The sequence below is a fragment of the Saccostrea echinata genome, unplaced genomic scaffold (assembly GCF_033153115.1).
Source record: "Saccostrea echinata isolate AGI-Se365-2 ecotype Australia unplaced genomic scaffold, CSIRO_AGI_Sech_v1 ptg000033l, whole genome shotgun sequence".
Taxonomy (NCBI): domain Eukaryota; kingdom Metazoa; phylum Mollusca; class Bivalvia; order Ostreida; family Ostreidae; genus Saccostrea; species Saccostrea echinata.
Genome location: NW_026889782.1, coordinates 34,503,555 through 34,575,643, shown reverse-complemented (window position 1 = coordinate 34,575,643; position 72,089 = coordinate 34,503,555). Strand labels below are relative to the sequence as shown.

The window sequence follows — 72,089 nt, the reverse complement described above, 5'->3', positions numbered from 1 at the left end:
TCGACCATAGAACTTACGAAATGATGACTTTAAACGAGACTGCTGATATTCTTGTTTCATCAACTTGCTTGTCAATAATTCACCTCGTTTTAGAAATTGTACATACGTAGAGCATGCTCTTGCGTATCGAATCAACTGAGAGATATAACACCGTATGCAGGTGATGAAGGTATATTACTGCATAAGTAAGGGAAGTTGACGATTGAAAAGTTAAAGTCATCACGTTTATCATAAAGCTTGGTTGTTAGATTACCATTAACGTCTTTTTCAAGAAAAATATCCAAATATGAAACGGATGTGTCAGACTCTGTGGTATCTTTTATCTCAAGCTCACCGGGATATATAGTATAGACATAAGAATGGAAATAACCATTGTTAATTGACAATACATCGTCGATATATCTAAATGTCGAGTTAATGGCTACAGCAAGTAACTATCACAATCCAAGTAAGTATTTGAGAAAATATTCCTTCCTGGTATAGCTCCATTAATTTTTTCCTCACCAATATAGATAGTATTCAGTATAAATGGTAACTTCAATCATTACACCATATGGAGAAATGCAGTGAATCTTGTCTAATCCGGATGTTGTGTATTCCTAAATCTTGCCTAATACGATGTAAACTTCAGTAATTTCAGTTGTTTAAAATGTTTTCTAATCCGGAATGTTGTCTAATCCGGCCAATTTCTTTCGAACCAGTGGTGGCCGGATTAGACAAGTTTTACTGTATTAAAAAGCAAAAACACTGTAATTTTTCCAACAGAGGGTCGTTCAACTTTTCTAAATTCTAACTCGAATGCGATTTTCAAATTCAAAAAGAATCACCTTATTATCTTAAAAACTGAAAATACAAGTTCCATATCTTCACATATATGTAAGATGAGAACAAAATCTGTCTAAAATTGGTAAATCTCTTTTACGCATTTTCCTGTATCATTGTAATGAATCTTCGCTTCAGATTTTCAAACTCAGAAGGAACCATGTGACGGTACATATTGTCGTTTTGTACAAATCGTCGGCGACAATATATACCTACCCTCACTGCACATATTGTCGTCCATCGGTACATATTGTCGCCGGCTGAAAAGTTACACATGTACATATTGTCGCTGGCGACATTATGTGCCTCACCCTCACTGTACATATTGTCTCCCCACAGATATTGTTGCTTAAAGATTTTTTTGATTTTTTTTTTAGTAGTTTTGTGAATGTAATTGGTGTGTGAATCACACTGACGTGTTTCGTTTGCTATTTCATGCAGCGTGATTATGACGGTACATTTTTGTCGTCCTGTTCATATTGTCGCCGGCGACAATGAGTACCTACCCTCATCGCGCATATTGTCGTCCAGCAGAACACGTCGCAAGACAATGCACGGCAATGCTCCATATAGATATGACTAATCATTGATTTGCTGTTTTTTAGAAGATAATTTTTAAAGAATTTTCCCATACATTCCTTATATGTAAAACTTTGATCGCCCATTGTTGCTCCACCCGAGGCCCAGCTTAATTTGAACGCAGGTAGGTTAAGGCTTCCCGTAGAATATGACAGTGCACTCTGTGCCTTCACATCTCTGAACTACCAAAATATGACGTCATAATGGAAAATGACGTCAGGTCACTGCAAACTTGAGGTGTTATGACGGGGAGAGTGTCATGAACGTAACACTTTATTTCAAACTGCATGTAAAATGCTAAATAGCTATTACAAAATTCACGGGTCGTTAAAGGTTTTTTAAGTCTAACATGTCCGAATATTTTAAAAATACACCGCTTACCTACCCTTGATTGAAATTCTTCATGTTCAAAATGCTTAGGAAAAAAATACTTTTGAAATGTACTCTGTTTTATACCCGTGGTTGGAGGTAGAATTTATTTTGTGTGTATAAAAGAGTCTGGCGCAGGTGATTAATGAGGATTAATCTGAGAATTTTTGTGGAAATCTGTAAGAAGAGGTTGTTCTCTAACTGAATCTTGCTTGGGAAAAGTGTGTGTTGGCTTTGTTTTAATACAGATTACGATATTGTGTGGAAAATACCCTCAAATTTGTAGGTAAGTTGAATTTCTCAGGAAATATTTTGTACCCAAGTAATACTACGACTTTTCCCAAGCACATTTCGGATACACAAGGATACGATGAGTTTATTTATATAACAAAATGTTTATAATTATTGTGTTAATCAGCTGCGCCGAAGCGATTTATATGAAACACTTCAAAAATTATAAATGACCGTCACGTGATCAACAAAGTCATGTGATATCATAACAAAAACGCTAATATATAGCCGAGGAAACCCTTTATATAAATTGGAAGTACTAAGTTCAATACTTATAAATTAAAACCAAAACCGACCTCGCAATGACATATTATGTTTTGAGCGCATTTTAAAGCTTCGGGAAGCCTTAACATAGCTGCGAAGATACTTGAATCTGCGCTACCTGAGGATGCTTTCATATAAACATAACTAATCACGGGGCCTACTGCTGTTTCTCAGTGGTGGATCAAGAAATTTCATAACGGAGGGGGTTTGGGGTTGGAGGGGGTGCGGTTTAGAATTTTTTTTGACAAGCAAAAAAAGTAATTTGTATGTAAAGATGTATTACTGTATATGTTAAGTAGATTATTTGATTATGAATTTTACCTGTCGGCTAAATTGAGAGCATTTGCAAGTTAAACACACAGAATTTACCGAAGCAAAAAAAATTCAAACTACCTGTCCTGGGTGTGTTTGGGGGGGGGGGGGGGGTTGCGCCGGTGCCACATCTGTCTGGTTTTCGAGAAGATTTATAAAGATTTTTTGTACATATTCCTATGAAAAACTTTGATCACCCATTGTGGCCCCAACCTTCCCCTGGGGTCATGATTTGAACAAAATTGATTTTGTTTTTTTTTCTGTTGTTGTTGTTATAATGTCCATCTCGAGAATTTTTTCATTCGTATGTAGACGTCACCACTTGATGGTAGAGGGCTGCAAATTTAGACTTATACTTGGCACTCAGGGTTATTGAGCAGTAAGGGATCTTTTTCGTGCCAGCTAGCACATCAAAATTGAACGTACGCTATGTAATGAAGCTTTCACGTAAGTGTCATCTCTTCTGACCCAGAAGCTCTTAAAAAAAATTGAAAGATTTTTTTTCAAAATAAGTTATGAAAAATTTGATCACCTTTTGTAGCCACACCTTTCCCTCGATGGACACGATCTGAATACAACTGAATCTATACTTCATAATGTAGCTTTCACACATGTTTCAACTTTTCAGACACATTGATTCTTCAGAAGATTTCTAAAAGATGTCTTTTAAACTTTTATCCACTACCCTTGAAAGAGGACATGACCCTTCATTTAAACAAATTTGAATCAACTTTATCCACAGATGTTTTGTGGCAAGTTCGCTTCAAATTGACCCAGTAGTTCTTTATAAGAAGCTGAAATTGTGAAAAGATGACGGACAGAGGTACGGCGGCCAGACAAAATGTGATCAGAAAAGCTCACTTGAACTTTTAGTTCAGGTGATCTTAAAATGTCAACACCAAATCTATCAGCATATGATTGTGTATAAGAATAACGCAAAAAATAATTTCCAAATAATCATTACTACTGAACAAAAAACTAATAAATGTTGTATTCAATCTTCAAGTATATATATAACAAGAAAAAGAATAGGCTAATTTATCAGATATCTCAAGAATTACGGTATCTTAACATATCATGGTGATGTAAATGAATCCTGGACACTGTAATGTATTAGAATTTACTAGAATTGTTACACAATCTGTTTATACTGATTTGACAGGTTAGCAAATTTAGCTCTCTGACTCTCCCAGAGTTCAGTAACCTACTGACATTAATCTGAAAGTGAGTAATCTAATTTCCTGTTTCCCAGGCTCTGAAGCCTTTAAATACAAAATAATTTTAGTACAAAGACACTTACTAACTGATATCTAATGTAGTCAGGCTGTACATATTTGTGCTTATTAGATAAAATATATAAAAAATTATTCCGGTTTTGTTTCTAAGATATTACAATGGCGACGAGGATGTACAAAACTTGTTAACTCTGTGATTTAATTCGTTGGAGTAGTTAAATCTGAGATTCAATATTAAATTTGAAAATATGGCAACGAAAATCGATTTATAACAGACACAATTTTCTGACCAAAACGTTTTCTCCCTACAGTATTGCGAGTAATACTGTCCGTCTCTCTCCGTGCGTGTGTGTGTGTTTGTCAGTCTCTCTTTCCTTTCTCAAGTAAATATTCGTTAAAACAATATATCGACGACAATATATGCCGACCTTGACTGTACATATTCTCGCCGACGACCATATGTGCTGGTGCTTGACTGTACATTTTGTCGTCCGTTATGCAGGAGGAAAATAAGGCTCGTCTCGGTACATATTGTCATCGGCGACAATATGTACCGATGGACGACAATATGTGCCGTGAGGGTAGGTACATAGGTACATATTGACGCTGACGACAATATGTACAAAACGACAATATGCACCGTCACAAACCATCAACTTTCCGTCATTTTGTTAAAAAAGTGCATTCCATTCCATTACACATTTAAATACAGAACCAAATGAGGAAATACATGTACCTGAAATTACTGGAAAAAAATTGCAACAGCGGAGAAATCTGACAGGTTTTCGCATATAATTCCAAAGTTAAGGACAAATTAGAATAACCCTTACCTATTTAACTCTGTAGAATCGTGACATTCTCTTAGTCATTTACTTCTCACAAACCAACTTATGAAGCACTAATGTTGTACATAATTTGAAAAGTTGTGAACAAGGTTACATAATTTGAATTTTATTGAAACCGTCTGTAAAATCAACTTCCAACAGTACTTTCAGTACTTTGATTTATTATTTTTATGTAAATCTGTGGTATCTGAACAGTACTTTCAGTACTTTGATTTATTATTTTTATGTAAATCTGTGGTATCTGTCAGGTTTTGTTGTACTCCATAAAAACAGGAAAATATCATGTATTTTGACATTTTGAAATGCCCCCTCTGGAAACCAGACGGTAGAATTTTGTGTTTCTTGCACAAAATGTACAATGTAGTATTATCAATCAAATAATATAATTTGAGTAAAAAGTTTATAGTAGAATTTGCATAATTTGCTCCGAAGTGCGAAAAAGTAGTATTTTCCTATATATTTTTATAGTAAAGGTACCTGTATTTTGAGATGGTCCCTAAAACATAATCAGACGGTAGATTTTCACTAAACTTGGCATGTATACTGAAGTCAATGTAAGGTACATATGGTATAGAATTAAAGCGTTTCTCTGTAGTAGTTTTCACACAATAAAACCCCAGTTGGCTCCCTTAAAAGTGAATTATTTATAATACTCTTAGAATACTCACGTAGATACCATATCGTATACAAATGTATGGTAATATTCCATGAAAAGAAATATCGTCTTTGTAATTGTAGTACCTAAAAATTAAACCCAAAAAAATAATAAAATTAAACAAAGAATTGACCTTTGAATTGAAACAGACAATGCCGAATTAGCTATTTGATCTTAATACAGAGTACAGATATAGCTTGGAATTTGCATAATTATATCTTTAATGGATGGGGGACACGTTTTTTGTCAATGCCTTCTAGAAAGTCAATTTCATTGTATGCACAAACCTACCCTTGTTTTGATTTTTTTTATGCCTAACATCAAAAGATTGCAAGGCCAGATAATCGTATTTTGTTTTCCCTTTATATTCCGTTTAGCCATAAGGTTCAATACTACATTAGTTGTAAAGAAAAGATTCATTGCACATAATGTTTTATTTTTTATGATTCAGTATTACATCAACAGAAATTGCAGAGTCATATTCATAGAGTAACAGCCAGGTACAATAAATAGAGCGTTAAAGCGGACCTGGAAATTATAAAGCCTTACTTCATTTTGATTATTAAATGTCTATTCAATGCCAAAGTTCACATATTGCGTATAAAACTAAAATTTATTTTGATTTCAGATTCTGAAAAACATCTTCATCGAAAAGGCAACGCTTAATTTCCCCCCCCCCCCTTTAGAAATATGTATAAAGTTTATTTATTGGCGTCTCTAACACGTACTTAGCATTAGCTTTTTACTACCTATTTAAACATTATCTGATTGCACAACCAGGAAAATTTGTCTGATCCTCACATTAAGATATTTATCTTTTTTATCGCCATTTTTGACAATCAATCCTTACCGAGTAGAATAATTTTATTTAAATAATTTTCCATGCTCCAATCTAGAAAAAACAAAGGGAGTAAGGGGTTAGAAATTGTCAAAACCAAAAGAAACACCTTGGTAGCTTATCGAAAGCGCTTATGATCATGTCATAAGAGATTTGGATGCAATTCCCAATCTGGGTTAAAATTATGGTGTATTGATGTATAAATTCCATTACCCCTATCAACTTATAATTATTTTTTTTTTACCTTGAAATAATTTTACACCCCATTTGGGGTTTTTTTAGTAGAGAGTGACTGCCTTTTTTCTTGAAGATCAATGAGTTCTTCTTCTGTAACAGTTTTGAATCTTTTAGTTTGGCCTGATAAGTTATGAATTTTTGGTGGTGCAAAGTTTTCTTTTCTCTAAGCAGAAATGCATCCTCCAGTTCTTGAATGGTATCCTCAGATGATGTAGATGCTTAATCTTGGCCTACCTCAACTTCTTCAAGCGTGAACTCATCAACAAGAAGGAACTCCAAAGCCTCCCAGTCATTTTCATCCTCATGATTACTGCTTGTTGTTTGTTCAAGATGTTGATTAAAATCGTAATTAAGATTGAAGTTTGATTCAATATTCTGTTTGTAAACAAAGCAGACGTTCTGTGGCCGGATGTCACAGAAAACATTACTCACTCAAAATCGATCCTTAATTTTTATGCTAAATAAGCATAAATGGAACAAGAATTTTTACTTTTATTTGCTTTGCTATCCAAGTTGCAAATAATCTACATATGTATACAAAGATGTAAATACATATGTAATATTTACATGCACATACATAAAAAAGTAGTTCCGGCTGGGGTTGTCAAGGGGGGTGTCAACATAACTAACCAGGTTATACAAAATGAACTGATTTTTACTGTGTATTCAGCCAATCAAAATGCATGTTACAAATAAAATCAAATTATCTGCATAATATGTTTAAGCAAATGAGTAAGTTGTCTTACAATTAATAACCTAAACAATATCATTTTTTAAAGTAAAAAAATGTGTGCCATTAAAGAAAAAAAGATAGAAATACTTCATGTGTAGGATACATTATTTGATTGAATATTAATATAAAACGACAATTGTAAGGAAAAAAAATCCTAGCAAATTCTCAAATATTGTTTAATATTAATATCATAATATTTGCCAGTCTACGTGTTCAGTTGAAAACAAAACCGAGCATGCTCGTTAAATTTCAGTCTTTTTTTCAGGGATAGGGTTAGGACTTCCAGCTCGTATTAAAACTGCAATTACTAAGTTAAATATAAATATCAAATGTTAATAGATATAATTTTCGAATATATTTTTCGTATTTGTAAATATTTTCTTTTCATATTCCTATCTATTTTACAAAACAACAAACAAACAAACATGTAAAATCTAAGAATTATAAAAAAGGAAGATATGTATAGAAGAGTTAAGTTATCAACAGAAACTCACGATACCTGAGTATTTAAGTGTGAAATAAACACGTAGCAGGTTTGAATTGCTTAGTTTACATTTTGCACAGAAAACAGCAAAGAGTTTCAATTGCCATAACACTTCTGTCTCTGTTATCTTTCTCATTTCGTCTAAAATCAACTTAATGATATAACCAAAGCATTTGGTGAGATAAATATGTCATCCTTTGGCCCAGTGTGATTCCAGTTCAACTTCAAATATCAAGTGCTTTTATGTATTGTGGTTTTAACTTTCCGCTTATTTTGACAAATCGCCAAAAATCTCTTCATACACCGTATGACATCTGATTGAAGAAATCCCAAAAACGTCCCTATATATATATCGTTTGAAATCTCTGATTGAGATACATTGTTCTGTTCTGGTAAGTTCAACTCGAAATTGAAAGGATGATGTTTTCCATTCTTTTACTGCTTTTTATGTCAATATCACAAGTCAGAACGGGGTCAATGTTAACAGGTACTTTCAATCCGAACTCTACGGCTTTGATCAATGAAAGACGCGACATCAAGGAAATCGACGTTCTTCGACAGATCATCAACCAGGAAACTCTCATCTGTTTAGCCGTGGTCAAGGATGTAAAGGCAGCAGTGGACGACGTTAGTTTTGTGAAGCGAAGCATGGCGTCTACAGAAACGATGGCCTCCTCTCTACAGCAGGCGCTAAAAACATTGAAAAGTCAGGTTGATTCCTTCATTCAGAACAATAAATTAGCGCAGACGGTAGAATTATTAAAACGACAGGTAGATATTCACGTAAGTCAGGGCAAGATTTTACACAGAAGATAGAAAATTTGGAAAGACGCATTGATTCTCTAAGTTAGGATAATGCTTTACAGCAGACGGTAGATACATTGAAAACACAGGTTAATTTTTTGAGTGGGGAACAGAGAAAAGAAAAGGAGAAGATTGCAATGAGTTGTGAGAACAAGATTCAAGAAACTGAACAGAAGTTTAATAGAAACATCGCCGAGATATACGAACTTCTAAATAACAGAACATTCCAAACCGTTAAGAAAGGTATTCCTCCCTCTCTGTGTGTGCGTGTGTGTGTGTGACGGTGTGTGTGTGTGTGTGTGTGTGTGTGTGTGTATTATTATTATGTGTCATTCTTTTTTAAGGTTCAAAAGCAACAGATTGTAAGGACCATTATCTACAAGGACAAACACAGTCTGGTGTTTATGAAATATATCCTTTTCATAACGAGATCCAGGTCAGCGTGCACTGTGATATGGAGACTGAAGGCGGAGGGTGGACAGTAAGATCTCTCTCTCTCTCGATCGATCGAAATTACAAAAAGCAGAAAGATAACAAAAGTTCGTCGGATTTCAAGATATCTATTTTCTGTTGATAACTTGTAGGCAATCCAGAAACGGGTGGGTGGATCCCTGAGTTTTGACAAAATGTGGGCGGAGCACAAAAAGGGTTTGGGAACCCCTAATGACTCCTAATGGATTGGTAAATGGTTTTTATTTTACTTCTGTTTATATCTCAAGCGAAATCTACTTATTTGACCCATGGTATATTTTAAGGAATGGGATTTTTTTTTGTAAATACACTTTTTGCAATTTATATCGTGTTAATTTTGTAAGACTTTATTTACTTTTTAAAGATTTCACCTATATTTAATTTATCAATTACTAACACACTCCTACATTAACGTATTGAAGGAAATGACGTCATACACCAGCTTACAAAGGGGAGCAACTCATCCTTCTACGTCTCTATTACATTACAAAATGGCACAACTTTATACGAACTTTATCGTCAGTTTTCTGTGTCTGATGAAACCGACAACTACAGACTTTTTCTTTAAGGGCCTGCTACCGGAACCTTGGGTAAGTAATAGAAAAAATTGTGTGACTATCAATACAAAGAAAGTGAGAGAGAAAGCAAGTGGGAGGTGAAATAAGGGGGATAAAAAGGAGAGGGAGAGGATGAGAAAAAAAATGAGACATGCTTTAAGTATAAAAAGGGCTATGGTGGCAAATTCATCTAATGTCATGTCTACCATCAGGAAAATTAACCTCTGTTTCTTATCCCCCCCCCCCGTTTATAACAATAATTCTCTTTAAATGAGGTCAAAGTATTCTCAGAGTACGTTACTAATAAGTAATGCCCACGTCTTTCTCATTTCCCGTGTAGAAAAACAAAAATTGATAGAAATGGTAATATTTTCTGAGAAAACCATTTATTACTTTAAAAAAAAGAACAATAATTTGACAACTATTCTTTTTTAATAAATAATTACCAATTGTTTTTATCTTTTGTCAGCCAATATATTTTGTATATGTCAAATTCTTCACCATTAAAGCATTGATTCAACATTATTTAATCTCTATTTGGTGTCACTAGTCTCAATAAGCTAATGTCAGAGAATGGGATATGATTATGTGGATATGTTATAGAAATAAGTAATAGATATAGCAAAAGATAAGCAACAATAGAAAGGATGAAATGTTATTGTGTAGGTCATTTTGAAGTATTCCTATTTGTTGGATATCTAACTTAAATAGGGGAATATTGATTTGGGTTGAGTAAATTCGTTAAATTTAAAGATATATATTTGACAAAGAATGTTAATACACCTCATTTGATAATATCAATATACTTAACATGTGATATAATGCTATTTCTAAGTTAATGTTACTTATTTAAATCCTGTTTTCGGTGTGTTTCATTTCAATCATTTCAGAGACCATGTAACTTGTTTCACATTCTTCTGAAGGTATCAAATATCATTTAAGGGAGCCGACTGGGGTTTTATTGTGTGAAAACTACTATAGAGAAACTCTTTAATTTTATACTATATGTACCTTACATTGACTTCAGTATATATGCCAAGTTTAGTGAAAATCTACCCTCTGGTTATTTTTTAGGGACCATCTCAAAAAACAGGTACATTTACAATAGGATTATATAGGAAAATACCATTTTTTCGCACTTAGGAGAAAATTATACAAATACTACTATAGACTTTTTGCTCAAATTACATTATTTGATGGATAATACTATATTGTACATATTTGGCAAGAAACACAAAATTCTACCGTCTGGTTTCTAGAGGGGGCATCTCAAAATGTCAAAATTCATGATATTTTCCTGTTTTTATGGAGTACAACAAAACATGACATATACCACAGATTTACATAAAAAGTTATAAAAATGATTGCTAGATTCTCAATTTCCTATATTTAAAATTTCAAGAGCATATGTTTTATACTTTTTATTTTATGGCATAATTAATGACCCCGCTTAAAGAACTTCGGTTATTCATAACGTCAAAAACACACTATTACGACGTCTGTTTACCCATCATTTGAAAAATCGTTTAAAAATCAGTTATTTAAAAACGTAATTAATTTTTTTTAACATGAGAATTCCTAAATTTGTTAATTTTTATAAATTATGTAAAAATAGTTGCTTTCAAAGAGTAAATACGCTTTATTTTACTATGCTGCGCGAAGTATTGCGCAATGAAAATCCCAGTCGGCCCCCTGAAATAATTTCAAAGTCCATTTAACTTATTTGAAATCTTGTGTTGGGTTTAAATAATTCACTTTAATCATTTTAAATATTGACAATAAAATGCCTTGAACTCAGTTATTTTTTTAATATAATTTTTCCCTTTATTTCTACAGGTGACAGTATGACAGACACTGGGTATTCCTCCCAAGATCTGCCAGGGATGTCATTCACCACCCCAGAAGGGATAACGACAGGTGGAGTGAACGTAACTGTGCTGCTGACAGTGAGATTAGAGGAGGCTGGTGGTTTAACTTTTGTCTTCCTCAACGGTCAGTGGTCCCCGGCAGACTGGCACGATCCTTGGTATCCTTAAGTAAGGCATGGAACAACTGTTAAGGGGGCAATGATGATGATGATCAGGTATCACTAGTAAACATCTGTTATTCTTATTATAAATTTCTACGTTTTTGACAATTTTACACTTAATTTGTTTTATAATCTGAAATCGGAAAGAAATCGCGTCAAAAGTAAAGTTTTGTTGTTGATCTTTCTTTTATATACATATATATATATATATATATATATATATATATATATATATATATATATATATATATATATATATATATATTTTTTTTTTTTTTTTTTTTTGGGGGGGGGGGGGGGGGTGTTTCTCTACAGATGCGGTTTAATAAAGAAGGACATGGATAATGCAATAGAATACTATTATTACGAGTCAATGATAAGCAATATTCATAAAATAGACATTTTCATTTTTGTTAATATTTATTTATTAATTACTAGCTTTGATGAAGGCTTCTTGATAAAATGGTAGGACCGTTCACGGTAGCTCAGTCGGTAGAGCGCTCGCTCCGTGATCGGGAGGTCGTGAGTTCGAATCTCGGCCGCGACAGACCTAAGTCGATAAAAAATAGGTAGCAACTGTTCCTTCGCCATGCGCTCGGCACTTTGAAGTGAAAGTTGCGGGTCCTTCGGATGAGACCTTAAAAACCGAGGCCCCGTGTCACGGCAGGCGTTGGCACGATAAAGATCCCTCACTGCTCAATGGCCCTGAGTGCCGAGTAAAGGTCAAAATTTGAAGCCCTTCACCGGTATATGGTGACGTCTCTATATGAGTGAAAAATTCTCGAATGGGACGTAAAACAATATACAATCAATCAATCAATCAATCTTGATAAAATGGCCATCCTTGTGAATGGTTATCTTTCTGTGGGCCTTCCTGGATAAAAATGTTGAAATTTCATATCATTATTATTGTCTATTGATGCATTTATATAAAGACTAAGAAATATTCTGTTCATATTCAATAATTTTGCCACATGGAGATAACGGATAGTTAAAATGAAAATTTATACACTCTAAAACATTAAAAGTACAATTTTTTATTACACTCATTTTTATACGTAAATATGAACAAATACAGTATAAAATGCCAGTAAGTTTGTCCTCACTGTTCATGGTTTGTTTTATTTTAATCTTTTAATTTGTGTTATAATTTAAAAATAACGCACAGTAATCATGTTCAAAAGTCCATTTAAACAATACACATTGTGAGTATGACGAACACGGACCCCTGAAACATCAACGATAGGAACAAGAGCCATTGGAAGCATTGTTGTAACTTTTGGGTTGGGCGAACGATTCGATGGGTACAGGTCCCAAATGGAAAACACTAAACATATTCTCTGACCAACGCCCAAAAAATTACAAAAACGGAAAACAATGTCAGAAGATAGATAATTCGGCTCAAATGAGATAAATTTCCGGAGAGTCCGCGTTTTATGATCTGTTTACAGATTTGTATTTCTTTGTAGATTTTTTTTTTTGACCAATCACTGTTTTTTTTTTTTTCCTCTTTTGTGATTTAAAAACATGATCGTATTCTGAACATGTATCAGTATCGAAAGATATATTCCGAAATCATCTTAGACGAATGATGTGTAACGAATCTTTCGTTTAATAAATTCCTTCTCAAAATTTAAAAAGAAAAATTAAACAAACAATTTGAAATACATCTTCACATGTAACAAAATGTATTTTTAATTATAGCAAAAAATATCAAATATATTAACATTTGACATAATCACTAAACAAAGAATATTCATTAAATTCAATATACAACTGCATACCCCTGTTTTTGTATTGCGTTAACCAACTATTTCGAAACGCATCACATGTAATCTCTTTCTATTTAAATTCTTAGTGCCTTTTTTAAATATCATAATAAAAATTATTTTAGTGATAATAAAGAGAAAACAGGGAGATTTTTTTAATAACTAAGTCAGAGGAGATTCCATTTTCTTTATTTTATATTTCGACCGACCGTCTTTCTATTCTGTTTATATCTTCCTTCTTCTTCTCGACATGACAGACGTCTGAAAATAAAGATATTACATGGATTTCTCATTGAAATTTGTTCCGCCATTTTCATATCTGTTTCTTTGTTTTCAGACACCAGACCTTAAAAAATTGCTGGTTTTACTATCAATATATATGGGTTTTTTTAATGTAATTTTCTGCCCGTGATCATCAAACCATTTTTTAGCATTAAAAAAATCTTTGCCTTTGTTAAAGCATATAAGCTAGTTGCCTCGCAATTATTTACTTAAACAATTAAATATGTGGAGATAACGAACAGTATTCGAGCTGAAAAGTCCATTAAACATTACAAAATAGGAAAAGAGCAAACACAGACCTCTAAGCCTTCAGAGGAGTGAGCATTCCCTGCCGACAGGTAACACCCGCCGTGAATCTCTTTTTTTTTTTAATTAAATAATGTGTCCATTAAAAAAATTGATAGGAATACTTCGTGCGTAGGATACATCAATTTTAGATTGAATTCAAGTTTGGCTTTCCAGAAATCCTGAAATGTCATCTCTTTGGTTTCATTAATATCACAGAATAAACAGTTGAATGTAACATTTTTCTCAACTATTATAGGCAGAAGAATCGTTTTGTAAGTGGAGGGGCGGGATATTCCGAAAAAAAAGTACAACTTACCTGAACAATCTTTTACTAAGAAATAGGGGGTGTCCAAACTTCTATTTCGTGGATGGGGAGGACAGATTTAAACTTTAGGTCTTTCTCGAAAAATTGATTTATTTGAGGGGGGGATATGAATCTACTGCAACAAAAAGTGTAAGGAAAGAGGGTGTGGCCTTTCATTGAATATTTGCAACAGTAATTTCAAATACTTTTTTGTACAATGTGTTTAAAAATATACCCACTAAGCAGTACATATATTCGTAAAATTTGTAAACAATTGTTATACAAGAAGAAGTGAAAAACCTTATCGTTCCTTTTCACTTTATTTCACAACAGCGAACTCTGACAGCAGTCAGGAAATTTTAAATCGCTAATCTAAATTAGTCCGGCCCTCGATTGATTTTCAAAGATTTTCCTTAATCTCCTTAGTGATTTGGCCATCGAGCTACTGGGGATATTAAAGTGAAATTGAGCTACTGTTACACGAGACCTGCAGAACACCATGACAAATAGATAACAGTAACACTCTCTAAAATTATTTATGCACAAATAATTTTAAAATCTAGAAATTAAAAAAAAAAATGCTCCTAAAAAAGAGGAAGATGCTAATCATGACGAGGCCAATGACCTGATACATGTATCTACACATAACTTTTCCCACGGTGAAAGATCCCCCTCCTTATTCCGTATTTCTGTTTGTTTGAATTTTATTCCCTATGCATCAATTTTTTTTTTTTTTTTTTTTTTTTTTTGAAATGATACTATTAAACACAAAATGACATTTTTGATTTACTGGTTCGAGTGAAATGCATGAAACCTGCAAAACAAAAAGAATAGTGCAGACATGCGTGAAAAAACTCACAATGCATGATTCTTTATAATCTTTATTCCAATGTCTATAGTTTCTCGGGTCTCTACTTAACTTGTACTTTTAATTTCATTCGCTGAATAAAATTTGATTTATTTTAGAAATGGCGGCAAGTTGTTGAATGACTAAAGTACACATAAAAGTAAGGTTTTCGCCATCAATTCATACCAATCGTATTTAAGCATTTAATGCAAGTATTTATATATATGTTTGTTTCCCTTTGATTTTTTTTTTTCTGTAAATTTTTGGATCCACGCCTTGGCTGATCTATTTGATGCCATGTTTAGTGCATCTTGATACACACAGGCTGACCATCATTTACACAATAGCGTAGATAACTGCACGTATTTTGAAGACCCACTACTACCAAAGCGATCATTTTTCTATGACTCTTTATGATTCCTGTAGTTTTTCTTTAAGATGGTCTGTAAGACAGATCTCTCATTCTTTGAGCAGTTTTGTCTGCATCTCTATATTAAGAAATCGCGTCATTTGTCAGACCGCGAGCTTATCAATGGCAGCTTACACTGGGACTTCATTGGTTTCCAAACGTAATGTGTCATCTCTCGAGAGAGATGACAATTAAAAAATGCCCCTTCTAAGAAAAAAAAAACCCAGCAAGTTCTCAAATACGGTTTTATATTAATATCTTCATATTTGCCAATTTACGTTGTTTACATTATGTGTTCAGTCGAAAAACAAAACCCGAACATGCTCTTTATATTTCAGTTTATTTTTATGGGTCAGTGTAAGGACTTTTAGCTCGAATTAAAATTCTGATTAGTAAGTTAAACATAAATTCAAAATATTAATAAATATAAATTTCAAATATATTCGTATACATTTTAATTTCATATTCCTATTCATTTTACCAAACACAAACAAACAAATCAGGTAAAATAATTGAAATACAAACAAGGAAGATATATAAAGGAGAGTTAACAACAGAAACTCGCGATAATTGTTGATATAAGTAAAATATCATATTTTGACGAGTTTTAGATTCTGACGTTCCTTGTTAGTATTTTCCGGGAAATATTTACGTATTTAAAAGTGAAATAAACACGTAGCATGTGATTGACCTTGTCAGCAAATATAATCTTTCACTACGTCAAATGCTGACTGACATTTTCATAATAATTATTAGGCCATTATTTACACACTGAATTGTCGACGGATGACAAGGAGCACACGGCGGGTTTGGCCAGTCGGCAGGAGATGCTCACTCCTCCATGGCAACTGATCCGTGTTTGCTCTGCTCCTATTTTGTAATGTTTAATGGTCTTTCGAATACTGTTCGTTATCTCCCCATATTTCATTTGTTTACATTATCTACAGAAAACAGCAAAGTGTTTCAATTGCCAGAGTACTTATGTTTTATTATCTTTTCTCTTTCTACAGAAAACGGCGAAGTGTTTCAATTGTCAGAGTACTTATGTTTTGTTATCTTTTCTCTTTCTACAGAAAACAGCAAAGTGTTTCAATTGTCAGAGTACTTATGTTTTATTATCTTTTCTCTTTCTACAGAAAACAGCAAAGTGTTTCAATTGTCATAGTACTTCTGGCCTTGTTATCATTTCTCATTTCGTCTAAAAACAACTTGATAATACCTCGGTATAACCAAAAATATTTTGTGAGATAAGTATGTTATCTTTTGGCCCAGTGTAATTAATTCCTTATACAGTTAAAACACCAAGTACTTTCAAGAATTCTGGGTTTTTTACATTTTGATTGAGGAAATCCCCAAACGTCTCTATATATACCGTATAAAATCTCTGATTGAGGCACACCATTGTTCTGTTTTGGTAGGTTCACGCCGAAATTGAAAAGATGATGTTTTCTATTCTTTCACTGCTTTTTATGTCAATATCACAAGTCAGAACGGGGTCAATGTTAACAGGTACTAACGATCCGAATTCTACGGCTTTGATCAATGAAAGACGTGACATTAAGGAAATCGACGTTCTTCGACAGATCATCAACCAGGAAACTCTCATCCGTTTAGCCGTTGTCAAGGATGTTAAGGCAGTAGTGGACGACATTAGTTCTGTGAAGCGAAGCATGGCGTTTAGAGAAACGAGGGTCTCCTCTCTTCAGCAGGCGCTAAATACATTGAAAAGACAAGTTGATTCCTTAATTCGGGAAAATACTTTAGCGCAGAGAGTAGAAACATTAAAAAGACAAGTTGATAATCTTATTAGAGAGAACAAGAGTTTAGTACAGAAGATAGAAAATTTGGAAAGACAGGTTGATACTCTAAGTCAGGATAATGCTTTACAGCGGACGGTAGATACATTGAAAACACAGGTTAATTCTTTGAGGCTGGAACAGAGAAAAGAAAACAGGAAGATTGCGATGAATTGTGAGACCAAGATTCAAGAAACTGAGCAAATGTTTAATAGAAAGATTGCTGAAATTTACGAACTTCTAAATAACAGAACAGTGCAAACCGTTAAGAAAGGTATCTCTCTCTCTCTCTCTCTCTCTCTCTCTCTCTCTCTCTCTCTCTCTCTCTCTCTCTCTGTGTGTGTGGGTGGGTGGGGGGGGGGTGTGGGGGTGTGTGTGGGTGTGTTATAATTATCATTATTATTATCGAGGTCTTCCTTCTTCACGGAAGACCTTATAGTGATTCTAGTGTTTATTATTATTATTATTATTATTATTATTATTATTATTATTTCTTTGACCTTTTCAAATTGCGATATCTCAAAAAGTACTCAATGATTTCCAGCCATTTTTTTTTTGTATGATGTGTTATCTCATGTCATTTTGAAATATTGAACAAATTTCTTCCAGTCAGGAATTATTAAGATTTTTCACTTTTTTCACTAAAAAACTAGTCCGTAAATTTTCTCAGAAACTGTTAAAGGTAGGAGTCTGAAATTTTCAGGTATGATAGAATGTGATTTGTAGATGTGTGATGAGAATTTAATGCGTCGTCGCCACTTCCGGTCGTCACAGGAAGTGATTTAAAAGAGTTTTTTTGTTTACTTTTTTGTTTTTCATTATTTTTTATGATATTGATAGGTTAAATAGAGAGTGTTATAAGAATGCTGAATATTTAATTTGTTTAAAAATTGGTTAACCCGACTCTAGATCTTTATTACTTGCTACTTTGATGCGATGGTCTTTGATAGCGTAATGGTAAGCGTTTGATAGCGTAATGGTGTCCGCCGCAGGCGAGTCGGATTTAATCCCCAGAATGTCCGAATTTTTTCACACTGTTGTTTGGGCTCAAATTTAAGATTTTATCTTTAAACGGGGGAGCTATGTCGTTCAACGTCGGAGCAATGTTGTTTGACTTCACAATAGGAGTGTGTCTTTTAACTTCTTCATAAAGAGTTTGAAGTTGAATTGTGCACTAATTAATGTGCATACATGCAATTGTGATTTGACAAAACAAGATAAATGTGAATGTAGATAGGTACCTATGCAATTGAATCACAGATTTGAGATTCGTCAAATTATATTTTGAAAGTAGAATTTATTATTTTCTCTTCTTGATTGAATAACAACTAGCAATTTCAGATGAGAGGGAAAAAGACTTCAAACATTTTAGTTCAGAGCAAGATCCGCTCAAAGCGACTTAGCGCATAAAGGTATGGTTAATTAATGATATACAATGTATTAACACAATAAAACACAAAAAAATCTGCATACTCGAAACAGTATGTGATAAAATATGCTTTCACGTAATACATCAGTAAATGTCAATCAATTTGTTATGCGTGTGTGGTGCTGACTCAGAGAGGAGGGGGGAGGGGGGAAACCAAATGCGTGAAATCAAGATAAAAAAAAACAAATCAGTGTAGATAGTCCTTAAATTGAAAAAAAAAATCTTATTTATCATAATTGTGTATTTTGTACAATTAAGTGTGAGAATCTCAAAGTTTATAAAATTTCACAGAAAGCTGTTTTTGGACATTGGTCTCCCCCCCCCCCCCTCCTTAAAATGATGTCTCGTATTTTTTTCCGTTCCAGTTTTGCAATATTTTCAAAATTTAAACGTTTAATTATATTTTATGTAAGGTGTTGCTGGGAATGCACAGCAGAACATGTTGTTTAGTGTGGAATCACACGGATTCACGGACGACCTTATAGTGATTCTACTGTTTCTTATTATTAGGGTCTTCCGTCTTCAGCGGAAGACCCTTCTATTATTCTTAGGTTTCTTTTTTAACCTTTATTATTAGGGTCTTCCGTCTTCAGCGGAAGACCCTTCTATTATTCTTAGGTTTCTATTTTACCTTTATTAGGGTCTACCGTCTTCTGCGGAAGACCCTTCTATTATTCTATTGTTGATTTTTCACTTTTCTTTTTAGGGTCTTCCGTCTTCAGCGGAAGACCCTTCTATTATTCTTCGGTTTCTTTTTTACATTTATTATTAGGGTCTTCCGTCTTCTGCGGAAGACCCTTCTATTATTCTATTGTTGATTTTTCACTTTTCTTTTTATTAGGGTCTTCCGTCTTCTCCGGAAGATCCTTCTATTATTCTATTGTTGATTTTTCACTTTTCTTATTATTAAGGTCTTCCGTCTCCAACGGAAGACCTTATTGTTTTTGTTCGGTTTCTTTTTCCCTATTATTAAGGTCTTCCGTCTCCAACGGAAGACCTTATTGTTTTCGTTCGGTTTCTTTTTCCCTATTATTATTATTATTCTTACCGATTTTGTGCACGTGAGTTCTCGGTAACGTCTTGACCGATTTTCATGAAACTTTCAGATCAGATAGGTATTGATCTGAACCTTATTGGAAATTTTTTTCGTTGATGACGTCACTTTCCATCTCGAGATATTTAGGATTTTCTGATTTTCAGAGGGTCGGCTTGTCCTGGAAACTCCTCCGAAACGACTTAAGATATTGAGGCAAGATTTTCAGTGAAGGTAGGGGAAGGTTTGTAGATTTGCAGGCAGGTGTCCAAATCTCTCTAGCGCAAAAGGCGCCGAAGCTCGGTAGGGCTCAAAAAATGTCTCAGAAACATCTCACAAAATTTTACACCTTTTCTTCCATATCTTCATACATGTTAATAATTTGTTAAAACATATAGAAGAAAAGTTGTGCAGAATGATACGATCTTTCATTTGATATCAAGAAAAAGGGGTTGACCCCTCAAATTAGGGGCTGAGAGGGGCCAAAAGTCTTTCATCTGTAACTCTTTAACGATCAATAATTTGTAATACATTACTGAAGCAAAGATGGTTATCTTAATAAATTACAGCAATATATGATAAGATTCTGATCATATGTTACGTAATAAGGGGTCACAAGGGGCCAGAATGCTAAATCTTTGACACTTTATATCTCGAAAAGGGAGAATATTTTGATAAGCAATACTGAACAAAAGATGGTCAGAATAATGTTCTAAGCAATATGCACTCCTTCAATTTTTGTCAAACGGCCCCAATAAGGACCTGGAGGGCTGGCCCCTAAATATTTCCATTCAGCATATCTCCACAACGAAAAGAAATGTCTGAATAGTTGTTGAACAAAAAGTCTTCAAAATCCCAAGACCTTTCATTTCATATCAAGAAAAAGGGGCTGATCCCTCAAATTAGGGGCTGAGAGGGGCCAAAAGTCTTTCATCTTTAACTCTTTAATGGTCAATAATTTGTAATACATTACTGAAGAAAAGATGATTATCTTAACGATTTACAACAATATATGATAAGATTCTGATCATATGTTACGTAATAAGGGTCACAAGGGGCCAGTATGCTAAATCTTTGACGCTTTATATCTCGAAAAGGGGGACTATTTTGATAAGCAATACTGAACAAAAGATGGTCAGAATAATGTTCTAAACAATATGCACCCTTTCAATTTTTGTCAAACGGTCCCATTAAGGAGTTGGGGGGGGGGGGTGGCCCCTAAATATTTCCATTTACCATATCTTCACAACAAAAAGAAATCACAGGACTTTTCAATTGATATCAAGAAAAAGGGGCTGACCCCTCAAACTAGGGGCTCAGAGGGGCCAAAGGCATGTCATCTATAGCTCTTTGATAATGTTATATAAATCAATAGAATGAAATCTAATTAGGGAAGTCTATATATTATTATCTTTTAACAAAGATCATAGTAAAGATCATGTCTCATCTTATCGAAAAAATCGGACGGAAGACCTACTCGTTGCTCGCAACGAGATCTCATCTAGTTATTATTATTATTATTATTACCGATTTTGTGCACGCAATTTCTCGGTAACGTCTCGGCCGATTTTCATAAAACTTTCAGATCTGATAGGTATTGATCTGAACCTTATTGGATTTTTTTTTTCGTTGATGACTTCACTTTCCATCTCGAGATATTTAGGATTTTCTGATTTTCAGAGGGTCGGCTTGTCCTGGAAACTCCTCCGAAACGACTTAAGATATTGATTCAATATTTTCAGTGAAGGTAGGGGAAGGTTTGTAGATTTGCAGGCAGGTGTCCAAATCTCTCTAGCGCAAAAGGCGCCAAAGCTCGGTAGGGCTCAGAAAATGTCTCAGAAACATCTCACAAAATTTAACACCTTTTCTTGCATATCTTCATACATGTTAGGAATTTGTTAAAACATATAAAAAAAAGTTGTGCAAAATGAGACGACCTTTCATTTGATATCAAGAAAAAGGGGCTGAACCCTCAAATTAGGGACTGAGAGGGTCCATAAATCTTTTATCTTTAACTCTTTAACGATCAATAATTTGTAATACATTACTGAAGCAAAAATGCTTATCTTAATGATTTACAACAATATATGATAAGATTCTGATCATATGTTACGTAATAAGGGGTCACAAGGGGCCAGAATGCTAAATCTTTGACGCTTTATATCTCGAAAAGGGAGAATATTTTGATAAGCAATACTGAACAAAAGATGGTCAGAATAATGTTCTAATCAATATGCACTCTTTCAATTTTTGTCAAACGGCTCCATTAAGGACCTCGAGGGGTGGCCCCTAAATATTTCCATTCAGCATATCTCCTCAATAAAAAGAAATCTCTGAATAGTTGTTGAACAAAAAGTCTTCAAAATCACAAGAGCTTTCATTTGATATCAAGAAAAAGGGGCTGACCCCTCAAATTAGGGCCTGAGAGGGGCCAAAAGTCTTTCATCTTTAACTCTGTAACAATCAATAATTTGTAATACATTACTGAAGCAAAGATGTTTATCTTAATGATTTACAACAATATATGATAAGATTCTGATCATATGTTACGTAATAAGGGGTCACAAGGGGCCAGAATGCTAAATCTTTGACGCTTTATATCTCGAAAAGGGGAAATATTTTGATAAGCAATACAGAACAAAAGATGGTCAGAATAATGTTCTAAACAATATGCACCCTTTCAGTTTTTGTCAAACGGCCCCTTTTAAGGACTTGGAGGGGTGACCCCTAAATATTTCCATTCAACATATCTCCACAACAAAAGGAAATCTCTGAATCTTTCTTGAACATAACGTTTTAAAAATCACAACACCATTCAACTGATATCAAAAAAGGGGCTGACCACTCAAATTAGGGGTTCAGAAGGGCCAAAAGCATGTCATCTATAGCTCTTTGAAAATGTTATATAAATCAAAAGAATGGAATCTAATTAGGGAAGTCTATTTATTATTTTCCTTCCACAAAGATCATAGTCAAAATCATATCCCATCTTATCGAAAAATCGGACGGAAGACCTACTCGTTGCTCGCAACGAGATCTCATCTAGTTATTATTAAGGGTCCTCCGTCTTCTGCGGAAGACCCTTCTATTATTCTATTGTTGATTTTTCACTTTTCTTATTATTAGGGTCTTCCGTCTTCAGCGGAAGACCCTTCTATTATTCTATTGTTTCTTTTTCACTTTTATTAGGATCTTCCGTCTCCAACGGAAGACCCTTCTATTATTGTATTGTTTCTTTTTCACTTTTATTATTATTAGGGTCTTCCGTCTTCAGCGGAAGACCCTTCTATTATTGTATTGTTTCTTTTTCTTCTTCTTATTTTTTTTTTCCTACACCGGTATCTCAGTAACGGTTCGGTGGATTTTTATGAAACTTTCGGAGATGATAGGGAACGATGTTCCCTCGGGACTTTTTTTCCATTTTTGATGATTTCACTTCCGGTCGCGAAATATGACGTATTTTTGACGTTTTTCTGCAATTCCGGTCTGTCCTACTCCGAAGAAACTGCGCAAAATAGAAATTTGAAATTTTCAGGAATGATAGAATTGTGACCTTGACATGTGCACCTGACTTTTGAAATTTTAAGAAGATGTTTGAATTTTTCAAATTTTAAAGTTAAATTTTTCAAAAAAAAAATTTAATCGAATTTTGAAATTTTTTATATTGTAAAATAGATCTTAGCGAGAACTTTCCAAAAATGTATTTGTTTTGCATGTGAGTACATTAATAAACAATATATAAGCTCAGGTGTGTTAGGTCACTTGAGTGCAAGTGTACTTTAAGGATTTTTCTTTAAAAAATCATTACTCTTTTATTTCTTGACCGATTTTAAAACTTTTTACACCGTCAAATAGATCTTTATGAGACCTTTCCAACAGTATATTTGGTTTTATTGTAAGTGCACTAATAAAGAAAATATGAGCTCAGGTAAGTTAGCCTTTTGTTTTGACAGGACATGTCAAAATCATTGTCAAGGACACTTGCGTATGACCGTACTCTTTGATCTTTGGCAGATATCCTTTGATTTCTTTTAAAAAGCATTACTCTTTTATTTCTTGACCGATTTTAGAACTTTATACACCATCAAATAGATCTTTACGAGACCTTTCCAACAATGTATTTCTTTTGTTTGTAAATGCACTAATAAAGAAAATATGAGCTCAGGTATGTTAGCGTTTTTTTGACAGGACATGTCAAACTCATTATCAAGGACACTTGTGGATGACCGTACTCTTTCATCTTTGGCGGATATCCTTTTATTTTAAAAAAAATCTTTACTCTTTTATTTCTTGACCGATTTTACAACTTTTTACACTTTCTGATTGGTCTTCCTGTGACCTTTCTTATAGTATATTTGTTTTGATTTTAGGTGAAATTTTAAAGAAAATATGAGCTCAGGTGTGTTAGAGAATTTTGACGGCCCATGTATAAGTTATCGATTTTCTTCAGCGACGTTTAATACACAGTGACCTAGAAGAAAGCAAGGACATTCAATTAAGTCTGAAATAGTGATTTCATAATGTACCTGTGATTATGAAAATTTGTGTATTCAATTTAAATCATTGAAAGTTTTGAATACTGTAATTTCAAATTTTAAAACCTGTAAAATCGTAAGATTTTGATATATCCTCTAATGTTGAAAGCGGTAAGCTCCTACTTGATGAATTTTTATTACAGCATTTAAAACTTCAAAAATTTTCAAATTTGGAATAATTTAAAAGCCTTAAAATATGAAATCAAGGACATCTAAAATAATGAGAACATGAATGAGAGTGATTTGGAGTCTATTGGAGGTCAAAAAGAGTGAAATTTAAACGATTTAAATTTTTTAAAAAAATTCAAAACTGCTTCCAAAGATGGAGAACATCTACAATGAGGTGTAATCTCTCAAAGGTCAAAGAAAGTAAAATTTTATCGATTTAAGTTTTTTCAAAAAATTTAAACTGAATCCAAATGTTAAAACAAGGACTGTCTCTGTATTTTGAAAGATGTAGAACATCAAACAATGTGTTTTGAATCTCTAAAAGGTCAAATAAGGTGAATTTTAAACGATTTAAATTTTTCAAAAAATTTAAATTGAATTCAAATGTTAAAACAAGGACTATTTCTATATCTTGAAAGATGGAGAACATCATACAATGTGTTTTGAAATCTCTCAAAGGTCAAATAGACTGAGATTTAAACGATTTAAATTTTTCAAAAAATTTAAATTGAATCCAAACGTTAAAACAAGGACTATCTCTGTATTTTGAAAGATGGAAAACATCACACAATGTGTTTTAAAATCTCTCAAAGGTCAAATAGGGTGAAATTTAAACGATTTAAATTTTTCAAAAAATTTAAATTCCTTCCACAAACATAAAAAACGCAACAAATGATTTCCTCTTCCTTCAAAATATGTAAGTTGACTTTTGTTTAATATTTCAGTGCAATTTAAATTTTTTGAAAAATTAAATCGTTTAAATCTCACTCTTTTTTTTGAAAATCACTTCCGGTCGGGAGTTATCTCCCTTTTGTCAAAATTTAGAGGACCTCCTTGTCTGCGATGGAACTCAAAAACGGCTTAAGTTAGAGCGCTGAAATTTTCAGTGATGATAGAGGACATGTTGCCATTTTGCACCTGGGTTTGGATATTTTCTGGAAGTGCTGAATGTGGAAGCTCGGTAGGGGTCAAAATTTAGGATTTGTTCTCACAATTGCTTGGCAACAATAAACGACTGAAGTCTGAAACTTTCAGGACTGAGAGTTGCTTCCGGTGGTGGCACGAAGTGATGCAAAAAAGTTAATGGTTAGCACGTTGGATTTTCACGCTGACGACCAGGGTTAAATCTCCAGAATTTCTTTTATCACTTTTTCAGCTTGAATTTTCGTTTTTATTTTCAGAATCGGACGGAAGACCTCTCATTGCTTGCAATGAGTTTCTAGTTATTATTATCATTATTATTTTTCATTTTTTTTTTTACCTTTTCAAATCGCGATATATAAAAAACTACTCAATCATTTTCAGCCAAATTTTCAGGAATGATGTGTTACATGTATCTCATGCCATTTTCAAATATTGAAAAAGTTTGGAAAAAAGTTACTTCCGGTCAGGAATTATTACGATTTTTCAATTTTTCCACTAAAAATCTAGTCCGTGAATGTTCTCAGAAACTGTTAAAGGTAGGAGTGTGAAACTTTCAGGTATGATAGAATGTCGTTTTTTTGATGTGTGATGTAAACATTTCGTGTGTCGTTGTCACTTCCGGTTCGTCCGGAAGTGATTTAAAAAGGGTATTTTTTTAACTTTTTTGTTTTTCACTATTTTTTTATGATATTGATAGGTTAAATAAAAAGTCTTACAAGAATGCTAAATATGTAATTTGTTTAAAAATTGATTAACCTATACTCTAAATATTTATCATTTTTCAATTTTAAGCGATGGTGATTGATAGCGTAATGGTTAGCATGTTGAATTTTCACGTTGGCGATCCGGATTCAATCCAAAGAATATCCGAATTTTTTTCTCATTTTTTGGGGCTCAAATATAAGATTTTATCTTTGGGGGGGGGGGGGGCGCTATGTCGTTCGACGTCAGAGCAGCGGCGTTTGATGGCAACAATATCCGCGTGTCTTATTACTCCCTCATAAAGAGTTTCCAGTTGAATTTTGCACTAATTAATGTACATAGCTGCAATTGTGATATGACAAAACGAGGTAAACATGTTGGTACAAATGTTATGTAGCTAAATACCTATGCAATTGTATCACAAATTGGACATTCGCTGAATTGTATTTTGAAAGTAGAATTTGTTACTTTTTCATGTTGATTGAATAACATATAGCAATTTCAAATAAGAGAAAAATAAACTTCAATGATATTTAGTTCAGAGCAAGATCCGTAAGGGCTTAAAGCGGTTTAGCACATAAAAGTATGGTTAATTAATGATATGCAGTGCATATACAGAATAAAACTACTCGAAACATTAAGCGAAAAAATATCCTTTCACGTAATACATGGGTAAATTGTCAGTCAATTTCTTATGCGTGTGTGGTGCGGACTCGGAAGGGGGGGGGGGGTGTAACCAAATGCATGAAAATAGGTAGAATGAAACAAATCAGTGTACATTTTCCCTAAAATTAAAAAAAAAGTCTTATTTTATCATGATTTCATATACATGTATCTATTTGATACAATTAACTGTGACAATATCAAAGCTTTAAAAATTTCACAAAAAGACTTTCTGGACATAGCCTCCACCCCCCCCCCCCCCCCTCAAAATGATGTCTCGTATTTTTTACGTTCCAGTTTAATGCAAAGCATAACAAAAGTTGCTTTGTGGGGAATCACCTTCCCTGATGACAGAGAAGGGACGGAAGACCTTCTTGTTGCCATGGCAACAAGGTTTCTAGTTATCATTATCATTATGTGTCATTATTATTATTAGAATGTGTCATTCTTTCTTAAAGGTTCAAAAATGAAAACGGATTGCAAGGACCACTATCTACAAGGACAAACACGGTCTGGTTTATATAAAATTAGTCCCTTTCATATCGAGGTTAGCGTGTACTGTGATATGGAGACTGAAGGTGGAGGGTGGACAGTAAGATCTCTCTCTCTCTCTCTTTTTTTTTTTTTTTTTTTTTTTTTTTTTTTTGAAAATACAAGTAAAACAAAACAGAAAGATAAACAGAAGATCTTCAGACTACAAGATATTTATTTTCTATTGATAACTTGTAGGCAATCCAGAAACGGATGAGTGGATCCGTGAGTTTTGACAGAACGTGGGCCGAATACAAGAATGGGTTTGGGAACCCAAATGACTCCTACTGGATTGGTAAATCCTTATTTACAGTTGTTGTTATCTTAAGCAATGTCTACTTATTCACATCTGGGCATAATTCAATGAATTTTTTTTTTAAATAATTACATTTTTTTGCAATTAATATATTGTTAATTTTGTATGAATTTATTTACGATATCACAAAACATGAACATCTTATATTAACTGTGTCGATCCTCTACACTTCAGTATTGTAACAAATTTAATATTCATTAATGTGTAAATTGGGTTTAGTATGTTCCCCCAACGAAGTTTGGGAATATATTGTTAAGGTCTTCCGCTACAGGCGGAAGACCTTCTACTGATTCTGATGGTTAAGATTATTCTTATTATTCTTTTTTTTTTTTTCCCTAGACGCCAACTTTGAGACCTCATATCTTGCTCATTTCTCAATGGATTTTGCTCAAATTTCCAGGGTTTAAAGACGTTACAAAATTCTATCAGAATGCTGTCAAACATTTCAAAAACCCACTTCCGCTTTTGGGTTATCTCCCTTTAAATGAAAATTTAGTAGGCTTCATTTCCAGACAAAGGCTCAGAGACTACTGAAGCTGGAGTAGAAATTCTACCGAATTTAAATAACAGAAGCACTGAAGTTGTGCACATCGGTTTTTGTTTTTCAATTTCTGTATTCAAAATGGCGCTAGAGAGGGGTCAAAAATTAGAACGCCAAAAAGAGCGAAAATTTACACATATTTTACTTTTTATCTTCTAAACTAAAAATATTTTGATAAAACATGTAGAATAAAAGTTGTGCACAATTTTAAGGCCTTTCATTTGAGACCACTAAAAAGGGTCTGGCCCCTAAGATTAGGGATCTGGGGCCCTTTAAAGTTTTTGCTTTATAACTCAAAAACGGTAAATATTTCGAAATAGCTGCCGTAATTAAAGTTGTTATTTAACATCTTATTGATCTCAAGAAAATGTTATTTTGTTTGAGTCTTGTGTTCTAAATGAGCTAGAAGCATAACTCATATACAGGTAAGTGTTTTCATTCAGCAAATAAACAAGAGCTCTTCATGCGTGTAATTAAAATAAACTTACTATAAATAATAAACCTTGCTATATTAGATGCTTATATTCTTTAGAATCAGGTTTTTGAAGTATTTTGTGCTTTATTTCCAAATTATTTACTGACAACTTTCCCTTTTATTTCGTTTGTTTTCAAATTTGGATAAACCACTCTACTAAACAGGGAAAAAAAGATAACCTTTTCTTCTTATCATATAAAAACAAACAATAAAGTTAGAAAATAAAACAAAACTTTAAACATAGACTATTCACAGCCATTAAGTACACGCCTTTTACATTCACCTCATGTGTTTACAATTATGTAACCCCTCCCTCGATAGCGCGTGGCAAAGGAGGTCACCGAGGATCAATCGGCGTGTGAACCAGCGACCTAAGGTCATACACAAAACAAACCATAGAATGGCCATTCCAAATACATTTTAACTAAGTGATGAGTGGATAAATATGTTGAATCTTTCAGATTATTTCATATCTTTGATTAAGTCGCTAGTACATTTCAATTTATATTTTATTCGCTCAATTACAAGAAAGTTGCATATTTATTCTTATAAACATTGCATTGTTGAGATAATTGCGCGTTGTGGAAAATTACTTTAAAATCATTTCGAATCTTTCAGATGATTCCGTCTTACTGTTTAATTATCACTCGCTCGTTTTAATCAGCTAGTCTTAACTGCCTTTCACTTATTCACTTCAAATTCAATGCATTTTGAATGCCGAAAAGACCACTTTCTTTGCGTATTAAAGAAACAGTTTATTTATCTCTCTTATGTTATTATTTAACGAGTTGCTATTTCTTTCATGAACATTAAACAGGATGTATATAATTAAAAACGATAATTGTATGTAGAGGTCACATTTTTAATTGTCAGGAAAATCGAAAATAAAATTAAGTACTTTTGAGTTTGTATTATTTTCTTCCTAACTTACAATATTATAGCATACAAAATACTAGGTCCGACGCATGTAACTTAACCGCCTCAATATTTCACTTGTATTTGAAAATTCTATCGAGCGTCGAATGAATTTTACCCGTTAAAAAGTGTACCAAAAAAAAAAACCCTTCCTATGCAGTTTTCTTTGGGAATCAATTGGCTTAGATAGTCTACTCCGACATGTGTTGACAAAACTCACGCAATGAGAAGCCATACATTTCAAACTTGTGACCTCTTGGTCAGTGCATGTGAAGATTACGCATGGCAATTAGTGTCTGGAAAACGAAGTATGTTTTATAAGTGATTTGACAGGTTAAGATTTGTTCTCATTCCAAATTAAATACAAACACAAACCCTTTATTTTCTTTGTTATTTTATATCAGTTATATCAGATAGATTGTTTTAAAAACGTGTTGTTTAGGAAGATTAATCTTATGCATTTGTTTTATTTCATCTAATAAATTGAATTTAGCCATGACACAAATTATTGGTACATGCATGTAAGTACGCGTAAATGCGATTTAATTTGTTTATGCGGAAGAGCGCCCAAAATAAATACACTTCGAACTCTGGAATTTCCCTATTTTACTGTTTAAATCATAGGTCCACTCAGCTGACGAATTGTTTTAATAACGGTAATAAATTATATTCAAGTCCTGGCCAGCGATCGTTACGGTTGGTGACATTGCATATTAAACAGGTCGATACTAAGGTACTAAGATACTAATGGGTGTATATATTTTCACCTAATATGTTTTCATTGAGTGTTTTCATAAGAAGTAAATTTTTGGAGGATATCATGTTCTCCCTGATCACATCGATAGCGTGTAGAAACAGAGGTATATGAACACACGCTTTTGTGTACAAAGCAAACGTGTAAACCAAAAGGATGGGGAAAAAACGACGAAATAAAAACATTTCTCTATTAACTGAAATTATTGTCTTTATACAGATAAAAATAAATGATTATCCGCCTGAGAACATGTGAAAATTATACCCAAATACAATGTAACGAAGGATTTTCGGTTTAATCCCGAGTACACAATTATAGCAATGATGTGTACATGTACATGCAGAATACCTCTTTTTTTATCCTTCGTCCATGTGTTCCTCCTTAACGGAAAAAATTATCAGTAAATTATATTATACCGAACGAGGTTGAAAAATGCCGAACTTTATTTCTTAAAATTAACAGCAATTATCCGACTTTTCTCATATCACTGTAAAAATGCCGTAAAAACTAAAACCGTCTGGTTTGACTTTGTCAACGCGTTTTAGATCGGGTTTGAGATTTTTATTAAATGTCTGGAGTATTTCGCTTATTCTGCAAGTCCGTATAATGAAAGAAAACACTGACAGATTAAGAGGAGGTTTAGGGGCCTGCCCCCCACTGGCGGATTTAAGTGGGGCTTGGGGGCGCACGCCCCCCCCCCCCCTAAAATATTCAAAATATGACATGACTAATATTAATGATGCCATACTTTGGTTTTATAATTAATGGTCAATTAAAAAATGGTAATTTTATTTTATGACCAAGTATCGGTTTTCTTAAAAATCAAGTCTGAAAACCTTGCATTCCCTAGGCTATGAATATTATCTCATAATTATTCAGAGCGGAAAACGTCTCCCGATTTCGTTTGAAGGGTAGACAGCACTTGTCAATTTCCTATGATGATGCAAAGAAAAATACTGCAATATTTAAAGGCTGGTCGAAGGTAAATGACATTCGGCAAACCTCAGCTGATTCCGTCACCTTCATCCAGATGAGGTACGAATCGGCCGAGGTGTGCCGAGTGAGGTAAATAAATGAATTTAAAATCAGAAGGTCTACGTTACAAACTTATCCACTGATTGATGCATTTATTTATCAAATGGTGTAACTATGCAGTAATTTACTTACATAGATACAAGACTTTTTTTTAACGTCAGGATATAGGTTAGGATGGTCACAGAAGAGTGTAACTTCGACCACCTGGTTAATTTCGACTGTTCATAAATACCTTAAAATAATTTGTTTATAACCCATTATAGTGTACACACATCTATTTTATGCAGAAAGAAAATGCATTTTTCATATACAAATCAATGTTGATAATAATAGGTGAAATTTATTTCTTTACTGGAAAATTACATCCAAGAAGAAACTTTATCGCCCGAAAAATTACGGACGAGTATTTTTAAACCATTGCGGGGAATTATCAGTTTATCACCTCTAAAAATATCTTGTATATACAGAAAGACACAGTGGATATTCCTGGCGTGAAATTTATCAACTATGTTTAAATTTGCAACTTAAATTCATACCTTTTAAATTTATAGTATTTAGTTTTTACAAATAAAATGCAAATCAGCTGAACAGAAATCGGCCGAAGTTACCCTTTGCATGAATACGGCGTCAGCAGGTAACTCAGTTCGACCAATGAAAATGACGCAATGCTATTTGTTACCAGAAAAAAACTCATGACCACCATCCGTATAAAAAAACTTAAAAAGTATTAGGATAAGTATTATGTACAAGAATACTCCGTAGAAACTAGTTCTATAACCGTGAAAAAAAATCATCTGTTTTGTTTACATGCGGTTTAGATGCCTGCGCATATATATATTTGTAGCATGCCTTGACAAATCGGTAAATTAGTCTCTAGGCACCTGGTGCACTTAATGTCTTCAAATTAGGTACATTTTGAAAATTGCTTTTTTTTTCTTTTTGTCAGCATTTTTTCACAATCTTTTATGTTTTACAACAGAATAATTTAAATTAATATATATGTATTTTTTTAAATTAGAGATGACGCGAATAATTTCATTTATATTTGCACATCGATCGAAAATACCCCGTGTGCAGTTGAAGTTACCCAACACACATATCTTGTAAATCGAACACATTTATTTTATATCATGACGAATAATACACATAACACAATGTAATCTGAACAATAAAAGGTATTCCGAAGGAAAAATAATCCAGTAAATGTTGAGCGTAATACATGTAATAGGGAGTGACATACTTGAACAAAAGATTTAATAAATCAATTTATAATGTGGCTTTGGGCCCCTACCCTGACACAAAACTGGTCGGGCCCCCTTTTCAAGATTCCTGTTTCCGCCACTGAAAAAGAATGTGTTGTTCTCTTGGATATCGATATCTGAATTATGATTTATTTAAACACCTAGTCTAATATATCATGGGCGCCAATAATAGGACGATTATTTGTTTTTTAAAATAAAGTGGTTCTTACAGATGTTAAAAAAACCTTATAAACGGCTAAATAATTATTTAATTCATCTACAACAAATGTTAGTTTAGTTCTTTGCTTTCATAATCTAACTTTTTATAAATTAACACGAAAGTCGTGCGATCGTATACAAATACTCAGAAGCAATCTTTCCTATTTAATGAACGTATAGGTGAATAAATTTCCTCTCATCACTATACGTAAACCCCCATCCTCGAAATAAATAGAATGTTTTCCTTCGCAGTCGGTTGGTTTTACCAGGTACATGTCAGTACAAGTGAGGATGGAGCTTTATAGAAGCAGGTGATGAATTCCGAGAGAAAGGCACTGCCTATTTTATATACATGTACATTCTTAGGGACCTGGTTTTCTGAACCGATTTCACTGTTATTCAAAGACCTAGCTAGAAATTCTCTCTCTCTCTCTCTCTCTCTCTCTCTTTGAAATGCAGGCCCGTCGATTGTAAAAAAAAAAAAAGACAAAATAATTTCAATTTTTAATAAGTATCTCATCTCCCAAGCCAAAGACCCAAGTAAGCTTTTGCTGTTCATAATTCTTCATCTTTGTTTGCTATCTTGGTGTATATAAGCATTGTCGTTGTTGTTCTAAAGCTACTCGTAAATTTTTCTCATTTTTATCTTATCAAGAACCACTGGACCATAACAACGAAAATTAACACAGAATATTTTTGGTAAAGTTTTGTTCAAATGAAGGGTCACATCCTCTTTTAACGGATACATGTAGAAAAAATTAGATGGGGTCCAGGCGCAGATCAAGGAATTTTTTTCCACGGAGGGGGGGGGGGAGGGGAGGGGATCCCAATAAAAAAAAATATTTCAACCCAGAAATTTCTTGACGAGCCAAAAAAAAAAGAAACTCTTTTCCCAAACGTGAAAACCTATTTCGTGTGTGTGTTTGTGTGTGTGTATGGGGGAGGGGGGGGGCGTTGACTTTTAAAGCTTCATACCTAAGACTTTTCATACCATTTTAACACAGATCCGCGTTTTCGAGGAAGGGTCCGTGTTTTCTAAAGGGGGGGGGGGGGCATGGTCACTTTTACTTGTTAGCTCACCTGAGCTGAAAGCTCAAGTGAGCTTTTCTGATCACCCGTTGTCCGTCCGTCTGTCTGTCCGTCCGTCCGTCCGTCTGTAAACTTTTCACATTTTCAACTTCTTCTCAAGAACCACTGGGCCAATTTTAACCAAACTTGGTACAAAGTATTCTTGGGGGAAGGGGAGTTTAAAGTTTTAAAACAAAGGACCAAGTCCCCTTTGAAGGGGAGATAATCAAGAAAAGACAAAAATAGGGTGGGGTCATTAAAAAATCTTCTTCTCAAGAACCACTGGGCCAGAAAAGCTGAAACTTACGTGGAAGCATCCTGGGATAGTGAAAATTCTAAATTGTTAAAGTCATGACCCCCGGGGGTAGGACGAGGCCACAATAGGGAATCCAAGTTTTACATTGAAATATATAGGAAAAATCTTTAAAAATCTTCTTCTCAAGAACCACTGGGCCAGAAAAGCTGAAACTTATGTGGAAGCTTCCTGGGGTAGTGTAGATTCTAAATTGTTCAAATCATGACCCCGGGGGTAGGGCGAGGCCACAATAGGGAATACAAGTTTTACATTGAAATATATAGGAAAAATCTTTTAAAATCTTCTCAAGAACCACTGGACCAGAAAAACTGAAACTTATGTGGAAGCATCCTGGGGTAGTGTAGATTCTAAATTGTTCAAATCATGACCCCCGAGGGTAGGGCGAGGCCACGATAGGGAATACAAGTTTTACATTGAAATATATAGGAAAAATCTTTAAAAATCTTCTTCTCAAGAACCACTGAGCCAGAAAAGCTGAAACTGATTTGGAAGCATCCTGGGGTAGTGTAGATTCTAAATTGTTCAAATCATGACCCCCGGGGATAGAACTGGGCCACAATAGGAAATACAAGTTTTACTTAGAAATATATAGGAAAAATCTTTAAAAATCTTCTTCTCAAGAACCAATTAGTCAGAAAAGCTGAAACTTTTTTTGGAAGCATCCTGGGGTAGTGTAGATTCTAAATTGTTCAAATCATGACCCCCGGGGGTAGGGCGAGGCCACGATAGGGAATACAAGTTTTACATTGAAATATATAGGAAAAATCTTTAAAAATCTTCTTCTCAAGAACCACTGAGCCAGAAAAGCTGAAACTGATTTGGAAGCATCCTGGGGTAGTGTAGATTCTAAATTGTTCAAATCATGACCCCCGGGGATAGGGCTGGGCCACAATAGGAAATACAAGTTTTACTTAGAAATATATAGGAAAAATCTTTAAAAATCTTTTTCTCAAGAACCACTTCGCCAGAAAAGCTGAAACTTTTTTGGAAGCATCCTGGGGTAGTGTTAATTCTAAATTGTTCAAATCATGACCCCCGAGGGTAGGGCGAGGCCACAATAGGAAATACAAGTTTTACATTGAAATATATAGGGAAAATCTTTAAAAATCTTCTTCTCAAGAACCACTGAGCCAGAAAAGCTGAAACTTATGTGGAAGCATCCTGGGGTAGTGTAGATTCTAAATTATTCAAATCATGACCCCCGGGGGTAGGGTGAGGCCACAATAGGGAATACAAGTTTTACATTGAAATATATAGGGAAAATCTTTAAAAATCTTCTTCTCAAGAACCACTGAGCCAGAAAAGCTGAAACTTATGTGGAAGCATTCTCAAGTAGTGTAGACTCTAAATTGTTCAAATTATGACCCCGGGGATAGGGCGGGGCCACAATAGGGGGAATCTCAAGTTTTACATTGAAATATATAGGAAAAATCTTTAAAAATCTTCTCAAGAACCACTGGACCAGAAAAGCTGAAACTTATGTGGAAGCATCCTGGGGTAGTGTAGATTCTAAATTGTTCAAATCATGGCCCCTGGGGGTAGGGTGGGGCCACAGTAGGTATTACAAGGGGGGAAGTCTGGTAATGAACAGCATGGCCAAAGTTACTCAGGTGAGCGATGTGGCCCATGGGCCTCTTGTTTAGTATATACATTAAACTGCCCCCAACCCCCTCTAGATCCGCGCATGGGGTCATTTGAATATAGTATTCTCAAGAATCCCTGGACTAGAATGAGAAAATTACCAACATAGCATACATTCATTTTTTTTTTTCAAATATTGATTCCAGGGAGAAGGTTTGGGCCGGAAAGAGTGTTCATAATTTAACAAAGGAATTTATATATTCCCCCAAACGAAGTGTGTGGGTTTGGGGTGGGGGTGTTTTGAGTCTTTTGGAATCACACTGTCCGTCTGCCTAGCTGTCCGTCTGTACGTGATAGTTCGCCAAGGATATTATAACTTTGTTATGAAGAAACTGGAAGGTCATACTTGGTACAAAGATTACTAATGATCCGAAGGTGTGTCATGGTTTTGATCCAACATCATTCCAGCAAGTTCAAGGTCATTGGAAAAAATTAGCAAGTATCATACTTTATACAGAAATTGCTTATGACAAAATTAAAGGGTTTTACACGACTTTCATCCAAGGTCATTCCTGTAAGTTAAATGGTCACTGACAGAAAACTGTAAGATTACTGTATGTGTTATAACTTTTGAAGCTCAAACTTGGAACAAAGATTGCTTATGATCCACCGGTTTGAGATAACATAGTACTAGACTGGCAGAAGAAGTGGCAAAATTCGTGCCTGGATTATAAATTTATAAGGGGTTGGAGGAACACAGGAAACTTTTTCTCAGATTGCTTGAGATGGGTTTTCCTGACCTTGAACAAAGGTTTTTTCGGCAAGTTCAAGGTCACTGGCAGATAAATATTATTTTTTTCCACATGCTATAACTTTGTTATATAAAATCACTGGAAGCTTTTACTTGATACAGAGATTGCTTATGATCCAAGAATGTGTTTTGACCTTGATCCAAGGTCTTTCTGGCAAGTTCAAGGTCACTGACAGAAGAGTGCTTTATTCTTTTTCAGGTATATCTTTGTCATTGGGTATCACTGGAAGCTCATAATTTGTTCAAAGGTTGTTTTTGACCTTAACATAGGTCATTTAGGCAAGTTCAAGGTCACTGATATAATAAGTGTAAAATTCAAAAAGGTCTAGTCGCCCAAGTGGCGCAGTGGTAAGAGTGTCTGCTCTTGAGTCGTGGATTATGGAGTTAATCCTTACGTCGCAGGTTCGAATCCCACTGTGGGACGCAGAGACTGATCCTTCGGATGAGACCGTACAAACTGAGGTCCCGTCTGGCAGTAGGTGCTGACACGAAAAAGATCCCTCACTGCTAAATGGCCATGTGTGCCGAGTATAGGTCAAAATTTGCAGATCTCCATCGGCAAATGGTGGCGTCTCCATATGATTGAAAAATTCTCGAAAGGGACGTTAAACAACATACAAACAAATAAACAAAAAAGGTCTATACTTTTGTAATAGAAAAAATTGCATGCATTTGCATTTCACTGAAAAGATGATAAATATATCATCCAAAGTGTGTAATGGCCTTGACTTAAATTCGAGGTCACTTAGAATATGATGTTTTGGATGAATAGTCTGAAAGAATACGTGACTGTGATTTTTTTTATTGTCGGTGACATAAAGATGGTGTTTGCTCTTAACAAGCTGCAGAATGTGTCATGACGCAAAGTTATTTGGACAAGTTCAAGTTCACTGACAGGGGAATTTAACATTCCTTTACTGTCTTTCTACTGTTGAAACATTGAAAGTTGATGCCCCTTACAGGATTGTTTATAACCTTTAAATGTTGCATGACCTTGACTTAAGGTCGCTCTGTCCTGTCCGGAGCTCCGACGGAAGACCTATTCGTTGCATTGCAACGAGCTGGCTCTAGTTTTTACTCTGTTTCTTCTTCTAATTATTATTATTACTGATTTCTTTGCAGAAGACCTTATAGTGATTCTACTTTTTCTTATAAAGGTATTCCGTTTCAGACAGAAGACTTTATAGAGTTTGTACTGTTTATTATTATTATTTGTTTCCCTTTTCTGGTCGGCAGGATTTCTCAGAGATGGCTGGACGGATTTTCTTGAAATTTTCAGGGATGATAGAGAATGATAATACCCCCAATTGTTTTTCTTTCATTCAAAGCGTCAACTTCCGGTTATAAGAGAAAAACTACATAATTTGAGTATTGTACTTTCCCATAAATATCTCTTATACATACAGAATTTAAAATTTTTTTATATACATGTATTAGTCAGACTGAAAAAGTCGAGAGTATCGTCAAATATCTTTGTAAATTCCGGTTGCGCGTTTTTATGTCCTAAAAGTGAGAACTTGTCCGATTGATATCTTCAGCGTAGGCAAAACCATTTGGGTTAAGAGCGTCAATTGTCACTTCCGGTTGTCACAGAAAGTGATCAAAGAAATAAAAAAAAATTCAACTTTTTTTCTTTTCAAATGAATCTTGTATCATTTAATTGTATCTCTTTCACAGTTTCGATATGTGTTGGTTTCACCGGAAACAAAAACGGCAACTTCCGGTTATGAGAAAAACTACATAATTTGAGCATTTTACTTTCTCATAAATATATGTTATAGATAAAGTATTTGAAATAATTTATAGATATGTTAGCCAGACTGCAAATGTCTAGAGTGACGTCAAATATATTTGTAAAACTCACTTCCGGTTGTGTGTTTTCCTGTCCTCAAAATGAATTGTCCGAGTGAGATCTCTGGAATGGTAAGAAATTAAGACACCAAAGGTATAGGAGTAATAGATCTTGAGGAGTAGTCGAAGGGTTAAACGCGTCAGTCGTCACCTCCGGTCGAAACAGGAAGGGAAGTGATGAAAGAAATAGAAAGATTTAACTTTTCTTTTTCAACTTAAAACTTGCTTCACTTTATTGCATCTCTTTTGCTGTTTTGAAATGTGTTAGATTCCACCGGAATCAAAAACGTCAACTTCCGGTTCTAAGAGATAAACTGCGTTATTTCGATGTTTAAACTTCTCATAAATATCGTTTATAGATAAAATATTTTAAATGTTTAATATATGTTGTAGATACTACAAATGTCTAGAGAATCGTCAGAGATTTTTATTCAATTCACTACCGGTTGCGTTTTCCTGTCCTTTAAATTAGAATTTGTTCTCACAATGGATCGATAAAAGTAAACGACTGAAGTCTAGAACTTTCAGGACTGATAGTCAGTCTTCAATTAATTTGCATCGTGTAAAACCATGTGTCGTCATTACTTCCGGTCGTAACTGGAAGTGATGCAAAAAAAGTGAATTTTAAAGTTATTAGTTTCTACATAATCTTTAGGCTTATACCGACGTTAAAAAGGGCATACAACTGGGGGTAGTTTAATGGAAGACCTTCTTATTTCTTGTAATGAGTATCTAGTTATTATTCTTATTTTTTAGACAAATTTTGTGCACGCAATATCTCCAGAACTATTCAGTGGTTTTTTATCAAACTTTCAGGGGTAATGCGCTATAAAATGCCATTGTTACATTTGTAAAAAAACTGGAGAAACTTGCTTACTGTTCCAAGTTATGGACATTTTCCTGATTTTAAAATAAAATTTTATCCGCAACAGATCTAAAGAGCGACTAAAGATAAGAACTGGAAACTTATTGGAGAGCATAGAACATGACTTCTACTCAGCAATGTTAAGGAAGGAAATCGAAAATGCGATCTTAGTACATTATTAATAGGTATTGTTTTTAAAAATCATTGTAACAAATTAATTGTAAACATGTAGTAAAGGTAATATAGATATCCATAATGGATAGGTTTGAAGCTTACTCAATACCAGTTACAGCTGTGTGGTACCAGCTGTGTGGTATAAAAATAGAACTGCTCACCTGAATGTAGAAAATGAGGCTAGTGCAAGGACATACGCATGTTTTTGGAGAACAAATGATACATATTATAAAAATTTACATCGGATTCCCGAGAAGTGCTGGGAGCTACTTTGAGCTGTTTCGGAAATACACGTAACTTTGTCGAAAATGCTTATTATAGCTCAAAATTTCCACTTCGCTTAAATTCTGTCATGAATAAAAATAATGTTATGCCTACCAGAATCAGCTCCCAGCACTTTTCAAAATATACATGATATAAGCAATTGATATTCCACATTTCAGCTCAAACAGTCTAGTCTATATCCTTGCACTTTTGAGGTTAATCAGGTATAATCGTATCGTGTTATCAATATTTTTTACATATACTCTCTGTGTGCAGCTCAATAGCACCTAGATGAATTAATAATTTACATTATTGTTTTAAATAAATTATTTCCTTTTAATTTTATTGATTAGATTTCAACATTGGCGATGGTTTTATATTTATTTAAGCATTTTTGAAATTATTAAACCAATGGATCCACTCCTCTGGATCACTTGTACTGCGCCAAGTCAAGGCTAGTGACGTCATTAATGACACAAGATTTGCTTCTAATAACTCGGCAGTATTGTATTCAAATGTTGTGATTTTTACCTGCGATTATAAGTAATTGTAAAAAAGTAAAGTAAATAAATGAATGCAAGTTGTTATTTAACGACGACGGACCTTATTCATTTCTGCAATAGATTTTTTTTATTCAAATTTTAATATGAGGTAAAGTGACTTTTGGGGAGTTAAAATCAATTAAAAAAAATCATATGGTCATCGATGTAGATTTTCAATGGGGAGCGTTTCAAAAGTTGGCGATGGAAAGCAATAATTACTATAGGAAATAATGGGAAATTGACAGTGAAGGGTATAAGAGTTATCATTGAAAAAAATTATGCGATAGAATTTTTATTCAAATTAAACGACAATGTTAACAAGACAATTTACCAGCAAATTATGCCAAAAAATAAATGGGTCATCGGCTTAGATTTTTCAGGGGGCATGTCAAATTCATATGTAGGGCACATTTTGGGGGAAATTTTCAATGAAAATACATTGGCCAAATAAATAATTTATAACATTGATAAATGAATATAAATCGAAATATTTACAATATTTTAGAATTGAGAGGAAACGTTTGAATGCCTTTAAAAGAATTAAAAATTTATCTTGTTTATCTTTTGCAATACATAATGAAGTCAATTTGATTCAAGGCATATGCGCGGTTTTCTGCGCAGTGGCGCGAAATTTCGAATTAGGTCCGTCGTCCTTAAGCATCGTCATGTGGTTGAATAGATTTTTGTCGCTTGTTAAATTCTAATGGCGTCACAATGAAACTTCCCAAACGTTGCATCACAGATGTGAACTCAGGCGTTCCTTAACGTAGTTGAGTAGATGTGCGGGTTTACTTTTTCGTGCGTCGTGAGTACTTCCGGTCGCTACCGGAAGCGACTTAAAAAAGTCAAATTTTTCAACTTTTATTTTTTTCAATATTTTTCTTTGATTTTAGAGGGGTAATAGAAACTCTTATTGTAATGCTTAATATATAATTTCTTTCACAGTTTCAATATGTGTTAGTTTCATCAGACACATAAGACGACAACTTCTGGTTGTAAGAGAAAAACAACATAATTGGGTTTTTTAACTTTCCTATCAATATCGCCAATAGATAAATTTTTTGAAATGATTTTTATACAATTTATTAAAACTGCAAATGTCTAGAGAAATTTCAAATACCTTTGTAAAAATCACTTCCGGTCGCGTGCTTTTCTGTCCCCAAAATGAGATATTGTTCACTCAATTGCTCCACAACAGTACAAGACTGAAGTCTAAAACCTTCAGGACTGATAGACATTTGTCAGTTCATCTGCATCATGTGAAAATCGTACATTACTGTCACTTCAGGTCGTGACAGGAAGCGATGCAAAAAAGTAAATTTTCAAGTTTTTTTGTTGTTTTTGTTGTTTTTTTTCTACGGATATTTTGGACTAGCACCGAAGTTAAATATGTCTTGTCCATTCAAATTATTTCCGTTAAACCGAAAGTTGGCTAAAACATGAGTATTTTGTATGTACACTTGTAGGGATGATCAGTTTGAATAATTTAGATGCAGAATAAAATATTTATTCGTTTGGAGAACTTTCGGTCATGAAGGAAACAGGAATAACAGACATTCTCTTCAACATGCTTAATATATAATTTGTTTGAAAATTGATTAATTTAAACTCGAGATATTCCTCTGTTTTCAACACTGGATTGAAATACTTTTTTGTATAGAAATAGAATTTTAATCTAATTTTAATTGTTTTCACAGACGTCCGCATCATGTTAATCACGGACGTCTGGGAAAACATTAAAGGAAATCAAATGTTCTCTCAGACGTCCGCATGGAATTGATCACGGACGTCTCGGAAAACATTATATTGAATCAAATGTTTTCTCAGACGTCCGTATTGAGTTTATTGCGGACGTTTGAGTAAACATTGGATTGAAATTCTTGTTTGCATGTGAATTTCAATCCACTTTGGCCTATTCTCCAAGGCAACGTTTTTATGATTCATCAAAAGGACAAAAAATATTATTTTAGTTTCAGTTTAATTTTAAATCAATACAAATAAGACTTTTCTATCTAATTTCTAAAAAGAAAAGAATGACTTCCATAGGGGTAATTTGAAAAAATAAGTTGAGGGGAGCTGGCGTTTTTGGAAATGAATGACCCGTCTTTGAAAATAAAAACATTATGTCCTCCAAAGGCAATAAAATACCTAATCTGACATTGTGCCTATGAGAATAGGCTCTAATAGGTGGACTAAAATGAACTTTGAACAATAATTTTAATCCAATGTTTTTTTTTAAACGTCTACGTTGAATTCGACCCACCTGTTTCGTAGTGATATATTCCATAATAAGCATTTCTTTGAAGTGCGTTGTGTGTCACTATTACTAGAATATATAAATATGTTTACTTGCATACAATAATACATGGATGGAGAATAGGACGGAAGACCTCTCGTTGCTTGCAACAAGTATCTAGTTATTATTATTCCTCCCAAATTTTGTGAGCGAGATTACGCAGAGATGTTGGATAGATTTTCACAATTTTTTTTACAGGATAATAGGTTGGTATGTGAAGTTTATACAAAATTCCAGTTTTTGAAAATTTCACTTCCGGTCCGATGATATGGCCGAAATTCAAATTTTAAAATAGATTTTTGTCCGGCGTTTTTCTCGGAAACGGTTTGATGTAAAGATGTGAAATTTACAGGAGTATTAGATTATGATATCTGTCATGCTCCAAGGCGGTTTTCGTTTGTTCCCGGTACTTCCTATCCGAATTGGAAGTGAAATTGTATTTCGGTTGATTTTTGACTTTTTGCTTTTTAATATTTTTTTCAAGATATTGTTATGCCTAACAGAGATTAGTCCACAAATACCAAATATATAATTTGTTTTGAAATCGAGTTTTGTAGATTTTAGGTACCGTCATTTTCCCCCATTTACCAAGTGTGTATACAATGGGTAAAGAACAGGGTAGGGGTAATGTGTAATGGCAATTGACAGTATTTAATTACAAATTTCGATGTAATTGAAAGTAATGTGTAATTTGCCCAATTTTCAATTACATGTAATTGTAATTTAATTAATTACTTTCAAGAAAAGCATGTTATTCACAATTACTTTTCAATTACATTCAATTACACTGGCTTTCAATAAATGAGAAATACCCCCCCCCCCCCTTTCAAATCCAATACACTTTATTCAAGAAAAGTTAACTGATTTTTTGGACAAAGTGTTCTATAATTAAAAAAAATCAAATTATATATTTCCTTTAATCAGTGAATTGCTGTTTCTTCTTTAAAATACATTTTCTTCAAAACTTTTTAATCATATTTATCTCCTTGTTTATAATGTACAAATAAATTAATAATTTTGATTAAGTTGTTTATGAATTGACACTTAAAATATATGGTCCAATGACTTCTAATCCTTTGTTTGCCATGGTTCATCGTTTGCCCTACCTACAGCTTGTGTAAGAAGTGATTAACAAGTGCTAATTAGTGCCCTAGGGTCATGTACATATTGACACTTAATTAACTTAAATAGACATTTTACACTCATTTTGACTTTACCTAATGGTAGTTTTGTCCACACACATTGACTATGTCTTCCCACAAATCTTTTTTAAAATATATTATTTGGTGTTATAACACCAATTTTTCTATTTTGATAAAAATTGGTGGGAAGACAGTAGATTGACACACACTATAGCTTAGGATGATGAAAAAAAAGCAGGAAACAAGGCAAAACGCATCCATTGTTTTGCATAAATATATCAGAAAGCTTAAAAACGGACACATGAATTAAGGTAAAACAGCTTCCAGGTCCTGTAAAAGGACCGTGTCCCAGTTGAAAATTGGCTTTTCCCCAAAAAAATTCAGGTAACAATTTCTCAAATGATGACCAAACTCAATTTTCTGATGTTGTTTATACATAGAGATAACATTTTTTGAAATTTTAATCATTGTTAAAAAAAAGATATATATCATGTGTATATAGGGAACAAGTCCCCTGTTTAACTCTTTAATCAAAAAATAAATATGTCAACAACATTTCCCAATTTTTCAACTTTTTCGATTAAAAATTCACAATTAAAAGGGTACAAGACCCTGTACCAAAAAGGGTCAATTAAGCCCTGGAACTTGCTATTAGTAAGTATTTGTGTATTCTTGTCACAAATGCCCAGTGTAAAATATCTTCGTTGTGACAGAAAAATCTTTAAACCTGATGGATGTAGGTTAGGGGACACAATATTTAAAATTTTCACTAATATTTAATCAATGTTTTCTTAATGTAAAAAAAATAATCGAATAATCGAATCTATATGAATATAAATGGGCGGTCATGATTATTTATCATTGTTTATTTTTATACGTTTTTTCTTAATGTAATTTGTAATTTAATTAATTACATTTGCAAAGTAATTTTAATTTAATCAATTACATTTCAAAATCCTTGTAATGGTAATAGTAATTTAATTGAAGGTTTTGGGCAAGTAATTGTAATTTGATTAATTACTTTCCTATGTAATTGACCCCATCCCTGGTAAAGAAAGATAACTCTGACTCCATATAAACAAAATTTAGACGATCCATATTCACTCTCTTCTACATGTAAGAGTACGTTTGTTACCTCATTCAGAGTTCGATAGTATGAAGTAGTTAGTACAGTGTAAGTCTGCATTTACAGTTATCGAAGAATGCTGATGTATTTACACATGTATATATATATCTTCTTTTTTTTTTTAAATAAAAAAAAACCTTATATATGCCAGCTAGCACATTAGGATAAATATATTATAAAGCGTATACATTTATAGTGATGGCATGCAATTTTATCTATTTCATATAGTTCAGAATAAGACTGTTACTACAATGTAAGCCTTCTATAATGCAGACTATTTTTATTCTCTAAATACACTTTATGATTTGAATGCCAAATATCCCGATTTCCGAGTTTCATTTTCGATATAAAAAAAATATTACATACACTAAAATGGAACTGAACGATAGAAAATAGTAATACTGTTTTAAAGCCTTTAGAAATAAATTGAAATGAATTGAATTCTGCCACTTAAAAGAAAGAAAATTTTATTTGATAAAAGGTCCTTAAATTTAAAATTTACATTTAGATTTACATCACAAGATACTCAACATACTCAAGGAGTTGATAAAATATTATGTGAAGAGGCTATTCTGTGTGAAATAATGTTCTGCTAGATGTTTCTTCTGACAAAAGAATTATTACTGTGATAAAAAAAATTGCACAGGTCTGTTGATATGTCGGATAAGTATACCTTCACAATCTTTATGCAATGATATACATGTTCATGCAACTGAGGTCCCTAATTTTCCTCATAATTCATAAACCTATCTACTTCCTTTCAAGCCACCCCAACCCTCTATATTTGGAGAAGTTCGCGCAAATAGGCATTTGAATTATACGAGGAAAGTTCGTGGACCTCTGTCATATCTTTTTTATTTAACGTCATATGTTATCCAAATTTGGTAGAAATATTTTAACAATAGATTTAAATGATTTGTATTAATTTTTTCAAAAATGTCATGATTTATTTAAAACTTATCCATAATTAAAAACTGCAAAAATCGGATCGCGGCGCAGGTCAAACTTTAGTAATTTACAAACAATACACTAAATAATGTCTGTAGTCATCTTCTCTGTAAAATGGAGCAAAAACGAAAAAATCCTAGACGGTTAAATTAAGAACTGTTACATCGATTCGTATTCCATATTAAGGCTTAATATTTTGCTTCGGTAAAAAGAAATCAATTTGAGAAGATAGGTAGTCTTCATTGAAAACGACAAAAACGATGACGTTGTAGAACGTCACGGAGCAGCAGATAATGATGCAGTTTTGTGTTATACTGGGGGAAAATCCCGAATAAACGCTAAAAATGTTGGAGGAATCAGAAAATATGCCACAAGCGAGTAGTGCATGTGTGTGTAAATGGTACATGCGGTATTTGAGTGACAGAGACTCTGTATCGGACGAGGACAATCTGTAAAGAAACGGTTTACCTGTAAAAATCTGAACGAAAACTTTTAAAAGTTAGGACGTCATGGAAAGACGTAGGCGCTTCAGAGTTGCTGATCTTGTGAAAGCACAGTTAAGCAGTAAAAGAAATTAAACATTAACAAAGGAAATTATGAAATGAGAACAATTGTTAGAAAAATAAATGTCAAGTGATTGAAAAAGGTTTTTAATACGTGGGTATTGGACTAAACTGTGTGAATGTATAGGGATAGTATTTTTAAGAAATTCTTGACGCTATGTTTTTGACGTTACATTGCTTCTAAGTGTGCGCCGTGGTTACAAAACATGTTAATTTTAAAATGAAGTAAATTAATTTCTATCAAATCCATTGAAATGAAATTTCACAGATCAACAAAACAAATATTTTTACACATGATATTGTGCTTATTTTAAATTTCTTGGAAGTAGTATAACAAAGATTGACATCGTCCACGAACTTTTCGAACAACCCTCGTATATTTATTTCAGGAATGTTTTAAAGTTTTGTCTGAGTTATTGTTGTGAAAATTACACAGACATGTCACATAGGCATATTTTATGAAGAGCGCTAGAATTTTTTTTTTTTTTCATTTCACTATCACAACGTCTGATGACCTTTTTTTTTTTCTTTTCTTTTTTCTTGTCAAGGAATATTTGGAAGTTGATAGTGCCCCCCCCCCCCCAACTGAAAATGTATGGCCGTGCCCCCAAAAAACTGGAATTGCTTCCTATGGGCCTGGGATTAAATTAGGTTCTGTTTATAATTTGCAAAGATAATATGTACACTACACCAAACAGGAACACATTGTGCAGGAAAGATGGTGGTGGGAAGGGGGGGGGGTTGAAGATTAACGAGATCTTACTGTTGTATCTTCAAATCTTTACATGCCTAAATATAACGGGAATTGTTTCAGTGAGTATACCATAAGGGGAAAAATTATTATAGAAACAAGTTCCCGTTCTAAGAAAAAAAAAAGGATATCCAGATACATATAATTCATTAAATGCACTTTATTCAGAATGATAAATACATCGCTTCATTACAGAGTTTAACTTTAATTCATCATAAAATTTTATATAACACAGAAGCCGGGGGAGGGAGGTTATAGGTATTGTAAGTCTTTAGTTCTCTTTTGAGGCAGGCATTGTATTTATCAAATAAAAACAATATACCCACCACCTTGTAAAATCCTTGATTTCAAAGCCCGTCTAGACAATTAAAAAATATAATTATGTAATCAATAGTCGTAGCTTTTATTAGTCCACTACCGGTGAAACCGGAGGGGACTATAGGTTTCCTCTGAGTCTGTCCGTCCGTCTGTCTGTCTGTCTGTCTGTCCGTCTGTCCCTCTGTCTGTCTGTCAGTCTGTCTCACTTGGTTTTCCGCACTTTTTTCCTTAACGCTTGGAGATATTGAGCTGATTTTTGGTACGTGAGTGTATCTTGATAAGTTACAAATCAAGTTTGCATTTCGTTCCGCTTCATTGATTTTTGACGGAATTACGGCCTTTTAATTTTTAGGGGTTTTCCGCAATTTTCTTCATAACGCTTTCAGATATTGAGCTGATTTTTGGTATGTGACTTAACTTTAATTAGTTATAGATTAAGTTTGCATTTCGTCCCGCTTCATTGGGAACCAGATTACACTTGCCGGTAGGGGACTAGCATTCCTAATACAATACTCTCAGAATGCTTGTTACATTCAATATACATGTGTACATGTCCTATGTCCTAAAAACTAAAAATTATTCTCTAGAACTGCGTGATTAATAAAACAACCAATATATAGTTATTCAAGGTTTATTTTATGTCATATTACGTCATATTATGACGGAATTATGGCATTTTCAATTCTTAACGGGAACCAGATTACACTTGCCGGTAGGGGACTAGTGTTCCTAATACAATACTCTCAGAATGCTTGTTACATTCAATATACATGTGTACATGTCCTATGTCCTAAAAACTAAAAATTATTCTCTAGAACTGAGTGATTAATAAAACAACTAATATATAGTTATTCAAGGTTTATTTCTATATATTTTTTATTCACGAATACACTGGCAAATTAATTCACTGTTCACAGATAAATTCAAGATATAAAATCCACGGGTATTTTTTTGTACCCATTGAATACTAATAAAACCATTTAATTTCACGAATCAGAATCAATCATTATAGTCCGGTGTCATCTTAGCTACATGTATGATTGACAAGAGATAATAGCAGAACAAGTTTTCAGTTCCCGGCACGAGGTGCCCCTGATCGCTGTTGTGAATGACCTTGATCAGAGTGTTGGAAGTGTAAAGAAGATTCCAGTATTTTTCGGATGCACCCCGAAAAAAAGCAATAAGTTTCTTTAAAAAGAAAATTATCTATAAAACACTTGTTAACAACAAAAACTCAGTTTGTGTTTTTATTTGACCCCCCCCCCCTCCCGGGAAATGATTAACCCTGTATTTGCAGATGCATGTGAATTATAATTCATTTATATGACAATTATTAATCAACCAATTTTATGCATAAAAAGACTATAAATGACTCATCGTTTTAAAATAAATTGTATTACAATCTTGTAATATAAGAAAATTATGTAAATTATGTTCGTTTATAAAGAAAATAAATTAAGTGTGCTCCTCGGCCTAGAATTCCCATACATCACATTTTTAGCAATGCTCTTAATTTTGTATTTTATTTTTCACGCCTGCCTTATCTATTTATTATTTTGTATTAATTACCGATATGTTCTTGAAACCTCTATATACCATAATTGTGAAATAGTGAAGCGATTCAAATAAATGAATGCGTAGGACAAGACTGGACTCCTGATTAATTTTCTTTAAAAAAAATGCTCAGTATTGATCCCTTTAAAAAATGTATGGAATCAAATACCTTTAAATTGATGTGCATATAATTAATTACTTTGAACACATTTTCTGTCCATCTCTATTTAAATAAAAAAGAAAGAAAAACAAACAATTATATAATACATTACCGAGTAGTTTTATTTTGTTGTTTCCGTATTTTTTTTTTTATACCACCGGTATGATTTATCCGAATAATATTACTTACAAACACAGAATGACATGTTGATCCATCAATATCAATAATTAAAATAAAATGACTTCCGAATGAATCCTACACGTTTTTCACACGATTCTTGCACGAAAGTCGCACGTTTCTCACACGGTTCTTACACGAAAGTCGCACGTTTCTCACACGGTTCTTACGCGAAGTCGCGCGTTTGTCACACGCTTCTCGCACGCTCGCTACACAGTTTGCAAGAAACGCTTTGGAGCTTACACGAAACGCTGCACGGTTTACACGAAACGCTACACGGTTTGCACAAAACGCTGCACGGTTTACACGAAACGCTATACGGTTTGCACGAAACAAAAAGCGCACGAAAGTCACACGCTTTTTTGGGGTAGTAGCACGATTCAGGGTCTGTACGTATAGTAGAGCTCAATAAATTCATCAAAATCATCAGTGCTTGACAATTTCATCTTTCTATAACATTAAATGTATTTAAAAAGAACTAGCTATATATATTTGACGTTTGTGTACATCAACAGCCTGTCGCACTTCCATGCTGAAATGGATACTTTTTGCGCCTCCATCATTGGAGAGTTACAATCTCGAAACTTGTATTCTTACAGATTAATATAGAAGAACAGAAGACCTTTTTGTTGCCATGAGTCTAGTTATGTGGCCCCGAACGAAGTCGGGCGACACATTGCTATTGTACGCCTAAAAACTGTGTCCGGAGATTTTCTCGCAGTTGGCTGGGACAATCTTCCTGAAACTTTCCACAAAAGACGATCACTAGTTTTACTTCTGCAGTGCATACTTTCAGTTTCAAAATGGCTACCGTTGCCATGAAAACGTAAAGAAGTGAGGAATTTTGTCCTGGAGAATTTCTCACTGGCCCCTTGAGTATTCATAAATAAAACTTTACAGAAATGATGATCAGTAATTGTAGTTGTGCGATTCACATTTAAAATTTTCAAATTGTCAATTGTTGCCATGGGAACAGGGGGCAAGAGAAATTCCTTAACTTCGATTTTCTCAGTAACTGCCTAAGCAATCATTTTGAAACTTAAATGAATGATTCCTTGCATTGTGTCAAAGTGATTTCTATTTTTTTTTTTTTTTTTTTTTTTTTTTTTTTTTTTTTTTTTTTTTGATCTGGAATTGGCTACACAAAGTTACCACAGAAACAAAACAGAAAAAAGGTATTATGCTCACATACCTTCTTAGAGGTGGCTTGGGCAATCTTGATGAAACTTTACAGAAATTTAAATTAGAAGTCGTATTGTGGTTCACCTTAGCTTTGTACTTGAGTGTTCTCGTAGATGGTTTTCAAAAGCTTCTTGAAACTTTACAGAAATAAAACTCACCAACCCTAGTTGTGCATACAATACTTCATTTTTTCAAAGTTTGTCGCTGTAGCCAGGTAAGGAACAAAGGATTTAAGAAAAGTCGCGGTCACTTGACCATTGTATACTATCAGAATGAAATATATGGAGATAACGAACAGTATTCAAGCTCAAAAGTCCATTAAACATTGCAAAATAGGTGCAGAGCAAACAAGGACCTCCAAAACATCAGAGGTGGGATCAGGTGCCATGGAGGAGTGAGCATCCCCTGCCGACCGGTCACACCCGCCGTGTGTTCCTTGTCGGGAAATAACGGGAAAATCCGTCGACAATTCAGTGTTTAAATAAAGGCCTAACAATTAGTATGAAAAACGTCAGTCAGCATTTGACTCAATGATAAAGAAGAAGGTACGGTTTTAGCTTTATTGTGTCCTAAAAATTTAATGTTTTCAAAAACTTTCGAAACTGGCTTAAATATTAGTTGAATATATGACTGTGATGAATCAGGAAAGAATATGGCATGAAGGAGTGCCAATCTGGAAATATGAAGTCATTAATTTGATGCATTTCTCTATTTTAAACAGAAAAAGCCTCAAAATGACCCATTTCAAGAGTTATTTTTCTTAAGAAAATAGTGTCCACAGCCGTCGCCCACTTCAATTTTTTGATATGTTGTGTAAAATTCTTTGAAAAATCACATATCTCAAAATCTTTGTGGGCGATGCCTGTGGACAATATTTTCTGAAAGAAAATTCCATTGAAAATTGGTGTCTTCTGCAACTTTTTCAGAAAATACGGGAAAATGCACAAGTTTATGACGTCACAATCAGCATTTAGAAGGTCATGTGAGAAAAATGATTTGTATGATCTTTCTGCATGGAATTTCAATGATTCAGAGAGTACGAGTTTTAATTTTTTACATCACTTTTATTTTTAAGAAAAACACAGGGCAAGATTTGTATTGAAACCGTACCTTGTTCTTATATTTGCTGACAAGGTCATTGTATCGACCAAAGAACTAACGAAATGATGATTTTAAACGGGACTGCTGATATTCTTCATTCATCAACTTGTTTGTCAATAATTTACCTCGTTTTAAAAATTGTGCATAAGTAGAGCATGATCTTGCGTATCGAATCAACTGAGAGATATAAACCCCGTTTGCAGGTGATGAAGGTATATTGCTGCATAAGTAAGGAAAGTTGACAATTGAAAAGTTAAAGTCATCACGTTTATCATAAAGCTTGGTTGTTAGATTACCATTAACGTCTTTATCAAGTAAAATATCCAAATATGAAAGTTCCTTTTGAAAAAAATCATTTTTTCCACTTTTTTCTCCGACATTTTTACATTTCATTACATTTCATTTCTACAAATTATTCATTTTATTTTCATTGATGTAGTTAACGTAGACTCTACTGAAGTAATACACATAGTATGAAGTGTAGATGTATGACTTCTCTGGTGAATGAGAAGGCACGGAAAACCTTCATATTGTCATAGCAATTAGGTTCTATTAAATAAAAAGGATTGTATATGGTATATATCTTGTGAGCGCAATTCAATTGACGTTCTTTCAAATAAAGAAGACATTGACATATATTATCCCCTCCCCCTTTTTTCCTCTCTGTCATTTTTCTTTAACTGTTAACAAATGAATTTTTGTTTAATGTCTTGAATTCTAAATAAAATGACCTTTACCTTCATATTACAAACAACCCTTCATCATAAAGTTTTCAAAATACTAAGGCTTCATAATTACTACTAAATGATGGTTAATTAACATGTCTATTTTCAAGACACCCCCCCCCCCTTCGAAACTGCGAGGTAGAATATGCAGATATAATTGATTGTGAAGATCTTAAGGGTTTCATGAAAAAAATTCAGTGCAGCTGATGTGATCTGATATTTTACCAGCATTCATTCTTCTTCTGTTTTTTCTCTAGAGTTTATAATTATTATATTTAGTACATGTATTTTTTTAAGTAGCGATCGTCAGCTGAATTCATTAGTATTTTGCGTTTTCTTTTGAATGTATTACTTGCATGTGAATAATTTCATTCAATGATATTTCGAATTGTTGAAACTTAATTTCCATCATTTTTATTAATCGAAAATCCTTGGGTCCGCTCCCGCAGGTGGGTAACTATAGATAAAACAATCAGCACGCCGGAAATGTTCATGATTCTGCTAAACAAAGAAAGGTTACACATAATCTTTAGAAAATCAGCCCCTGACCAATGCGGAAATGTCCGAATTGAAGAGGAAAATTCATGAATTATTTTGCTTCAGCCATATTTTGACCTGAACCTTGAACGACTTTGCAAGTCACTCGACTTTCGCTTCCCTTAACTTTGTTTCGACCAAAGCTAGCAAGCGTAACTTGTTTCGCTTGTGTGTGAAAGTGTATGTTGGGGGTGGGGGGGTCTACGAATACCCACTTCTTTAAGCATTGAACAATATTAAAGCTTATAATTTAGTTCGGGGTGACATAAGCTATTGCTTGTAGATGCGCTTGTTGAAGGTCATTTTGCGCCCACATGCATGCACGTGCCTGCGCGTGCGATGTTTGAAATGACTTATACAGTTTATATAGCCTTAACTTTTATATTTTTTTGATAAATGCTTTGAAACTGAAAATATATAAAGACATTTTAGTAGTGTAGACAAGATGACATGGTCAAATAAGCTTAAATTCACGCGCATGCACGTGTCCTTTGCTCTGATTGGCTGAAACAAAAATATCATTATCTTTCTTTTTTTTATGAAATACTTTGAAATTTAAACATAGTCCTACATAAGGAGGTTCTACAATATCATACATGTATATATGATATCTCGTGAAAACACAATCATGCACGTGTGCTGCAATTTGATTAGCTTAAATTTCATATGGCCTTAACTTTCTTAGTTTTTAACAAAACAGAATAAAATTTAGAACATAGATAGGTATAATTGGTTCTTACATTATGCAGCTATCAAAAATAAATGCAAGAACATGCATGCACTTGTGTTGGATTCTGATTGGCTAATACAGATAAGGCTGTATCTCTCATAGTTTTCAATGAAAATCTTTGAGATTTCACACATAGGTATTTATTGTGAGCCTCTTTACGACTAAGACATGTGAAGTACCTAGAAAACATGGGCATGTACATGCGCTGAAATTTGATTGGCTTATACTCAATGGACTGTAACGGCATTGTTTTTCGATAATATACTCATGAAACAAAGTCTCAAAAGAATTGATTACATTATTGAAGCTTGTGGGGAATGAGGCCCATAGAAGATTGGCGTTTTGGGGAACATCTGTAACGGTTCCCGTTACAATTAGCACTAGTTATATTTTTGATTTATTACATTACAAGTTACGATCATGAAAAAAGTATATATTTACCTTAGGAATAATTAACATATTCGAACAATCTCGTATATTTACTTTTTCAATACCTAATACACTCTTACAATTACGTATTGAAGGAAATGACGTCATTCATCAACTAACCAGGGGGAAAAACTCATCCCTTTACGTCTCTATTACATTACAAAATGGCACAACTTTGTACGAACTTTATCATCAGTTTTCTGTGTCTGATGAATCAGACAACTACAGACTGTCTCTTGGGGAGCCTGCTACCGGAACCTTGGGTAAGTAATAGGTAAAATGTGTGACTATCAATACAAAGAAAGTGAGAGAGATAGAGTGTAAGAGAAGAAGAGAAAGAGGGGAAATATTAGTAAAAAAGAGACATGCTTAATGAATAAAAAGGGCTCTGGCAATTTTAATCCATTGTCATGTCTACCACCAGCAAAATGTATGTAACCTCTGTTTCTTATACTTGAATAGATTTTTTGTTCCTCTCAGTTTGTAACAATATTTTTTTTTTTAAATCAGGTCAAAATATTTTCAAGGTGTGTTATTTCAAAATAATGGCACCGCCTTTCTCATTTCCTGTGTAGCTACAAAAAATTCGTATAAATGGTAATTTGGTCTGAGAAAATCATTTATTGCGTTGAAAAAAAGAACAATAATTTAACATATTTCATGCTACAGCAGTTGTTTTTGTAAATGATTTACCTTTTTTTCAAAGATTCTTATAAGCCAATTTCTTTTGTATATGTCACATTCTTCAACATAAAACCATTGCTTTTTCATTATTTAATTCTATTTGGTATCATTAGGCTCAATAAGCTATTGTCAGAGAGCATATATCAAGATTATGTGGATATGTTAGAAATAATTTATAGATCTAGAAAGAGATAAGCGACATTAAAAATTTTGAAATGTTATTATTTACATCATTTTGAAGTATTCATTTTTGTTGACTATTTGACTCAAGATATGGGAATATTGTTTTGAATCGAGCAGTAAAATTAAGTTAAAGAAATATATTTAAAAAAGAATGTGAATGCACCTCATTAATAAATAGAATCTACATAACATATGATATAATGCTATTACATGTACAAAGTTTATGTAACTTATTTGAATCCTGTGTAAGGTATGTACAATTCATTTAAATCATTTCAGAATCTATGTAACTTGTTTGGCATCCTTTATTATGTATAAAAGTCCATTTAAATTATTTCAAAGTTCATGTAACTTATTTAAAATCTTGTCTTGGGTATGTGTAATTCATTTTATCTATTTAAATATTGACAATGAAATGCCTTGAACTGAATTAAGTTTTGAATTTAATTCATTTTTAAATTCTACAGGTGACAGTATGATAGACACTGGTCACCCTAGTTACCACGATCTGTCTGGGATGTACTTTACGACCCGAGACAGAGCCAATGACAGATGGAGTGGTAACTGTGCTGCTCTGTATGGGGGAGGCTGGTGGTTTAGTTTCTGTCACCACGCCTTCCTTAACGGTCCCTGGTTCCCGGCAAACTGGGGCAATCCATGGTATCCAACAGTAGAGAATGGGTCAACTATTCGGGAAACAATGATGTTAATTAGACGTCACTAGGTATACATCTTTCATTCCCATTATAAATTTCTACGTTTTTGCTAATGTTTTATAATCTGAAATCGCAGGTATGAGGAGTAGAAAATAAAGTTTTGTTGTTGATTCATATTTTGTATTGGTTTTGTTTTTCTTAAAAGGTGCAGATGAATAATGAAAGGAATTGGATGGATAATACATTAGAATACAATTATAAACCGTAAGGGACATAATAAAGGATAATCCAATGAAATACCATAATTATGAGTCAATGATAACAAATGATCATGAAATGGACATTTTCATTTTTATTACCATTTGTGTTCTATTAAATAAAATTCTTAGTCTGAATAAAATTAGCATCCATGAGAATGGTTATCTTTCTGTGGGCCCTGCTTGACAAAAATATTGAAATTTTATTTCATTATTATTGTCTATTCTACTAGAGTTCTTACAGAGATCAAAGAAGTGCCGCGGACATTATTCTCCAATAAAGCATGAACTTCGGCAAAAAATATCAGATCAGAAACACATATCAAACATGTACAATTGATATAAATATTTGACTTTAGATTCTAATACTGATTTAGACCATTCTATGTGTAGTTTTCCGCAGTCTAAACAGTGTGTATTGCTTTAAAAATGTCGATTTTTGTATAGCTTAAAGGGGCTGTTCCATGGACCTCCTCACAACATTTATACTCCATGATTTTAGTAATAAAGCAATAAAATATAAACTGATTTTGTTATTTTAAATTCATAAACAATTGGCCACATCGCGCACCTGAGCACTGTGGCTAGGGAAAAAGCAGAAATTAGTTCAGTATTAAAGAGTATAAATGCATAAATGGCCCCGACCTACGTGTACCTCTAAAAATGGGTATGATTTGAACGAACTTGAATCAACACTAAGAATGCATACACATTTCTTTGACGAACGGTGCCTTTTTCCTCTATAACTTTCATTGAACTTTCATTAAGGTTCCACCCTACCCCCACCGGGTCATGATTTTATCAAATCTGAATCTATACTACCTGATGATGCTTCTCATAAATATTACCAATCATGACTCTGCTGGTCTTGAGAAGATTTTTTTGAAAAATCTTATGCATAAATTTGCTCACCCAATGTGTTCCCACCCTACCCCCGGGGGTTATGATTTGAACAAACTTGAATCTATACTACCTGAGGATGCTTCAATATAAATATGACCAATCATGACTTTACTATTCTTGAGAAGAAATTTTTTCATAATATACTTCTATGTAAAACTTTAAAACTTTCCTCGTCCATTGTGCAACCCCCACCCCCACCCCCCCCCCCCACCCCCGGGTGTCATGATTTGAACAAACTTGAATTAATACTACTTGAGGATGCTTCAATATAAATATGACCAATCATGGCTTTGCTGTTCATGAGAAGGAGATTTCTCCTATGTATTCCTATGAAACACTTTGATTGTCCGTTTTGGCCCCACCCTACCCCCGGGCGTCATGATTTGAACAAATTGGAATCTTCACTTCCTGAGGATGCTTCCATGGCTTCACTGATCTTGAGAGAAAGATTTTTAAATGTTAAAGATTTCTGCTATTTATTCCTATAAAGTAAAATTGATCGTTGTGGCCCCACCCTCTCTCCGGGGCCCATGATTTGAACAAATTGGAATCTACATTACTAGAGGATGCGTCCATATAAATATGATTAATCATGGCTTTACTGCTCTTGAGGAGTTTTAAAGCTTCGCGGGTATGTTAAGGAAGCATTCAAATCATTTGTCACTATCCGGTCGGGAAAATAATTATTCCACATATTCGCACGAAACCTTATCCAATGTTTTGCATTATATACAAGTAACCCGAGATATTTCTTCAAACCATGTTTATCTCAGGATTCTAGCAGCACTTTTCAAGTAATATAGAACGTAAGCTTTCGATATGTACAAAACTTATGTTTTGAAGTATCCAGCTTAGTGTTGTTGTTTTTTGGTTTTTTAGCATTATTGTTGTCACGAATAACAGAGGAAAGGCCGACCGGGACACGTAAATAGCTGACTGTCTTCAATAGATGATATAATCGATGAAAATAAATTAGCATACATGTTTAACAAACTTTTACTTAACATGAATAACACAATACTTACAGTATTTGCTTGTAAACCCCCTTTTACGTATTTTTTACATGCCGTTTTAGCCAAATTGTCGTTACACAACATGACCAATTCTCAAGTTACTTGTTGAACAGTTATAACGTCATCGGTCGGAGATTTTGATTGAAATGACAGATACAGCATAACAAAATAGAAACCTTTTATGTGTGTTAATATTTGTCAGTTTCTATTCATTTTCAGGAGTTAAATAATATCTCTAAATAACAATATTAAGAAAACTTGTGTTCTAAAATTGACGTCATATTAAGAGCAATTAACTATTTTGCACTGGTATAAAAATTATTAATCAATTACCATCGAACTCCTCTTTGCATTCAACAAAGATTTTATGGCCAAATTGCCATTAGTATTGAATTAAATGGGTGTAAAATGTAGGCGGGAATCGAGAGTTAGCATGCGTAGTTCTTTTGTCTAATCATATATAATTCTCATTTTATAAACTCACATTGTAATATTTTGGATGGTAAAGGCACTAGTACATCCTTGTATTAATTTTACAGAGAGCTGCAAGACTCAAACAGGCTGTAAAATCCCTCAAGGATGAGGCCTTGCAGGGCATGGAAAAAGACAAGCTTCTGAAAGTGATGACCCCAGAGTATCTGTCATCAGAGGAATCTGAGGTGGATGAAGATGGAGAGTTTAGACATTTTAGTGTCAGACGTCTGCCATGGCAGAAGGATTCGTTTCGAGCCTTGAAAGATAAACTTGAGGCAACTCGTGTTAAAAAGCTGACTCCACAGCACAGGAGGCAGATGAAGACGCGCGTCATCCTAGAAATTCCAAAGTTTGTAAAAAATTTTAAATACTGTAATGTTCTCCTTAAATAGTTATTGTTTCCATCCCCTTTGGATACAGATTAAAGCTTTTTAATCGAAGTGAGAAAATTTTGTAAGCGAACATTTTTTTTTAATAAACTAGAGGAAAATTAATTTCATTTGTTTGAAAAATGTACCAGCCAAGTAATTTCTCACTGCCTATTTATTAATTCATGTACACTACATTTACTATTATGAAAATATTTTCTTGAAATAATTTAGTATCCGAGGGGTTGATTTGATTTTCTTTGTTTTACCTATCGCCATTAAGTTATTTATCTCAGATTATTTATGAAGTATTTAACTTTATTTATTCTTTAAAATAATTATTTCTATTTTGGAATGAGTGTATTCTAATCGTGATTTTAATAGTAGCTAATACATGTATTTATGTATGTGTAAGGAAATTGTATTCATGTTTTTTGACAGTGTCAGCCCAAACACACATTTAAGTGTGGATTAAAAGTGATTGAGAAAAAATCTAATTGCGATTAACTGGAGGCCTAGAAAAAAAATATGGATGCTTGTTTTGCCTGCTTAATTGACCCTTCTTTATAGTGCCAATCCTAATTCTTACATTTTTGAAATAACTCCTTCTTTCTGTGCAAATCGAAAATGTTCAGTTTTTGGACCCATGCATTTTCTGTTGATTTGTTTAAGTAGTTGCAATGCTGAAAAGCACTATTTTTTGTTCACATTGTTACGTTTTTGCAAAAAGACGTCCAGAAGAAATGCATTCCTACCTACCTTTTTTTTATGCATGAAGACAAACATATTTTTATTCTAGGCCTTACAGGACCTATGATAATACAGCTGAACACTTTAAATAGATATAATTTTACTGATGCAGTCATCTGTATGTGATTCATTTATAATGAAAATTGTTATTTAACATTGAGGTATATGAATATTATTGTGAAATTTTATTTAATCAATGTAGTTTTGTACATGAATCTGTAATTCCAATTTTGATATTGTTTACGAAACCTTATTTGTGCATGTGATTTCAATAGTTGCATTTGATGTAGGCCTAGTACTTGAGTCATACTGTGCTTGAATTTTATGACATTAATTTCTCTTGATAAATACACTATAATTATCCTAGAGAAGAGATGTCTTATATATCCTTGTATACACTTCCAAGCAAATACATGCAAAATAAATTTAAAAAATACTGAATCAATGTGTATCAATATGAGGTTATGTAACATTCACAAATAAGCAATAAAGAAGTGTCAAATGACAAACTGGAAGAAATTTTTTTTACCCAAAATGTGTAATTCATAGTGCATTGATATTGAATGGTTAGAAATCATATAACTGAATTGACAGTGAAAATAAATTGTATTTTCTGATATGTGACAACTAAACATTTGTTTAATTTTCACTTAAAATTGATTGATCACTGAAATATGAGTAATCGGACATTGAAAGCTGAATTAGTTGTTACTTAAGAATGCTGAATGGTCACTGAAATATGATAGAATGACCACTGAAATAAAACTAAAAAGTCTCTGATAGCTGACTGAATGGTCGCTTAAATATGATGGAATGGTCACTGAAATATGACTGATGGGTCACTGAAAAAAGACAGATTGGTTGCTGAAATGTGACTGAAAGGTCACTGAAATAAGACTGAAGGGTCACTGAAATTTGATGGAATTGTCACTGAACGGTAAATGAAAGGTCAATGAAATATAAATGAATGGTCACTGACATCTGGCGGAATGGTCACTGAAATATGACAGAATGGTAAATGAAAGGTCACTGAAATATGACAGAATGGTAAATGAAAGGTCACTGAAAAATGACGGAATTGTCACTGAAATATGAATGAATGGTCACTGAAAGATGGCAGAATGGTCACTGAAATATGACAGAATGGTCCCTGAAATATAAATGAAAGGTCACTGAAATATGGCGGAATGGTGACTGAAATAAGGCAGAATGGTCACTGAATGGTAAATGAAAGGTCGCTGAAATATGACGGAATTGTCACTGAAATATAAATGAAAGGTCACTGAAATATGGCGGAATGGTGACTGAAATGAGGCAGAATGGTCACTGAATGGTAAATGAAAGGTCACTGAAATATGATGGAATGGTCACTGAAAGGTCACTGAAATATGACGGAATGGTCACTGAATGATAACTGAAAGGTCACTGATATGTTTCTGCCATTCAGTTGACTTAATGACAACTGAAATGCTTCTGAATGTCAACTGAAAACTACCTTGTCAGTTACCATTCCGTTGTCAATCAGTTACCATTCAGTTATCATTCAGTCCACTGAAAGGCCAGATTTCATCCTGTGTGCATCACTGATTTAGTCAAGTCAGTCTATCTTAGTGCTTCCTTAACACACCTGCGTTTTTCCTGTATAAATTCCTATGAAAAACTTCGATTGTCCATTATATCCCCACCCTATTCCCAGGGGTCATGATTTGAACAAACTGGAACTAAACTACCTGAGGATGCTTCTATATAAATATGACCAATCATATGATATTCCCAATAAAAAAAAAATAGGTAGCAATATAAATCATATACGGTACAAATTTTGATGTACTAGATGCGCATTTCGGCAAATTATGTCTCGTCAGTGATGCTCATGCCGAAACGTTGGAAATCTAAAATATTTAAATAAAAAATACTTTGAAGAGCTGAGAAAGGTGCCAAAGACTGCAGCCAAATACGTCGAAGGATCAAAGCTATGCATGAGGGAGATAATCTTTAATATTGAAACAAATTTTTAATTTAACCGCAGCAATTAAGGTCTTTCGTCTCCATCGGAAGACCTTATTGTTTTCGTCCTGTTTCTTTTTCCCTATTTTTATGTCGCCCCGAACGAAGTCGGGCGACATATTGCTATTGTACGCCTAAAAACTGTCTCCGGGGATTTTCTCGCAGATAGCTGAGACAATCTTCCTGAAACTTTTCACAAAAGACGATCACTAGTTGTACTAGTGCAGTGCAGACTTTCAGTTTCAAAATGCATTTAAAATTCTCAAATTATCAATAATTGCCATTGGAAACAGAGGAAAAGTAAAAATTCTTTAACTTCGGTTTTCTCAGTAACTGCTCAAGCAATCATTTTGAAACTTTATTTTTTCATATTCATTCTGGCCCATTTTGGTCCCTTATTACGCAACATATGATCTCAATTTCATAATATATATTGGCAAATCGTTAAGATGAACATTTTTGCTTCAGTAATGGATAACAAATTATTGATAGTTAAAGAGTTATAGATGAAAGACTTTTGGCCCCTCTGAGCCCTAATTTGAGGGATCATCCCCTTTTTCTTGATATCAATTGCAAGGTCTTTTGATTTTGAAGACTTTTTGTTCAACACCTATTCAGAGATTTCTTTTCGTTGTGGAGATATGCCGAATGGAAATATTTAGGAGCCACCCCTCCAAGTCCTTAATGGGGCCGTTTGACAAAAATTGAAAGGGTGCATATTGTATAGAACATTATTCTGATCATCTTTTGTTTAGTATTGCTTATCAAAATATTCCCCCTTTTCGAGATATAGAGCGTCAAAGATTTAGCATTCTGGCCCCTTTTGGCCCCTGATTACGCAACATTTGATCTTAATTTTATATTATATAGTTGCAAATCGTTAAGATAAACATCTTTGCTTCAGTAATGTATTACATATTATTGATCTTTAGAGGTTTATAAAGGAAAGACTTTTGGTCCTTGTGAACCCCTAATTTGAGGGGTCAGCACCTTTTTCTGGATATGAAATAAAAGGTCGTATCATTTTTAACAACTTTCCTCATATAGGTTTTAACAAATTATTAACAGGTATGAAGATATGACAGAAAAGGTGTAAAACTTTGTGAGATGTTTCTGAGACATTTTTTGAGCCCTACCGAGCTTCGGCGCATTTTGCGCTAGACAGATTTGGACACCCAACTGCAAATGTACAAATCTTCCCCTACCTTCATTGAAAATCTTGACACAATATCTTAACTCGTTTTGGAGGAGTTTTCAGGACAAGCCGACCCTCTAAAAATCAGAAAATCCTCAATTTATCAAGATGGAAAGTGACGTCATCAACGAAAAAATTTTCAATAAGGTTCAGAACAATACCTATCAGATCTGAAAGTTTCATGAAAATTGGCCAAGTCGTTATCGAGAACTCGCGTGCACAAGATCGGTAAGAATATTAATAATAATAATAACTAGATGAGATCTCGTTGCAAGCAACGAGTAGGTCTTCCGTCAGATTTTTCGATGAAATGAGATATGATTTCGATTAAGTTATCCTTAAAAGATAATGATATAAAGATTTCACTCCTTAGATTTCATTTAATTGATTTATGTAGCATAATCTTGAACATCTTTTATTCAATATTGTTTTTCAAAATGTTTCCCTTTCTCGAGATATGAAGTGTAAAAGATTTAACATTCTGGACACTTATGGCCCCTAATTACGCAAAAGAGAATAACAATTTTACAACATATTGTTGCATATTGTTACGTTAAGCATTTTTTGCTTCAGTATTTTATAACAAATTCTTGATCATTGAAGAGTTACATAGTCTACATAGTCTTTTGGCCCATCTGAGCCCCTATTTTGAAGGGTTAGCCCCTTTTTCTTGATACCAAATGAAAAGACTAGTGATCTTAAACATTTTATGCTCAACAACTAATCAGAAGTTTCTTCTCGTTTTCGAGATATGGAGAAAAGAAATATAAAGGGCCCAGTCCTTCAAGTCCTTAATGGGTCCGTTTGACAAAAATTGAAAGGATGCATATTGTTCATAACATTATTCTGAACATCTTTTGTTCAATATTGCTTATCAAAATATCTCCCCTTGTTAAAATATACAGTCGAAGATTTAGCATTCTGGACCCTTTTGGCCCCTTATCACGCAACATATGATCTTAATTTTATAATTTATAGTGGCAAATCCTTAAGATGAGCAGTTCTGCTTCAGCAATTGTTAACAGAATATTGATAGTTAAAGAGTTATAGATGAAAGACTTTTAGCCCCTCTGGGCCCCTAATTTGAGGGGTCAACCCCTTTTTCTTGATATCAAATGAAAGGTCTTTTGATTTTGAAGACTTTTTGTTCAACATCTTTTAAGAGATTTCTTTTTGTTCTGAAGATATGCCGAATGGAAATATTTAGGGGACATCCCTCCAAGTTCTTAATGGGGCCGTTTGACAAAAATTAAAAGGGTGCATATTATTCAGAACATTATTCTGACCATCTTTTGTTCAGTATTGCTTATCAAAATATTCTCCCTTTTCGAGATATGAAGCGTAAAAGATTTAGCATTCTGGCCCGATATGACCCCTTATTACGCAATATATGATCACAATTTTATGAAATGTAGTTGCAAATTGTTAAGATGAACTTTTTTGCTTCAGTAATTTATAACGAAATATTGACCGTTTAAGAGTTATAGATAAAAGATTTTTGAGCCCTTAATATGAGGGGTCAGCCTTTTTTTCAATGTCAAACATACAGTGCGAATTTTTGGTTCGTTGACAAATGCCGCCATGCTGGTCCCCTACCCACAATGCCGTTGAATGTTTACATCCAGTGCGATCGAACCAAAACATTTGCGATATTGTAACTTAGGAATTAGATAGGTGTTTAAAGTGACAAATATATAGGCACATTTCAGTACCAGCATTACAGAAAGCCGTCATATAGTAATAGTTGTATACATTTAGGTCCTGACAAGGCATGTACGCGTTGATCTATTTTTAGTTTGTAGACAACTTGTTCTTATATTTACATGAAATTCATTTCGTAAAAAAAAGCTTTAAATAGCATAATTTTTTTTTCTTTTTATGGCAAATAAAAAGATTTAGTATTTTAGATAGTATGAAATAAAAAATTTGTAGCAAAATGTCAACATTTTTAGCTATTTCAAAAAAGACATTTATGACGTACTGACCCCTAAATATAGGGGGGCAGCCCCTTTTTCTTGATTTCATCTGAAAGCCCTTGTTATTTCACACAACTTTTCTTCTATATGTCTTAGCCAAATATTTCTAATTTAAAAGTTATTAAACAAAAAGCAATAAAATTTAATGAAAAAAAATCTTAAAATTTTCCATCAAATAACATACAAATTTAAAAAGTTTAGCCAATATTTTTAACATCTTACACAACTATAATACGTTAGCTACATTTTCTTAAAATTTTCATACAACTATTTTACATAGTTCCCAAGATCTCAGCCGGACATAAGACCCTCCAAATATCAATTAAAGGGCAATAACTCTTAAATAAAGGCGTGAATCAAAAAATTGAAAAAAAAAGTTTTTAGGCCTTATCATAATGTTTCTTTCCTGAAAGTTTCATAAAACTCAGGCGAAAAATCTCCGAGAAATCAGCTGACAAAAATTTGCGGGGAAAAAAATAATAAGAAGAAACAGAAGAATAACAAAAGGGTCTTCCGAAGCGGAAGCTAGGAAGACCCTAAAAGTAAAGTGAAAAATCATTAATAGAAGAGTCTTCCGCGGAAGACGAAAGACCCTAATAATAATAATAATAGGGAAAAAGAAACCGAACGAAAACAATAAGGTCTTCCGTTGGAGACGGAAGACATTAACTAGACGAGCTTGTTGCAAGGCAACAAATAAGTCTTCCGTCTAAATTTCAAGGAGGTAAGATCGAGATCGAGAGACGTCTACGGTCATATGAGCAAGAATGAGCCATTTACCATTACTTCCGGTGTGACCGGAAGTGACGACTTTTGATGATCTCCTTAGCTGCTACTTGTCATTTTGAACAACTTTGCTTCTATGATGCTATACAAATTCTCAATACTTTTTGAGATATCAGGAAAACAATTTTGGCCCCTCTAGCTCCCTAATCTTAGCAGTCAGGCCCTAATTGTTGATATCCTTTGAAAGATCGTAACATTCTACATAACTTTTGTTCTATATGTTTTGACAAAATATTTACAGGTAAAAAGCTATTGTAGAAAAAGTGTTGAAAATTTTGAAATTTTCGATATGCCTTTTTTCGGATCAGAGTGAGCGCCGACGTGCGGCATTTCCGGTAAAAATGAAATGCCTTATGCATATCTGCAGACATAGGTCTATCATACCTGAATGTTACATGATTCTATATAGAGCCATTCATGAGAAAATTTCCGGACAACCCGACCTTTCAAAAATCATTAAATCGACAATATCTCCGGACCGGAAGTGACGTCACCAAAACAGAAAAAAATGCCTAAGGTTCAAGTGATGATACATAAGTCCTGAAAGTGTCACGGAAATCCATCGAGTCGTTTTCGAGAAATCGCGTGCACAAAATCGGTAAGAAAAAAAGACAATAATTAATAATAACTAGAGCAAGACTCGTTGCAAAGCAACGAGTAGGTCTTCCATCCGATTTACGATGTTGACTGTGATAGATTTACTCAAAAAAAAGAAAAGAAGGAAGAACAAGTATAATTGAATAAAATAGGCAATTGAATTATTTAAAATATGTTTAGAAACACATGAAAGAGTGATATCTTTAACTAATGTGCACAAAATCGGTAAGAATAATAATAATAAATTAGAGCAAAGCTCGTTGCAAAGCAACGAGTAGGATTTCCGTCCGACTTATGATATTGACTGTGAAAGATTTACTCAAAATAAAAAAAGAAGGAAGAACAAGTATATTTGAATAAAATAGGCGATTGAATTATTCAAAATATGTTTAGAAACACATGAAAGAGTGATATCTTTTATTTCAGCCCATTTCCGTTTTTCTTAAATTTACTTCTGGAATGACAAGAATTGCTCAAAACGACTTAAAACTCGACAGTGAATGTGTACAAATCGTTCCTAAAAGTTTGGATGAAAAAATACTCAATTTTGGACAACTTCCAGTTTAGAAGTACAACTTCCGGTTGAAATGAAATGACTTGAAAAGCTATATATGTCAATGTCAAATATTTAAAAATGAAAAAAATAAAAATTGCATATTTTTAAACTACTTCCGGTGGACAACGGAAGTAACGCCGGAAAAAACAAAACACCGGAGACATATCTACAGATTATTATCTATAATCCCAGAAAGTTTCATGACTCTATCTTTAACCATTTCAGAGGAAAGACCCGGACAATATTTCAATATAAATAAAGAAAATCGGAAATAACTCTCGACCGGAAGTGACTTCATCAAAATAAAAAAATCCTTAAGTTCATGTAATTTGCCATCACTGCTGAAAGTTTCATGAAAATCCATCCATGCATTTACGAGAAATCGCGTGCACAAAATCGGTAATAATAATAATAATAATAAAAGTTGAAAAGAAACAACAGAATAATAAGAAGATCTTCCGTTGAGACGGAAGACCTTAACGAGATATGTAGAATAGAAAGATTTAGGGGCCAATCCTTCAAGTCCTTAATGGGACCGTTTGACAAAAATTGAAAGGGTGCATATTGCTTTGAACATAATTTTGACCATCCTTTGTTCAGTATGGTTATCAAAATATTCCCCCTTTTCGAGATATAAAGCGTCAAAGATTTAGCATTCTGATTCCTTGAGACCCCTTATTACGCAATATATGATCTAAATTGATAACGAAATGTTGATAGTTAAAGAATCATAGACTTTTGACCCCTCTGAGCCCCTAATTTGAGGGATCAGCCCTTTTTTCTTTATATCAAATGAAAGGTCTTGTGATTTTGAAAACTTTTTGTTCAACACCTATTCAGAGATTTCTTTTCGTTGTGGAGATATGTCGAATGATAATATTTAGGGGACATCCCTTCAAGTCCTTAATGGGGCCATTTGACAAAAATTGAAAGGGTGCATATTATTCAGAACATTATTCTGACCATCTTTTGTTCAGTATTGCTTATCAAAATATTCCCCCTTTTCGAGATATAAAGCGTCAAAGATTTAGCATTCTGGCCCGATGTGATCCCTTATTACGCTATATATGATCTTAATTTCAAAATAAATAGTAGCAAATCTTTAAGATAAACATTTTGGCTTCAGTAATTGAACAAAATCTTGATCATTAAAGAGTTATAGATAAAAGACTTTTGGCCCCTCTGAGCCCCTTATTTGAAGGGTCAGCCCCTTTTTCTTGATATCATATAAAAAGACTTGTGATTTCAAACAATTTTGCTCAACAACTATTCAGAAGTTTCTTCTCGTTTTCGAGATATGTAGAATAGATATATTTAGGGGCCACCACTCCAAGTCCTTAATGGGGCCGTTTGGCAAAAATTGAAAGGGTGTATATAGTTCATAACATTATTCTGATAATATTTTGTTTAGTATTGCTAATCAAAATATTCCCCGTTTTCGAGATATAAAGCGTCAAAGATTTTGCATTCTGGCCTCTTTTGGTCCTTGTTACGCAACATACGATCTTTATTTCATAATATACAGTGAAAAATCATTAAGATGAACATTTTTGCTTCAGTAATTGATAACAAAACATTGATAATTAAAGAGTTATAGATAAAAGAATTTGGCCCCTCTGAGCCCCTAATTTGAAGGGTCAGTCTCTTTTTCATGATATCAAATGAAAGGTCTTGTGATTGTAAACATTCTTTGCTCAACAACTATTTAGAAGCTCCTTATCGTTTTCGAGATATGTAGAATAGATATATTTAGGGACCACCCCTCCAAGTTCTTAATGGGGTCTTTGACAAAAATTGAAAGGGTGCATATTGTTCATAACATTATTCTGACCATCTTTTGTTCAATATTGCTTATCAAAATATTCCCCCTTTTCGAGATATAAAGTGTCACAGATTTTGCATTCTGGCCCCTTTTGGCCCCTTATAACGCAATATATGATCTTAATCTTATAATATGTAGTGGCAAATCGTTAAGATGAACATCTTTGCTTCAGTAATTTATAAAGAAATATTGATTGGTCAAGAGTAATACATGAAAGACGTTTGGCCCCATTGAGCCCCTAATTTGAGAGGACAGCCCCTTTTTCTTGATATCAAATGAAATTTCTTGTGATTTTTACACATATTTTGTTATATATATTTTAACAAAATATTTAAAGGTAAAAATGTATGAAAGAAAACTTGTCAAATTTGAGCCTATTTTTAGAGCCCTGGCGAGCTTCGGAGCCTTTTGCGTTGGGAAGTTATAGACGCAAAAAGCACATCTACAATCCTTCCTCTACCCTCACTGAAAATCTCAACTCAGTATCTTGAGTCGTTTAGGGGTGATTGCCAGGACATGCCGACCCTCTGAAAATCAGAAAATCGTCCATATCTCACGACCGGAAGTGACGTCATCGACGCCGAAAATTTCCGACAACGTTCAGATGAATATCTATCAGATCTGAAAGTTTGGTGAAAATCGACCGAGCCATTTCCGAGAACTCGGGTGCACAAAATCGGTAAGAAAAATAATAAGATGAGATGTGATTTTGACTAAGATAATAATGTAAAGACTTCCCTCAATAGATTTCATTCTTTTGATTATATAAAATATTATATAAATAAATAATTTGATTATATAATGCTATCAAAGAGAGATGAAAGAATTTTGGCCCCTCTGATTCCCTAATTTAAGGAGTCGGTCCCCTTTTCTTGAAATCAAATGAAAGATCTTGTGATTTTTAACATTTTTTGTTCAACAACTATTCAGAATTTCTTTTTGTTTTCCAGATATGTAGAATAGAAATACTCAGGGGCCAACCCTTCAAGTCCTTAATGGGGCCGTTTTGCAAAAATTAAAAGGATGCATATAGTTCAGAACCTTATTCTGGCGATCTTTTGTTCAATATTGCTTATCAAAATATTTTCCCTTTTCGAGATATAATGCATCAAAGATTTAGCATTCTGGCCCCTTTTGGCCCCTTATTACGCTAGATATGATCTAAATTTTATAATATATAGTTGCAAATCGTTAAGATAAACATTTTTGCTTCAGTAATTAATAACAAAATATTGATCGTTAAAGAGTTATAGATAAAAGACTGCTGGCCCCTCTAAGCCCCTAATTTGAAGAATCAGCCCCTTTTTCTTTATATTATATGAAAGCTCTTATCATTGTGCACAACTTTTATTATATATGTTTTAACAAAATATTTATAGGTATTCAGACATGAAAGAAAACCTGCCAGATTTTGCGAGATAGTTATGAGCCTATTTTTCGAGCCCTGGCGAGCTTCAGCGCCTTTTGCGCTCGGTAGATATAGACCAAAAAAAAGCACATCTACAATCCTTCTTCTACTTTCACTGAGAATCTCAACTCAATATCTTTATTTGTTTAGGAGTGATTGCCAGGACAAGCCGACCCTCTGAAAATCAGAAAATCGTCCATATCTCACGACCGGAAGTGACGTCATCAATATAAAAAAATTTCCAATAAGGTTTAGATCAATATCTATCAGATCCGAAAGTTTCGTGAAAATCGACTGAGCCGTTTCCTAGAACTCGCTTGCACAAAATCGGTAAGAAAAAAAAGAATAATTAATAATAACTAGAGCAAAGCTCGTTGCAAAGCAACGAGTGGGTCTTCCTTATTAGCGATTAGCTTGTAAATTGATGAAATAAATGATTCAATTTTAGTTTAATTTCCCTCTAAAGGTCAAATGTTTCTGTTTACATTATCAACTTTTCTAACATTCTTTTCTCCTTTGACCTTTGAAACTTTGACCCAAATATTGACCTCCTTTCTGGAACTCTGAATCTGAAGTGATCTTGAGCCTACATAGTCCAACAGTAGTTTCTCGCAGGTGAGGTAAGGCTAGATATAGGCATTTCTATGCAAATAATCTTATTAATATGCTTAAGGACTATATCTATTATACAGAGAAAGTTAAAACTTATTGTCTAAAACATACCTGGTATCAACGACATGAGAAAGCAAGTACACATTATGACGTTATATTATGACGTCATTGTACTTTACTACACAAGATTATAATGGAGATCAACAAAAATGCTTCGGCGCAAGGGCATGCTCTATTTGATTTAACTTAAACAAGGTATATTAAGAAGCAAAATATTCCAAAGTTTGCTGGTATTGCTGCACAAATATCAACAGCTCATTTGTATATTTTCTATTTGTAAAGTTTTAAGTTGAATAAGGGTAGAAATGTACAGTCCGGTATAAGTTTTCTCAAATTCCGATCAAATGAAAAAATACCTTGGATTTGTGCAGCAGTTTTATTAATCTATAGAAAATTCTTCTTAGCATTATACAATTCTTATGTAAACAAAATAGGATAATCCCTTGCGCCAAAGCTGTTTTGTTGATGTGTTTTATAATTATTACCTCAAGTAGGTAAGATCAGTGACATCATAATATGACGTCATAATGTGTACTTGCTTTAACATATCGTGGGTACTAAGTATGCATAAGAAAATAAATCAACACTTTCTCTGAATAATAAATATACCTTAAAATTATGCTTTTTCATTAGCTCATTTGCATAGAAACGCCTATACCTAGCCTTAACTCACATGCATCTGCAACAGTACTCTGTAAATTTTATACACAATACTAATAATCCCTCACATCTCAACTTTAACGACTTCTGATTTTTAATTGCTAGACTTCTCTCTAAATTAATCTAGCATCTTTGAAACAATTATGTTAGTAAAATGATGAATGACATACTATGTACTTTGCTACATCAGTGTCAAAAAATTTGTTTTAAAAATATTAACTAGATACATGTAGTAAGTAGTCCAAATGTGTAACTGATTGATGATTTTCAATGTTTTACAATCAGCAAGTGGAGAATACTCTTATAAGGAATCCACATGGATGATTTCTAGATTTACCAGAGGGAGGAAATCAATATCAGTAAAATTTAAAAAAGGCGAAGTCGCAAAACCAAAGTATCAGTAAGACAATGTTACTTGTGGATATTTTAACATAACCTCTTTCTTAACCTTTTAAATACAGTTGAACTTCATTATCTCGAATACCGATATCTCAATTCCAGGATATGTCATAATGAGTTGGTTGTCCAAATCACTTATCATGTTTTTACCCTTCCTGTTTATCTTGAATCAACAGATATCTTGAAAATTAATTTTAGTTCCATTGAGGTTGCGATAACAAGGTTTGAGTGTACATCTTGGGTTCATTTATTAAAATGTTTTACAAGGAAAGAAAAACACACACATATTTAAATTTTGCAACATGTTTGAATAATTTTTACATGCATATTACAAATATATTCAAGTAAATTTGCTATCAAAATTCACTTAAAATATCTGAATCCATTGAAGTTTATTGCAGTAGATACAGTACAGTATAACATGAAGGAACAAGTGAACCTAAGACACAGCAAGAAAATTCAAAGAATTCTTGTCTCATTCATTCGGAGTCTTAGTGGTTGACATACAATTATCTATGGCATATTTAACTGTCTTGTCCATGTGTTCTGTCTTGTCTGTCTATTGTACAAAAAAAATATAAATTTTAATAAAAGTTCTGACCAAGACTGAAGTTTCTGAAAACTGCATCAAATTTCAAGATCAAGGTCTTGAAGTCAATTTTCATAATACAATCCAAAAGGTTACAAATAATGCACATGTGAAAAAACTTTTTGGTAACAAATAATGCACATGTGAGAAAACTATCTTCTGGAGAAAAATTATAGCCAAAATTAAAATGTTTCATAAGTAGGTTAAAACTATATTTAAATA

General features: G+C 33.6%; 3 protein-coding genes across 5 annotated transcripts; all 3 read left to right on the top strand.

The window, feature by feature from the left end:
* Window positions 1-8,081: 8,081 nt before the first annotated feature.
* On the top strand, window positions 8,082-9,142 carry LOC133198469 (fibroleukin-like). Its single transcript, XM_061334559.1, has 4 exons — window positions 8,082-8,447; window positions 8,531-8,711; window positions 8,813-8,949; window positions 9,053-9,142. Exons 1-4 carry the CDS (start codon window positions 8,082-8,084, stop codon window positions 9,140-9,142), a joined length of 774 nt encoding a protein of 257 aa, XP_061190543.1.
* A 7,698-nt stretch (window positions 9,143-16,840) lies between these two features.
* On the top strand, window positions 16,841-58,236 carry LOC133199226 (fibrinogen-like protein 1). 3 transcript variants are annotated; one of them, XR_009722764.1, is made up of 7 exons: window positions 16,841-17,494; window positions 27,133-27,266; window positions 27,404-27,500; window positions 54,008-54,175; window positions 55,247-55,503; window positions 55,641-55,699; window positions 58,148-58,236. XR_009722764.1 is itself a non-coding variant. In XM_061335067.1 (6 exons), exons 1-5 carry the CDS (start codon window positions 16,864-16,866, stop codon window positions 55,501-55,503), a joined length of 1,287 nt encoding a protein of 428 aa, XP_061191051.1. In that variant the 5' UTR covers window positions 16,841-16,863; the 3' UTR covers window positions 58,148-58,233. The 3 variants fall into 3 exon arrangements, 1 of the variants encoding a protein (XP_061191051.1); XR_009722765.1 differs by lacking the exon at window positions 58,148-58,236 and adding an exon at window positions 55,926-57,395; XM_061335067.1 differs by lacking the exon at window positions 55,641-55,699 and having other exon boundaries at window positions 58,148-58,233.
* LOC133198468 (uncharacterized) lies at window positions 57,188-58,711 on the top strand. Its single transcript, XM_061334558.1, has 2 exons — window positions 57,188-57,226; window positions 58,148-58,711. The coding sequence occupies exons 1-2, from the start codon at window positions 57,188-57,190 to the stop codon at window positions 58,472-58,474; spliced, it is 366 nt and encodes a 121-aa protein (XP_061190542.1). The 3' UTR covers window positions 58,475-58,711.
* Window positions 58,712-72,089: the final 13,378 nt, after the last annotated feature.

Bases quoted from the DNA above. Each gene is read 5' to 3' on its own strand.
- LOC133198469 (XM_061334559.1), top strand. From the start codon at position 8,082: ATGATGTTTTCCATTCTTTTACTGCTTTTTATGTCAATATCACAAGTC. The intron at 8,712-8,812 runs GTATTCCTCCCT...TTCTTTTTTAAG, and splicing joins ATTCCAAACCGTTAAGAAAG to GTTCAAAAGCAACAGATTGT. The intron at 8,950-9,052 runs GTAAGATCTCTC...GATAACTTGTAG, and splicing joins CTGAAGGCGGAGGGTGGACA to GCAATCCAGAAACGGGTGGG.
- LOC133199226 (XM_061335067.1), top strand. From the start codon at position 16,864: ATGATGTTTTCTATTCTTTCACTGCTTTTTATGTCAATATCACAAGTC. The intron at 27,267-27,403 runs GTAAGATCTCTC...GATAACTTGTAG, and splicing joins CTGAAGGTGGAGGGTGGACA to GCAATCCAGAAACGGATGAG. The intron at 27,501-54,007 runs GTAAATCCTTAT...TACGTATTGAAG, and splicing joins AAATGACTCCTACTGGATTG to GAAATGACGTCATTCATCAA.
- LOC133198468 (XM_061334558.1), top strand. From the start codon at position 57,188: ATGGCTTTACTGCTCTTGAGGAGTTTTAAAGCTTCGCGG. The intron at 57,227-58,147 runs GTATGTTAAGGA...TTAATTTTACAG, and splicing joins GGAGTTTTAAAGCTTCGCGG to AGAGCTGCAAGACTCAAACA.